Source organism: the organism of the source record quoted next, unplaced genomic scaffold (assembly GCF_019419815.1).
Source record: "Pyrus x bretschneideri cultivar Hongxiangsu unplaced genomic scaffold, Pyrus_bretschneideri_v1 Contig86, whole genome shotgun sequence".
Lineage (NCBI taxonomy): Eukaryota > Viridiplantae > Streptophyta > Magnoliopsida > Rosales > Rosaceae > Pyrus > Pyrus x bretschneideri.
Genome location: NW_025999827.1, coordinates 152989 through 225077, shown reverse-complemented (window position 1 = coordinate 225077; position 72089 = coordinate 152989). Strand labels below are relative to the sequence as shown.

Here is a 72089-nt window from a genome sequence, read left to right as displayed (position 1 = left end):
AAACAACCAAATGAAAACAAGGAATTGGTGACGTTCACTCTAAATTTGAAGATCTCCTATCATTATGTAATGTTGTAAGATGATAAGAACTGATAAGATAGAATGTACAAGTTTGACTAAGAAGGTCGGCACCATATTGATCTTTGCGGTTATCTCATCTAAGGTAGAATCTAAAGGTCTCCAACTTCAAATTTGACATATTTTAAATTACTAAAGTAAACCAAGGTATGATAATGATTTTGTCCTTTCTCTGTTGCCATCTCCTTCTGCACGCACCACAGCCCTCGACAAACTCACAAATCCAAGAGTACGGCTGGGCTTGCTCCCCGCTCTGCTGCACACTTGGCAATCTGGAACTTCATGGACCATGAAGGGTATTCCCGCCATTTCATTATGTTTTGCAAATGTGAAGTCGCTCTCTAGTCTCTGTACTCTATGTACACGCCTGGTTTGGTACTGAAGTGATTCTGAAAAAAGCTGGTATAAAAAAAAGCTGGGAGCTGTTTTTGTGTTTGGTAAACATTCAGCTTCAGCTTTTTTTCACATCTGTTTTACATAAAAGTTTACCAAACATTATAATACCGCTTTTTTTTTTCAAAAGTACTTTTACAAAAAAGTTTACCAAACAGTCTGCTACTTTATTTCACAGCTGCTTATTCTTACAGCACAGCAGAAGTAGCTTTTTTTTAAAGCACAACAATACCAAACCAGCCATTTCACTCACGGCTTTTAAAGGTTTGACTTTTACCCTCTCACTCTTACAGTACTACTAATCTGCTACTGCTAGTGCCACAAAGAGAAAGCCCAACACCTTCACTGCTTCTGCTGAAACTGTGTTTTACCTATGAATTATTATTTTAGTTGAAATTGACTCCTAAACTAATTTTTTAATAAATGAAGGACTTACACTTTCAAAAATTAGTTAATTCACCATTTGCAGTTAGACTCCATTCACAATTCCGTTCAATGTTAAGGCAAATTTGTTTTTTCATTATTCAATCTACAAATCACCTATCAACGCCAATAAAAAAAAAAAAAACGACACGTGGACTAGAAAAATGAAAAAACACGAGATTTTATCATATATAGCCAAAACTTACCCTTCAATTTCAAAAATGTCCATTTTTATAAAAACTATCAATTATAACAAAAAATGTACTTGAATAGACTTAAATGTTCAAAACTTTAAAACCAAATTACACTACAACAAAAATCCTTGAATTTCCCATACTATTTGGTTGTCACCGAAAAACACTAACTTGACAACTGGAAAGTAAGTTTCAACACCATGAAAATATCTAAAATACTAACAATAGCCCCGCCTCTTTCATGGGTTCTAATTCCCCCCACTTGGTATGGGTAATTTGAGTAAAACCTTTGAATTCTAAAGAAACTCCCAGAGGAGTTTGATTGGAGCTCTTTGGCTTGTTTTACGATGATTTCATTTAATTATTCTAACTGCTATATGAGTTATCATTGATGTGGGTTTTCTTAATTTTCTTTCCACCAAAACCGAATCATCCCGTGGAATTCAGTTGCCGACGATTTTTCCGGTTATAAGCCATAGAATTCAGTTGCTTTGTATGTGGTATGGTTGGGTACTGGATGAAAAGAAACTTTATTTCTTGGCTAGAATTAAAGAAAACTATGATCAGAAGTAATAGATTCATATACACCGATAATAATTTTTACTTAGTGATTCCAAACCAATTCATCAGCTGTTGGTGAATGACTCGGCAAAAGTTGCATACTTTTGTAGGGTTTAGACTTTAAGGTTTATTTTGTTTTTTATTTTGAGGGTATTTGAGTATTTTCCAGTGTAGTTTTGGCTAAATATGAAATTATTTACAAAAACTGACACTTACTAAATTGAGTATTAAATTTCCCCCTCATCTTTTGATGGAAGCTCCCATGATATGCATCAACGTTATCAAGATGCCATGACATTGGTTCAAAAGTATGGGAAGCCAAACATATTTCTAACTATGACGTGTAATACATCTTGGGAGGAGATAACAAGTTAATTATTTCCTTGCCAAACACCACAAAATCGGCCAGACTTGCTAACTAGAATTTTTAGATCCAAATACGAACATCTGAAGAAAGATATTTACAACACTGGAGTTCTTGGTAAGACAATCGCTCATGTGCATGTAATTGAATTTCAAAACCGCCACATTGTCACATGCGTATTATTCTTGATAAATCATACAAGTTAAATACACTTGATGATTATGATCTCATTGTGAGAGCTGAAATTCCATACAAAGAAGAAGAACCTGAATTATACAATATTGTCCGGAAACATATGATTCATGGACCGTGTGGGGCTCTTAATCCAAACTCTCCGTGTATGAAAAATGGAAGCTGTAAAAAGGCCTTTCCGAAGGAGTTTTCTGAAGTCGCAGTGCAAGGAAATGATTGTTACCCAGTGTACATGAGGCGCAACGATGGCAGATATGGTTCTTTAGATCGAAACATTGAAGTTGAAATAGATAATAGGTGGGTTGTTCCATATAACCCATGGCTATTATTGAAGTATGATTGTCATATAAATGTTGAGGTCTGTAGCAACATAAAGTGTGTCAAGTATTTGTATAAATATGTGTACACGGGACCTGATTGTGTTTCCCTTGAGGTGCGTTTGCGACCATCGTATGATGAAATATCAAAGTACTTAGACGCACGATGGATTTCAGGTCCAGAAGCTTTATGGGATTTTTTTTTTTCATTTCCTACGAATCATATATATCCTTCAGTAGAGCGGCTGCAAGTTCATCTTCCAAACAGGCATCAAATCACATATTACAGTCACATCTCAATTATGGAAGTTGTCTGACACAAGCAACTCAAAGACCATGCTTACCAAAATTTTCCGTATGAACTGCATTGATCCATTTGCAAGACAATGGTTATATAAAGAATTCCCTGAACATTATAGATGGGTTACCACTAGAAAAAAAAAAAATGTCAAATAAGGGTTTCACAACAAAAAGTTATATATTGGACGAATTTATACAATATGTCCATCTGAAGGTGAACGATTTTACTTACGTAGTCTATTAAATCATGTCAGCGGTCCTATGTCATTCGGTCATCTTCTAATAGTTAATGGAGTTGCATTTACAACTTTTAAGCAAGCGGCTGAAAGGAGGGGTTTACTTGAAGATGACAACAGCATTCACCAATGCCTCTTAGAAGCTGCAACAACTCGCATGCCATCAGCTTTGCCTAGGTTATTTGTCACAATATTGGTGTATTGTGAACCTGTTGGAGTGCGTAATTTATGGGAGGAATTTCATTCATTTATGGGGCTAGACTACCCAACATCCAGCAGCTCAAATAATAAGGTTATCATCAATCTTTTGTTGTAGGATTTGAATGCACGGTTACAACAACATGGTAAAGTAATTCGTGATTATGATATTCCACAAATTGATATGTCCATAAATAACTCAGCAACTCTAACAAATATACAAGATGAGCTCACAGTTCATGTTCTGCCAGAAGACATGCAATCAATTCAAACATTAAACACTGATCAACACATTGCAATCAACACAATCATGAGAGCTGTTACATGTAATCAATCAGCAGCTTTCTTTGTAGATGGCCCCTGCGATACTGAAAAGACTTACCTTTATTGTGTATTTCTTGCTTCGCTAAGGACTGATGGTCTCATAGCTATTGTAATAGCCACATCTGGTATTGCAGCTACTATTTTACCTCGAGGAAGAACGACACATTCACGATTTAAGATTACTATTGACTTATTGTCCACCAACACTTGCTCTATAAGCAAGCAATCAGATTTGGTAGATCTTCTAAGGCGTGCAGTTGTTCTTATATGGGATGAAGCCACTATGACTCATAGGAAAGCATTTGAGGCCTTAGATAGAACCCTACGAGATATAACAGGCATGGAAACATAATTTGGTGGCAAAGTGATGATTCTTGGAGGAGACTTTCATCATGTTCTTGCAGTGTTGCCTTATGGAACTAAAGCGCAAACGATAGATGCATGCATTATAAAGTCCCCATTATGGAATGTGATTCAAATTATCCATCTAAAACATAATATGAAGGCTCCCTGATTTTGCAGAATTCCTACTTCATGTTGGTGATGGAAATGAGCCATTTGTATAGAAGACGATATGATCAGTGTGGAGCCAAAGATAATCAAGAGGAGAAATGTGGATTTTTGGGTGAAAATGACAAAATTACCATCGAGGCACATCGGAATTCCTATGTGTGAGCAGTGGACAATCATCCCATAATCAAGTCAAAAATGCCCAAATAGGTATTTATTTTTATACCTATTTCCTCCATCCTCATCAACTCCTCTCCACAAGTTAACCCCCAAATCATTCCTTTTTAATAATATTAATTAGCTAATTAATTGATTTATTATTCAATTATTCCTATTTAGCTACAAATCATGAACCTCACCCAAAAGCTAGTCCTCCTCCTCCTAAAGGGGTCGACCACACCCCTATAATCTCTACCTTAATCTCTCCAAAACCCAATTCCAATTCTCTTGCTAAACTCTCTAAATTCTCCAAACACTTTTCCCTCAAAAATTCTAACTTTGGCATCTGAGGTTCTTCGACCAAAGCCACCCAACACCCCCCCCCCCCCCAAAAAATCATCATGGGCGTGTGAGGCTCTTGGCCTTGACCTAAGGTGTTATTTGTTTTGTAGGTGCAATTTTGTCCAAGAGCAAGGATGAAGAAATTTGCATCCACAAATTAGTGCTTTCATTGAGAGTTGAGTCCCACACTCGTAGAAGACTCTCGCATCCAAGGTTTCTATTTTCTTGTCCATGTGTAGATTTTTTGTACGTTCTTATTTTTAGAATTTTTTATTTGCAAAAATTATTTGGTAAAGCGTAAAAGAAAAGTACAATGGCAAGAAATTTGAAAACTTCAACGAACGAAAATTCCAATGTTCAAGAGATGGGACCACGGTGATCCACGAGGCTAAACGTGACAACAAGTGGAGCGGCACCACTACCACAAGGCTCCATTATGGCAAACACCACGGTAGCCACCCACGGCGAGGTCTATGGCGCCACCACCATGGTCCAAGCCGTGTCATTCCAAGCCCAAGGCAAACCAGCCCGTGCCACCCAAACCGGACACGAACCCAACACATTGCCAAGCCAAGCCCATGATGGCAGGAGCAGGCTAGGCCACGTGCGCCACATGTTGAGTAGCCTACTCCCGTGGCCTAGCCTGCTCCCGCCGAGCAGCCCACCATCATGGCCCAAGCTGCTACCGTGGCCTTCCAAGCAGCCTAAATCGATCCAAGATTAGTTCAACAGTCCCAACTCCAAATTTTTGAATTGATGATTGAACCAGGAGCATTTTCACCACACTTTTCTGCGGATTTGACATTTCCAACTCAAATCTTGCGCTTGGAGTCTACCACACTTCCATTGTCTAAGGAGATACATTCATTCCAAGTTTTTCCAACCTAAATGGAGAACAACACTTGTCTCGACAAGTCATAGAGTTAACGAGCACCCTCGCACAACCGACGACCTTGGTAAACTAGCTCTTATAGCGCACCGAGATGCAACGTGCCCCAGACGAGGTGTCTGAAGTAGGACAAGAGCAAACGAAGAACCTCTTCAGCAGCGCCCTGGCAAGTAACCTCTTGACCAGCCATGAACTGAGAGTTTGGGTAGTGTACACTCCCGATTGGGCCCTCGAGATAGCGTATACTCCGTCTTAGAGCATGAATGAGCGTGCACTCTCGACTAGGCCCACAAACGAGCATACATTTACGGTTAGGGTCACACTCTGATAGTTAATATGAGTAACCTTCCAGGTGAAGTGTTCATTCACGGCTAAGCCAACAAGGAGCATCCTCCACCTCACATCGAAATAGGCAGCATGACGGACGGAGAGAAGCAATCACTCAATCTGACTTAAGTTTAATCGGCAGCTTATGAGAAATTCGCTCGTCTGCTAGGAACATACCACATGCACCGCAGCCTACTGCATAGATGAGTCGAATACATAGAAGAGCAGCCTAGACCAGCAAGTCACGACTTGGGGTAGCCGAGAGCTCCGCTACCCAGGAAAGGCAAATTCAGGAAAAAGTAGAGACTATTAACTGAACGATTGCGCGATTTCCAACGTAACGAGGTCACCAACGAGGCACTATAACGGGACATGATCAACATAAGCAGGTCATCATTCACGGACAAGATCAAGCAGGAAGAGTAGCCTTCCAAAAAGGACTTCTAGCAAACCACCCGCTATTCAGAAAATTGGTCATCTAACTCTGGTATACTTTGTTGCTCTGATAAACAAGCATGCACTTTGGGACAAGGCTTGCCGATCAAGATGTAAGGACTTGAAAAAAAACCTGACATCACCTCCCTACTATCCAAACCGAAAGCAGCGGATGACCTATTAACATGACGGTATCTGAAACAGCAATAAGTTCTACCATTATACGAGAAGAGCTAGGGGCCCGACTACTTGTATTCCACAGTTCAAAAGCTCTCCTAGATGCTACCAGAAATTCAAAAGCTAACTTTGGCGATAGTTGTTGCAACATGGAAGCTCAAGTTTTACCTTCAGACGCACTATTCCGCCCAATCCAGACGAGCGACGATAAAAGGCTAGACACAGGCGGATGAAAAATTTTCTGACGAATGTAACAACTCGGCCCAAAGGCGCACCAAGGGTAGACGAACACTAGAAGGACACATTCAAAAGCAAGTCCTCGTCGCCCCAAAAATCCTACATAGGAGCAATATGTACTAGCAGTCAAACACCACCTCCTACTACGTGTCACACGGCCCTAGCTAACCTTTGCACCATAATTCAACTCTAGAATGGCCCAATACCAGCAATTAAGTATCTCCTGCTGCATGTAGCATGGCCCGAGCTCCACAGCTCCTTACCACGTATTCATAACGCAACAAAGCGGCCCAATGACGTCCTGAAGGTAGTCGAGCACTGCCCTAGACAGTGCCTTCTCCACCCGATGGAGACTTCTGGCATTTGCATGTCAATGACACATCCAACTACAAAAGTTTGAAAGCAGGCATAGTCTTTGTCACCCCAGATGGTTCGATGCCCGAGCAGGCGATCACTCTAGGCTTCAAAGCATCCAACAACGAAGCAAAGTATGAGACCTTACTAGTAGGCCTCCAATAGCAATAGACTTAGCAGTGAAAAAGCTCGCAATTCATTTTGATTCCCAGCAAATCACTAGCTAGACTACTTAAGGCATTTCAGACTTACACTCTTACTCAAGTTTCGTGGACAAACAATGTTCACGCAGATGCATTAGCCAACCTAGGCTTAACTCTCGATCACCAACTTAAACGCTCTATTTCAATGGAGTATTTTGACAAGCCAAGCATAGAGGTGGAGCCAGCAGCCGAAGTGTCACAGGTTAGAATAACTCCAAACTGGCAAAGTTTTATTATAGGTTATCTGGTTAATGGCATATTCCCCACGGAAAGGTTGGAGTCTAGAAATCTCCAAATAAAGGCAGTACGATACTACATGTGGAACGACATTCTCGTCTAAAGATCTTACACTGGACCACATCTCCGTTGCCTAACGCCTCCTAATCACCTAAATGTTCTAAGCTGAAACCATGAAGGCGTTTATGGAAATCACTCTAGAGGCCAATCCTTAGCATAGAAGGTTCTAAATGCAGGTTACTACTAGCCTACCATGCACCAAGACATTAAGAAGTTAGTACAAAAGTACAACCATAACGCTACAAGCCAATACTAGCACTGCTTGCCAGTAAATCACACCCGTAGGCGAGTCTTTGGCCATTCATGCAGTAGACAAAAGACTTGGTGGGGCCAATGCCGCCTACTACTAGGGACAAAGGCATAATGATCATGACAACCGATTACTTCACCAAATGGCTAGAAGCAAAGCCTATGACTACCATGACACGGACGGACATAGAGCATTTCATATGAGGGAACATCATTTGCTGATTTGGAATCCCTCAATCCATCGTCATAAACAACACCTTGCAATTAATAAGCAAAGATTTGACGAAGATATGGCATCAAGCATCACATGTCCACGCCAAGATATCCTCAGGGCAATGGGTAGGCTGAAGCATCACATAAGACGATCCTCGACTACCTCAAGAAGTCATTCTTCGATAAAAGTGGAAAATAACTAGATGAACTCCCTGGATATCTGAGGGCGTATCACACCACTAAACAACAAGCCACCGTACTCAATTACCAAGCATCGAGCAGAATAGTAAGGAGATGGCCATAAGCTTATATCTGGCAAAGGAGAAACTCAAGTAGACCATCACTCACATCGTAGCTTACTAGTAGCAACTCTTCTCCATCTACAACAAAGTGACTAAGATCCGACAGTTCTAGCTTGGAAATCTAGTCCTAAGGAAAACCATCATCACTGCCAGCAGAAAGGGCTCCAAAAAGATGAATCACATTTGGGAAAGTCCGTACAAGATCAGCAGAGTAGGCAGCAAATGAAATGACACATTGACCATCATGAACGACAAAGAAATCGAAAAGCAATGGAACGCTTACAATCTAAGGAAGTACCATGTGTGACCTCTCACTACATCAAAGCCCGAAGACTCAAGCAACTTGATGGGCACCACCTCACAAACTGAGGACAGTCCAGTTGTTATGCAGTTCCTACCTTACATCTAAGTTCTCGTTCGTTTCACTTATTTTTCAATGAGGAATTCAGAAGTAATCTGCAACTTGGTTTCGCTGCATGCTTACGACAACTGATCACTCTTGCACTTCAGAAGAAAACTGCGCCCTTCTTAGGGACTCATCACAGGAATTGTGCCCCCCGATGGACCAACCATGCTTTCCTAGTTTGAGAGGGTAAACCAATTCCCCAAGACCCATATTGGTCTGCTCTCCAGTGCAAAAGGATAAACTAATTGCTCTCCAATGCGAGAGGGTAAACCAATTCCCCGACACTTACATGGGTCTACTCTACAAGTTGAGAGGATAAACTTACACTCTGAATATCCAGACGTGGATGAGCTGGGCTGCTTTGGTATAACTAGGCGTATGATGGCTTGCGTCGGGATTCCTAAAAGTGGCCATAATGGCCTTTTTCAAGGCTTAGCTAGCTGAAGGATTTTGGGTTTCTTGGCCTAATCCGCAAGGAACCGGGCCCTAAAAACGTCTTACAGACGGTGCCCCTGTAACCCTAAAGCTGCTACCGAATGCACTAAGGTAGCCTATGGTTTCCAGAAGATTGCCTACGGCTTACCCTTTGAGCAGTAAAGCCACGCTAAACTTATACAACTGCAAATTCTTATGAAAGGTTAAACAAGCTAGTGTGCATATACGAAGCTTTATTCACTGTCGACATGCTACGTAGTCGATAAGCTTTACCTCTGCCAAGCGCAAATGACATACACCAAGTCTTAAAATGTTGTGAAACCTGCTACGCAACCTACGGAATTGGAGAAATCCAAGGTTAACAGCCTAGTGGTTACACAGACTTGTCTGTTTCTGTAAGTAAGGTGTGCAGCTGCCGACCCTATGGCTAACAACTTTGCAAAGTTCTACGCCAACATTTACAGCTGCATCAGCTATGCGGGCCTGTCTGTTTATAGAAAAGTAACACGCCTACCACTGGTCTATAAAGTCTAAAGGTTAGGGCATGAACAAAAGAAGCGAAGATGGTGAAAAGTGAAGGAAGCAAGTTTATTAAATTTTCTAGCAAAATTGATAAATAACTATTAAAGACCGAATGAGTCCAAGCAAAGCAAAAAGCAATGAGGGAAACAAAGAAAATCCTAAAGGTTACTTAGAAGACTACTCTTCAACAGCTTGTACACTCCACGATTACTCGGTCGCCGCACCTTCAGCAGCCATAACATTTTCAGCAACGGCACCATTCGGTGCTTCACCCTCAGCTGATCCAGCCTGGGCACCAACATCTCTGACTACTTCTCCAATGGAGGCCTCAAAAGTAAAGGCAAACAAGTCTTCTAAAGTAATAGAGAAGGTTTCGAAGTCTCTCCCAGTAAACTCGAAGTTAGACGGCCTACCAAAGAGATAATTTACATAACCTAGCTTGTAGAAATCAGCCTGACTCTGAACAAGATGAGTCTCGAGCCTAGCCTTTTCGTTTTTCAGCTGCCCGATCTCCTCGAGTAGGTCAACATAGATGTGCTACAGCTCATCCACTTCTTTCTTCAAACTTTCGTTGATCTTCAGTGAACCTTGGAGTTCCAACATAGAGGTTCAGGCCTATCAATGACCTTCTTAAAGTGACTAACTCTTCATCATTTGCATAAGAAGTGGAACGAAGTTAAGAAACGGCACGCTCAAGATCTTAAATATGAGGTATGTGACATCTGATCTCATTCTCTGCACTTTTATACATAACTTGGATCGCTTCAAATATAGTCTTCAAGTCAACAATCTCTTGGCGAGCGATCTCAAGTTGCAAAGAAGTCGGGGTAGAAATATTATACCTCTTCAAAGCGATAAGCTCAGATTCCAACCTCTTGATCTTCTCGGCTAAAGAATAAGCTTCAGCTGCCACAGCCCTTACCATTTCCTTGGCAGCCTTGGTATCTTTTTGGTTAAGGAGTATAGACTCGGCTCCTAGAATAGTCGTTTTCTGCATTATGGAAAGCAAGGCAGTCTTCCTATACTTAGTCGTATTCTTCGCAAAGGAACTTGGACAAACAACCCCTCTAACGCCATCGAAAAACTTGGCATAAACGCCTATGTCTTCAAACATATCTTGTTGCAAAAGTGCACAAATCTCAGCAGCCTCCCTAGAAGCAAACTTAATGGATTTCTCACAGCTACCCACATAAGCAATCTCCTCATTTCTAGCAGCTGAATCAGTTTTAGTAGCAGGGGGTGTGGGCCTTGGCGCCACTTTAGCAGCAGAGTCCACCTTATCGCTCTTCATAATAGCAAGCCTCTCCAAAGGTGAACCAGACTTAGTTCCTAACGGACATCTTGGTACAGACTTTGGCATTGAGGGCATGACAGGACCTTTACGTTGAGCAATCATATCAGCAATTGTACTAGCCATTCTTGACATGGCAGGTGCCATAGGCTCAGATCTACCAGCCTTATTTTTCTTCCCATTGGAAGAAGTCATGTTAATCATAGGCTTCTCGGTAGTAGGTGGACCCTTACGAGTAGCGGAGGAAGTTTTCAGTTTTTTCTCAACCGACATCTCTTGAGCAGGTGAGGAAGATCTCTTTTTTTCCACCTTCATTCATAATAGGCTCTATGACAACGATCAGATGAGCCAATGCATCCGCCTTGATCCTCTTTACATTCTCTCTCGGGAGCAGCCCTGTAATACCCTGAAAATTTAAATACATGAATTAGATATTCATAATTACGAATATGTGGTGAAAATTGAAAATAAATTGATTTATGGTTCTGAAAATAGAATTGGGAAATTTTAAAGTTTTGTTTTTGGGCATTATTATAATTTAGGTGGTAAAATCTATCGATAAGTGGAAATGACGAAAGTGCCCCTATTTGGTTAATGTAATTCTATGAGGACGTATTTTATCCTCATATATTTTATTGTATTTCTTGATATATTTATATAGAGGACGATCTTATGAGCGTGTAGGCAAATACCGTTCGTGAAACGGAGTTATAACGAATAAGATATCAACAAGCAAAGTTAGAGGGCAAAATGGTAATTTTGGGAGGGTGTATTCTAGAAGCCAAAGGCTTCCCTTTTTTTTTTTTCTATCTCCGGTTGGCAGATGCAGCAAGGGGGCTACTGTGTTATTCTCCCCCTTAATTTTTCTTCACTCCAAAAATAATAACTTTCTTATACGGCAATGAAATCACGCACGGTTGAAGGCTATGTATTCATAGCGAAGCCTCTTCAATTTGATACCAAAACCAAATGCTGGAACCAAGCGTGCTCATATATTGCAGCCTAGAAGTTTCAATGGTTTTTGTGAGTTTTTCGCTGATTCTGGCCAACCTCGCTGGAGATGGGTCTCGATCCCAAGAGAGAAAAATACTCCTCTCATCATACACTTCTAGGATATGTAAGTGGATCTTTTGAATTCCAAGTTTCATTTTTGAACAAGTTTGAGATTGAAGTGTTTAACTCGCAATTTCAAGGTCCTTGTTGAGGATTCGTGGTGATGAAGTTGATTTAAGAGTGTAGTAGCGAAGTGGCAGATTGATGAACAACTTTGAGCAGTTTGGAGGTGAGAAACCAAGAAACCCTATTATATTTCCTTTTTGGTTCTAATAGATGAATTAATTTATGTTAAGTTCTTGGTGTAAGTTGGATGAATTTGTGTGGATTTTAAACTTGTAACTAAAGTGGCAAAGAATTGGTTTAAGTTTATGAGTAGGCTTGCCGTGAGCCTCACCTTGGATTTTGGTGATCTTTGATTAATTTTATTCATGTTGGACTTGATGGAGGAATTATAAGAAAGTGTTGGAATCTGGTTATGTGTATATAATTCTTTGTTGAGTATTAAGTAAGTGTGTGACCTAAGTAGGGCTTGTTCAATTTCTCTTACGGTTGGTGAACTACGATTGGCTTGATCCCTCCAATGGGTACGTATGTAGTCTAACGAGAAGTTAGATGCAACCATAAAATAAATGAGATTAAATTTTAGTGGAAAATCGTTATAAAAAAAAAGTTAGAATGGTTGTTAACAGAAAGGGTAACTATGACATTTTTGACCTACCCCTAAATGTAAATTCCGAAATAAATTAGCGGGGCATTACAAATGGTATTAGAGCAAATGATCCTACCTTATAATATGCGATATTATTGAGTTGTGGATGTAAATTATGAATTGCATTAATATTGCATTAATTTTTAAGTTCTATGAGTATGAAGGAATTTATGTGGAATGCATATATTGTGAATCATCATGCACTGAATGGGAGTAGGAAAATTTTAAAACATCGTATTTATGTTATACCTTTGAAGATGGGCACTTGATTAAAGTCTCGAATTAATCTTGAATGGAGTTGAAATTATGTTATGCATTATGAAAATTTTGGAAGTTCAGTTGATTGTGAAATGGTGACAAGTAGATGGAAAAGTCGTATTATTCGTGTGCAATTGAGGAATGTTGATTTGGGTGGAAATGGCCCGAGGATGATGAATTGGGCGTAAAGGTCTGTGGCTGTTGATTAAGGCGGAAAAGGCTCGGGGATATGGAATTGGGCGAAAAAGGCCCATGGATGTCGATTTGGGCGTGATGGCCCGTGGAATGGGAGGAATGTTTGATTGGGCAAAATGGCTCGTGGATGTGGATTTGGGCAAAATGACCCATGGAATGTGGAAAAGTGGTTGAATGGGCATAAAGACCTAGTATTTCCGGGATAAAAGCTCCATATGTGGGCTGTGAGAATGAGTTATCAATATGATGTGTGGAAAGTTATAATTGCCAGGTATATTACGATTCTTTCCAAATTGCTGGTCACTTGTTGGGATAAAAAGAAAATCGTGGTAAAATCTTCGTTTGGCCAATGATGATTATGCTTAGAAATTCTTTATATTTGTATGGCCAATGATAATGATGAGTGGAAATTTTAATATTTATGAAAGTCATGATGATTTACCGAGCGGGAATGAAATCGTAAACTGTGGTTATGTTTTGTCCATTATAATTGAAATGGTGGAAAGACCATGGAGATTCTTCATTTATTGAATTATTGGTGGACATGAATAAAAAAAATAAAAAATAAAAATAAAATTTATGGAGTGAATTTTGAGTTCGTTCAATATAAAGGACTTCCCAGTTGTGTTTTTACGTTTGATGAAAAGAATTGATGGGCAAAGTTTGTAATTACAAATTTGATTGGTTTGGTTGCCATAGTCATGAGTTAGCATTGTTGGATTTGATATTGTGAACCAAACTGATGAAGTGCATGTATTCTAATGGCTATGTGATTAATAAGGTTTAATTTGGTTGGTTGTTAGAGTCGTGATATATAAACTTCTCTCCTTTGCTCGATGAAATGTGAATAGTGCTCTGGAAGTGTAAGTCACTAATTTGTTCGATCTGTGACTGCATTTTGAAGCAATTTAAAAGAGAGACAATTGAAAGAAAGATTCAGGAAAAAAAAAAAAAAAGATAAAGTTTTTAAATTTACTATGGGTAATTTAGTGAATTGCAGAAATGAAGGAAATCATAGAATGAGGTCTTGATTTCATTCCATGGTAACAGTATTGCGGATCTTTATTTTAATATATCGTGGTGAGTAATTATGTTTGAAATTCCAATGATTTGGTTGGAATTTTTTATATTTGATTTGTCAATTCTAATGGTTTGGGTTGAAATTTTGATATCTACTTAGCCGTTGATGCTTATGACTTGAAATTCTAATATTTAGTTGGCCGAAGATAGTTATGGCTGGAATTTTTTATGGTTGGTATCGCCTGTGAGTATGGTTAAAATTTTGTGGTAGAATTGTTGTAACGGTGATGTATAGCCAGTGATGGTACGTGGTTTACCAATGATTGTGGTTATTATGCTAGTATTTATCTAGCCAATGGTAGACGTGGTTTGATATTCTGATATTTATTCTGCCAATGAATGTGGCTAGGGAATATGAGAATGTGGGTGAGAATCACGATTATTATTCGTTGGTTGTTTATTTCTAGAGTTTGAATAAAATCATATATTGAGACTATGATTTTATTCACCATTAAAGGAATTGTGGGAATAGTTATTTCCTTTCGTAACTCGATGGTTGAAATCTCGGGGACGAGATTTATTTTAACGGGGGTGAATGTAATACCCTGAAAATTTAAATATATGAATTAGATATTCATAATTATGAATATGTGGTGAAAATCGAAAATAAATTGATTTATGGTTATGTAAATAGAAGTGGGAAATTTTAAAGTTTTGTTTCTGGACATTATTATAATTTACGTGATAAAATCTATCGATAAGTGGAAATGACGAAAGTACCTTTATTTGGTTAACGTAATTATATGAGGATTTTAAACTTGTAACTAAAGTGGCAAAGAATTGGTTTAAGTTGATAGTAGCATGGGCCCTCATCTTGGATTTTGGGTGATCTTTGATTAATTTTATTCATGTTGGACTTGATGGAGGAATTATAAGAAAGTGGTGGAATTTGATTATGTGTATATAATTGTTTGTTGAGTATTAAGTAAGTGTGTGACCTAAGTAGGATTTGTTCAATTTCTCTTACGGTTGGTGAACTACGATTGGCTTGATCCCTTCAAAGGATACGTAGGTAGTCTAACGAGAAGTTAGATGTAGCTATAAAATAAACGAGATTAAATTTTAGTGGAAAATCATTATAAAAGAAAAGTTAGAATGGTTATTAACATAAAGGGTGACATTTTTGGCCTACCCCTAAATGTAAATTCTGAAATAGATTTGCGGGGCATTGCAAGCCCACCTTTTTCCTGGCGAAAAGGACTAAGCAACCAACACCATTCATGGTACTCAGTAGGGGAGCTCAATCCATATTGGCTTTTCCCTCATTTTTTCTCTCAAACCGACAAGCTGAAGACCTGCATGCCCAGCATTCCAGTAGCCCATGAGGTTCATGACCTTCTCATCTCTCTCAATTGTCAGCTTGGCTCCCATCAAGTCCAAGAGCCCAAAGGACATGAGCCATGCGGCTCGCCTAGCACTGTGCCTTAGCACCTTAATCCGCGACCCTAGCCGCTGAAGCTACCTTTGGCTTTAGCCAAGCCGAGCAACCCAAGCAGTGGTCTCTGGTACAACACCTCCTCGGTCCATGCCAGCCGACGTACCGCACCACCCCGACGGTTGCCCTGCGATAGCATTATCCAAGAAGAAGACAAGGAAAATTAAATTTTTCTTACTTCGGTGCGGCACGGAGAATACGAAGAAAGCAACGAAAGACGGTCCTATGCACGGTCAAGATGTAGGAGATTGCTAGAGGAGGGGGAACAAATATCCTCTAAGCTCTCTCACTCTCTTGTAGGGTAGAATAAATTGCTCTTCAAAGTTGATTTCATAACCCACTTAAGGTGGACTTAAATAGGCATTGAGAGAAATTTATTTCCCTTTCTTATAAGTATCTAATTTCCTATTAAAGAGGGAATCAACATCAAAATAGGAAACAATCCTACATTTCCTAAAGCAAGAAGATCTCTACAGCTGCTGTCATTTCCTACTAGCAACCCAACAAGTGTGGGGGCATTTGTTGAGCCAAAAAATAATCAAGAGGCGACACGTGGATTTTTAGGTGAAAAGGATAAAATTAACCTCAAGGCACACCGAAATTCCTACGCGCGAGCAGTGGACAATCATCCCACAATCAAGTTAAAAATGCCCAAATAGGTATTTATTTTTAAACCTATTTCATCCATCCTTATCAAATCCTCTCCACGAGGTTAATAACTATGCTAAGATGATGAAACTTGTCAATATGTAATGATTTGAGTTAGTTATGATTGTAGTTAGTTGAAAGGCAACATAGACATTTGCAATTGTAACAATGGTTAGTATATAACCATAGTGTAAGAGTCTGTTAGCATTCAATACAAGAAATCAAAAGATTTACTTCCTTTCTCTCTCTCTCTACACTCACACAAACTCTCTAAACTCTTTCTTTCTTCTGCTTATTCGCATAACTTTATTGAACAGTTATGATGGTATCATCGCTGGAAAGGTTCATCACCATACCAATCTTTGGCGTGCGTTAGCTACTTTGATGGTCCTCTACGGTTTTCTGTTTACGATTACTGCATTTGAAGGTCGTTTCTCGTCTGGGTTTTGTGAAGAAGTTGTAGGGGTTGTCCGTGAAGAATTTTTTGGGAATTATCTGAGTTCTTGAAGGCTTTTGAGATCATTGCCATAGATGATATGATTTCTTTCATATTCTGTAATTCAGCTGCTTGTTCGTAGTTCAGTATGGGATTTTATTGCATTTTGGGTAATTGGTGTAAGCAATTTGTGGTTGAATCTGGAGATGTGTGCCTTCTGTAAATAGTTGGTTTCTACGAATAGTTGAATGGTTTGAGTTAGTTGTTTAGAGTTTTGTGATTTTGTGAATTCAGATTGCAATTTTGTTAAGAAAGTGTCATTCTTTCTTGAAGTTGTTATCTTTGTGTGTTGAATAATTGAATGAATTAGGAGTTTTTGTTGAATTCAGATTGCAGTACTGTCAAGGAACTTTCATTCTTTCTTAAAGATTAAGAAAGTATCAGTCTTTCTTGAAATTGGTGTTCTAGTGTGTTGAGGGACAGTGTTGTTATAATTACAGTATAATCTTAGAGTATTTTCTTTAGGAAATTGGTGAGAATGTCCAGTTCAATAGTCAAGGTGGAGAATTTCTTGGGTATGGTTACGATAAAATTGAAAGATGATAATTTCTTGAAATGGGCTTTTCAGTTTATGGCTGTTTTGAAAGGTCACAAGCTATTTGGTCATTTTGATGGTACTACTATGTGTTCATCAAGATATGAAATCAATTCGAAAATTGGGGTAACTAAGGAAGTAACATAAGCTTTTCTTGAATGGGAATTGACTAACATGGCTTTACGTATCTTGCTGTTAGCAACGTTGTTTGATGAAGCTATGGAATATGTGCTTGGTTGTAGAACTGCAAGTGAAGCTTGGTCTAATCTGGTTGATAGGTATGCGTCTATGTCTAAGTCAAGGTGAATCATCTGAAGACAGAGCTCCATACTATTCAAAATGGGTCTGATTCTATAGATAAGTATTTGTTGAAATTGAAAAGTATAAGAGAACAACTCAGTGTTGCAGGGGAGTTTATATTTGACAATGTTGTAATGATAGCTTGGTTAAGCTGGTTTACCAAAAGAGTATGCTATTATTAGGACTATTCTTCTAGCAGGAGAATCATCAATTACTCTTAAAGAATTTCGAGCTCAACTTCTTGGGGCTAAGAAGGAACTTGAAGGGGAATTGTCTTTGTTTCCATAGAATGTGTCTGCTCTTTATGGTCAAGGTTCTAGTTCTACAAATACTTCCTCTGGATCTTCTGGTTTATCTTCAAATCCTCAAAGGCACGGTTATATTCCTTCTTTGACTATAGGGGTTATTACTCCTGGTGCTTATAACTATAATTTATTCCAGTTTCAACACCTCAGGTTCCAATGCCACAAGTTCTAATGCCTCAAGTTCAAATGCCATTTCCTTTAGAAGCTTATGTTCCTCCTGGTTTTGCACTGATTCAACCAGCTAAATTTTTTAATCAAATGCCATATCGTTATGGTTTTGTTGGGGGAAATAAAAATAATTCTAGTCAAAGATTTCCTACAACTGGGTCTACACACAGGGGAAATAACAATTTAAAAATACTGGTGGCTACAAAGGAAAAAGGTTTAAAACTCAAGGATTTAAAAGCAATAATGGTAGTACTTGGTCTGGTAACACTCAGAATAGAACTAATGTTGTTATTGAGTGTCAGATTTGCAACAAAAAGGGTCATACAACAATCAATTGTTTTCAAAGGAACAATGGATCTTCTTTTCAGGGTTTTTTGCTGGAATGTCAGATACGTTGAAGACTAAGGTACTCAGCTCTGGAGTGTTTTCATAGGGGCAATTACTTCGACCAAGGACAACCACCACCTCCATCTCTAAATGCCATGGTAGCACATCAAACACCACAAACTCATCCAAATGATTCCTGGATTGTGGATACTGGTGCATCTCACCATATGACTGTAGATATCAATTCTCTAACTCAAGTGCAACCATTTGAAGGTTCTAACAAGATTAATATTGGCAATGGCTCTGAATTGTCAATAAAAAATATTGGCTTCAAATCTCTTAACACAAAGTCTTATTCTCTTGTTTTAAAGAATGTATTACACATGCCTAAAATTGCTAAGAGTCTACTATCTATTAAACAATTGTGTGTTGATAATGCAAGCTGGTTCGTTTGTGATGAAACTCGATTCTTTGTGTAGGACGAGAAGATAAGGGAGATATTGTATCAAGGAAACAGTAGGCCACAAGAATTGTTTCATATACCAATTGTTCATCAGTCTCAGGGTTTGCAATCAGTTTATCAGAATTTAGGTGCTTTTCTTGGTCAGCTAGTCAAGTCAAATGTATGGCATCAAAGGTTGGGGCATCCATCACATGAAGTAATGTTTATATTGTTAAAACAGTCGAATGTAAAAGTGTCCATAGATAGAATCATAGTGAGTGTACTCCTTGTTTGAAAGGGAAAATGTCCAGAATTCAATTTCCTTCTAGAGTTACTCATTGTTTGATTCCTTTTGGAAAAGTACATTCAGATGTTTGGGGTCCATCACCCGTAAAATCTCTAGAAGGGTACATATGTTATGTAACATTTGTGGATGAATATACAAGATTTGTTTGGATATATCCTCTGTGGAACAAGTCTGATGTGTTTACAATTTTTGTACAGTTTTATCATATGATAGTCACTTAGTTTGGCATAAGAATCAAATGTTTTCAGAGTGATGGTAGAGAAGAGCATACAAGTAACTCTTTTGCTGGTTTTCTGAAATCTAAAGGAATACAACAAATGATCTCTTGTCCTTACACCCCTCAGCAGAATGGAATTGTTGAGAGGAAATACAGACATATTATTGAGACAACTATCACATTGTTGACATCTGCTGGGTTATCTCCTAAATTTTGGTATTTAGCTTGTGCTCATTCTGTGTTCTTAATCAATAAAATGTTGTGTCAGTCTTTATCAATGAATTCTCCATACAAGTTGCTATATGACAAATTTCCAGATTTAACTGCATTAAAGATTTTCGGTAGTGCAGTTTATCCTTGGCTTCGACCATATAATTCAAATAAATTGCAGGTAAGAATTGAAAGATGTGTATTTCTAGGATATTTTATGGGGTATAAAGGTGTTATCTATTACAATATAAGTACCAGAAAGTGTATTATATCAAGACATGTGATTTTCGATGAAATTGTCTTTCCATTTCTTTTGAAACAGTGAAACAGTCTTTGCCAAGTTCAACAGCATCATCCACTGTGTTTATTCCAGTTCTATTTTCTAATCATACTGTGAATAAAGATGCTCACATTGACTCATGGACAAATTCAATTCACTCAGTGAATGAACTCAGTATCAGCTCTTCATATCTTGGTAATGATAGGGATTCTACTATGAAAGATCAAAGTACAACTACAGAAAAGACTTCTTCAGGCCATACTCTTTCTCAAGACATTGATACATCTCCCTTGCTTCCTGTCATGGATCCATCTCAACTTCAAGTTTTACTTCCTATATCTCCATATTCTTCCATACATAGTGGTTCTTATAGTGTTGTGGATCCATCTCGTAATGTCACAACACCTACGGGTATACAAACAAGACTACATACAGGTGCTATATCAAGGAAAAATTATGCAGCACTACTTGTTACATTACTAGAGTTGCATTCTTTACGGGTGACAGATATAACGGATACTACAAAACCTATATATAAGATCAATGGTTTTTCTTTTTTGGCTGATGTTCACGAGATTAAGGAACCAAGGAGTTATAGAATTGCTTCAGGGATTAAACAATGGTGACATGCTATGCAAGATGAGTTTGATTCCTTGAAGATAAGAACTTAGAGACTGGTACCTCCACCATATGATAGGGCAATTATTGGGAGTAAATGGGTGTACAAAGTTAAAAAGAATCATGATGGTACGGTGTCAAGATACAAAGCAAGATTGGTTGCTGAAGGGTTCAGTTAAGAGCAAGGGTTGGATTTCTCAGAAACATTTAAAAAAATGCATTTTTGCATAGTGATATTGAAAAAGAGGTTATATGAAGTAACCACAAGGTTTTGTCGATTCAAAGTACCCAAATTATGTCAACAGACTTGTTAAATCCCTATATGGCCTTAAACAAGCTCCCAGACTTGGAATTCAAAGTTTACTAGTTTCCTACCTGCACTTGGGTTTACTACATCAATGTCTGATTCCAGTTTGTTTATTAAAGTTGACAATGCTGATATTATATTGTTATTGTTATATGTGGATGATATTATCCTAATTGGGTTCAATTCTGAAAAAGTTCAGTCTATAATTACAAGTCTTACTGAAGTATTCGATCTCAAGGATATGGGACAGGTCACATATTTTTTGGGACTACAAATTTAATATGAAATAGAGGGTTCCTTGTTTATCAACCAATCAAAGCATGTAAAAGAACTTCTCAAGTAAGCAGGAATAGAGACTTGCAAACCTACGTCTACACCCGCTAAGCCACATACTCAGTTGCTTGTAAATGAAGGTACACCATTTACGGATCCAACTTATTACAGGATTATTGTAGGAGCTTTACAATATCTCACATTTACTAGACCTGACATTGACATTCGTTTAATATGGTGTGTCAGTTTATGACCAATCCTACAGAGCTTCATTATCATTTGGTCAAACGAATACTGCGATACTTACAGGGAACTTTGACATATGGATTGAGGTATACTTGGTCTTCTGAGTTCAACATTTCAACCTATTCAAATTCAGATTGGGCTGCAAATGTTAACACAAGAAGGTCGATAACTGGCTTTGTGGTATTCCTAGGTTCTAATCCGATTTTGTGGCAATCAAACAAGCAAACCACTGTTTCCAGGAGCTTAACAGAAGCATAATACAAAGCTCTTGCACATTATGCTGTAGATGTGTATTGGATAAGGTCGTCATTAAAAGACATTCATCAAAATATATCAGAACCTCCATGTTTACATTGTGACAACCTTTCTGCCTTAGCATTGACTTCGAATCGTGTGTTTCATTCTTGGATAAAACATCTTCAGAGTCCGAGAGAAAGTTCAAAAGGGTGATTTGAAAGTTCAATACATTTCAACTGAAGAACAAGTGGCAGATGTTTTTACTAAGGGACTTCACAACCCAGTTTTCATATGACATTGTCACAAACTTAATCTAGGATCACCAAGCTAAGTTTGAAAAGGGGGGGGGGGGAAGTAATAGGTATGCTAAGATGATGACACTTGTCAATATGTAATGGTTTGAGTTAGTTGTGATTGTAGTTAGTTGAAGGGCAACAATGACATTTGCAGTTGTAACAATGGTTAGTATTAACCATAGTGTAAGAGTCTGTTAGTATATAACCATAGTTGTAACAATGGTTAGTATATAACCATAGTTATGAAAGGTAACCCCCAAATCATTCCTTTTTATTATATTAATTAGCTAATTAATTAATTTGTTATTCAATTATTCCTAATTAGCTACAAATCATGAACCTTACCCAAAATACCAACCAAGTGGTCGTTCCTCCTCATCCTGAAGGGGCCGGCCACACCCCTATAAATACTACTTTAATCTCTCCAAAACCCAATTCCAATTCTCTTGCTAAACTCTCTAAATTTGCCAAATACTTTTCCCTTAAAATATAACTTTTGCATCGGAGGTTCTTCGACCAAAGCCGCCACACCCCCATACAATTCATTATGGGCGCAGTAAGGCTCTTGGCCATGACCTAAGGTGTTATTTGTTTTGTAGGTGTAATTTTGTCCAAGATCAAGGAGGTAGAAATTTGCATCCACAATCAGAATCCCATGTTCATTGATTATTCCTTGGCATGGTGATGAATCAATTGGTCAGCTTATTGGTTTTGTATTTCCAAGTTTAGAGGAGAATACTTGCAACATTTCATACATGGTTGATAGGGCTATCATCACTCCGAGGAATGAGGATGTTGACAAGTTAAATGAAGTGGTGTTAAACTCATTTCCTGGGCAACAACACATTTACTACTCTTTTGATAGAGTAGACGATGACCCTCAAAACTTATGTCAACAATAATTTATGAATTCTATAACTCCAAGTGGCTTACCTGCTCATAAGTTAACATTGAAATTGGGTGCACCAATCATGCTCCTTAGAAATATTGATCCAAAAAGTGGGTTATGCAATAGAATAAGGTTGATATGCCGGCGATTCTTTCCGAATTTCATTGATGCTGAAATATAAACTAGGCATTTCAAGGGCACAAGAGTCTTCCTACCACGCATTCCTTTATAGCCTTCGGAAAATATAAAGCTTCCATTCTCTTTTATATGTCAACAATTTCTGTTAGATTAAGCTTTGCGCTGACCATAAACAAATCTCAAGGCCAAACAATTCCATATGTGAGTGTCTGTCTCCCTAATCATGTGTTTAGTCATGGTCAACTTTATGTAGCTTTGTCAAGAGGAGTTTCTACGTAGACAACCAAGGTCCTTATAAGAAATGGTGTCATTGAAGGACAATCTGGAGTTTATACAAGGAATGTGATATATTAATATGTTCTAACATCATGTCATAAGGAACAAGATGAATAAAACATAAGGTTTACTTACTTTACCCTTTAACATTATTTTCTTCCTTTTTTTTTTTTTTTTTTTTTTGCCAAAATAAATTAAATATTACAATTTGCTATTTTTCATTCAGACTTGGAGTATAAAGTTGTCTTTAATCTATTCGTGAATGAAAGAACTATTTGGCCTATTTCTAAAGCTTGATACAATAGTTGAGGCCCCTAATTCTTTTCTTTAATTTTGAATGCAAAGGGACTATTGTTTGGGATATGCTAATCTTTGAAAATGCAATCTGGAAATTATGTAATTATGGGAGGGCTTAGTATTTTCATTCGATATATAAGGTTCTATCTCTATATGCAATTAAATTCCTTTCCCTTTATTAATTTTTTTAAGGAATAAGAGACTATTTGAGATTGTGTATTCACTTTAGCTTTGATTTGTTGAGTCTAATGTTCTTCACTCTTTGTTACAGTCCTTGCTCTCATCTTTAGTAATGTTCAAAATTCAACTACTGCTTGAAAGCACCAAATTCTGAAATTAGTAAAGTTCCATGTAAAATCATCATTGGAAATTATTTCAAAATTAGTTGTAGCCGTCATGTGTACTTTGTAACTTCTAATTTCTTCAAACTGAAGTGTATATGTATTATGTCCATTGTATTTTTATCTGCAATCTAGAAGTTATGTATAATTGTAACTTCATTGGTTTTTGGTGGTTAGGTTAAGTAGCATATACAGAACTATCACATCCTATAAATTAGAGATGTTAAAATCACCAGTAGTTGGCTCTGCACTATGTAAAACTTGTGCATCCGGTTTAGAAGTTCCATGTAAACCTTGCTGCCAGTTCAGAAGTTTCATTTGTTCAATAAATTTGTTTTAAATACCTTGTTATCTGCAACCATATGTATCTTTCTTCTACCACCATGGATGGGAGCTACATCAAAATTGCAGGTATAATTCAAATGCATGGTCCAATAGACGAATAGTTTAAGTGGTTAATTTCAACTAGGATGATAGTTTAAGGGGTTAAACAATAGTTTACCCTCGACATATTGACTGTCACATCCCAGTCTCGACTCCGCCGTAGCACGATATTATCTGCTTTGGGCCCCGGCCACGTCCTCACGGTTTTGTTTTTGGGAACTCACACGAGAACTTCCCAGGGGGTCACCCATCCTGGGAATACTCTCGCCTAAACTCGCTTAACTTCGGAGTTCGATGGAATCCGAAGCCAGTGAGTCCCCAAAATGCCTCGTGTTATATGGAGGTGGGCATGTACATATAGGCACATCATCCCCTCTCTGTTGGTCGATGCAGAATGTTACAATCCACCCCTCTTAGGGGCCTAACGTCCTCAGTCAGCACACTCACACCACACGGCATAGTGGCTTTGATACCATTTTGTCACATCTCGGCCTAGACCCCCACCACATCCCAGACTTGACTCCATCGTAGCACAATATTGTCCGATTTAGGCCCTGACCACTCCCTCACGGTTTTATTTTTGGGAACTCACAGGAGAACTTCTCAATGGGTCACCCATCCTGTGAATGCTCTTGCCCGAACTCGCTTAACTTCGGAGTTCTGATGGAATTCGAAGCCAGTGAGTCCCCAGAAGGCCTTGTGCTATATGGAGGTGGGCATGTACCTATAAGCACATCATCCCTTCTCCGTTGGTCGATGTGGGATGTTACATTGATAGTGGGGCAAATTAACTTATTTTAATACTAACCAATAGATGATAATTATTAATTAAAGTAATTCTCAATTACTACTCTCAAGTTTCGCCAAAATCACATTTTACTACACTTACTTTTTTCATCTCACCTTCATACCTACAGTTTGATTTTTCTGCCACTTTGATACTTCCATTAGCCTGGTCATTAACTTTTCTAGTAACTGATAACGTGGTAGGATTTTGGCCCATTAATTCTCCATTTAGTACTCTCAAGTATCATGAAATTCACACTTTGCTATTCTTAGTTAATTTTTTTTTTCGTTTCATTTTTGTACCTAAAGTTACGTTTTGCTCCTAAATTCAAACTGTTGTTAGCTTGGGCATCAGAGACTCCATCAAAGTGTCGTGTGGTGCTTGATTGTAAGATAACTGTGCAGAAATGTGGCACTGTGGCCCAAGCGCCATGTTACTCGTTGATTGGATGTTGATTGTGTAGAAACGTAGTACTGTGAACCTCGCAAGGTGTACAAAAACTTAAGAGCAGAATATGCTGCCATGTGGACAAAATCCCAATTTACGCAAAAAAAAAAATTGACATTTTTATTATTTTTTTATTTTGTAAAAAAAAAAAAAACATTTTCGTTTTTTTTAATTGTTTCACACGTCTATGTGGGGCCACAGTTCCACATTTTTGCATAGTCACTGTTTAGTCAAACACTACATAACACATTCTTTAACGAAGTCCTTGACGCTCAAGCTAATGAAAGTATGAATCTGGGAGCAAAAAGTAACTTTAGGTATAAAAGTGAGACGAAAAAAAACTAAGGGTAGAAAAGTGTGAATTTCACGATACGTGAGAGTAGTCAAGTGAGAATTAATGGGCCACAATCCTACAATGTCATCAGTTAATAGAAAAGTTAATAGGTAGGCTAGTAGAATTATCAAATTAAGTGGCAGAAAAATCAAACTTTAGGTATGAACGTGAAATTAAAAAAAATAAGTGTAGCAAAGTTCTATTTTGGCTGACACTTAAGGGTAGTTAAGTGAGAATTGCCCTCTTAATTAATAGTCAAGAGCTCTCAGGCTATGTTTGTGTGAGGGACTTGAAGTACTAAGCGATTGAGTTCAAGTTAGGGATCCGATATCTTCATGAGAATTACAAAGGCATGTGAGGTCAAATGATTGCAAAACTCTACTTGAATGTTTCTTTTGCAAATATCTTTCACTTGCCTTTAATGCTTATGGATGGTGTTCTTGTGTTTAATGTGAGAGAGTGATTACAGTTAAAGCTTCCAATTTAGCACAGTACGTAGGTTAAGTTGTTTGAGCTGAGGCTGTTCATGTTGCATGTTGTAATGGTTCATATAGCATTTGGTTTAATCGGTTCTTTTCTAAGTTCTCTCCCCTACTATTCAAACTTACCTTATTAAGATAGGACAAGCATAATAGAAAATTAAGGATATCACCCAAAAAAAGAAGTTGAACCAAATCATTCTTTATAATAGTTAGTTAATGCATTACCAGAAATAAGTCTAATGGCGATGGATACCGAATCGTCGACAATAATTTTATAGGGGACAATATTTCGTCATTCTCAAGTTAGAATAAAGTCCTTCTCCACTAACTTGACATCATTTCTATTGGAGAATAGAGTTCCACATCAAGCATTTGATAAAGTGCAATACGACTTATATATGAGATATATTTCTGCCTCTAAGTCAACGAGGCTTCTATGATAAAGCTCCACACATAGCAATAGGTGATTAAATGAGGACGTTAAAGGAGTGAACCAAGTTATACTAGAAGATAACTCGAGTTTGTTCTCAAGCTTGGATCTTATAAGAAGCAAGCGAAGCTTAGCTTGCTAGCAAGCACTAAAAGAAACAAAAAAATAAAATAAAAAAATAAATTACACAAGCAAAGCTTAGGAAGAGTGATATTCGGTTTAGTTCGGCTCGTGTTAATGAATCATCTTGCGTAAAACGAATAAGAAATCATTCCAATAAATTCACACAAACACTTCAAAATACATCCTTCAACTTTGTAGTATGAACTTAACATCAAAATATTCTCGCAATGCTCATAAAATGAATCCTTATTTCCAAGTCTACATAACTTGGTGGCCTATTTCCAAATAGTGGGCTGCGAAGGTGTGCAAAGAACTCCAATCTGTTGATTGTTCAATATGGAGAATTCAAAGTGTTTGCCACATCAATGACAAAGCGGTATTTAATATCAGCCTTGGCAACTCTTTCAAGGGCGGTGTTGACGTAATCCATCGGAATAACTTCGACGTCCGCCTGTGATATTATGCTTTGCGGCAAAATCTATCATCTCTTGTGTTTCTTTCATTCCCCCAATTGCACTACCAGCAATAAGCTTCCTCCCTATCAGAGATTCATCAGATAATTTTTTTCTTAGATATATATCGATATGGAGTTTGGATTAATTAGAAGAAAAAATTGTTAGCAAAACTAGCTTGGGGGAAAATAAAATGAACTTACCCAATATTAAGGAGAAAACTGGAAGTTCCGGAGGTTGTGCTGGAGCACCTACCAGAATTAGTTTTCCATTGGTCTTCAACATCTCAGTCAAGGACAAGAGAGGGTGAGGGGCCGAAACTGTATCGATGATACCGTCCATTGTACCCTTGGCAGCCTAATTTCATGTAATTACATGTAAGTATGTAATAAACACAAATTTCGTACGACACATATATAAAGGACAAAACAAATATCTTGCTATGCAGTTTAACACGGTACGTTGTTGGACTTGAATTAAACACTGTTGATGAAGTTTGCAGTTTTACAACCGGCTTAGTTGGTTTTGCTATCAAATCTCCAATTGACCAAAACAAAAGGTGAGTTCTGGTTACACGAAAAAAGTCAAATGTGTACCTGCAATTGCTCCTGGTCATGACTAATCAGAAATTCATCGACACCAAGTTGCTCCATTGCTTCCTTCTTCTTATTCGGAGAAGTACTTATTACAGTCACTTTTGCTCCTACAGCTTTTGCAAACTTCACGGCCATATGACCAAGGCCACCAAGCCCTACAACCCCCAAGTGCTTACCAGCCTCCATGAGTCCAAAGTATCTCATCGGGCTGTACACTGTGATCCCGGCACAGAGCATGGGAGCAGTACCTTGCAACGGCAAGTTATCTGGGATTCGGACGGCAAAGTGTTGATCGACTACTAGTTTGTCAGAGTATCCACCAAAGGTTCTCGATCCGTCTTCTTGGTGTTTGTTGTAGGTCCATACAATTTTAGGGCAGTAATTTTCCAAGTCCTGTGTGCAGTTATGGCATGAGCGACATGAACCCACCATGCATCCAACTCCAGCTATGTCTCCTACTTGGAATCTTGTGACATTGCTACCAACCTTTGTTACTTCCCCTACAATTTCATGCCTACAAAAAGTATGATAAAAATGAATATATTAACTAGCAGTAGCAGATCCCGGAAATATTATTTTTGGGATCAGTAAGAATAATGCCTGCAGCGCACAAATTTTATTGGACGGAATAACATGCAAATTAGCATTTCATCGAGCCTTGATAGGCCCGAGGCCATTACTACACATCTGTTGACAGATGCCAACAACTTCCAAGTGAGCTTGTCGACTAATATCAATAGCTTTTGAATGAGCATGCCGATAGAGACCAATTTATGCCAAGTAAGCCTATTGACAGATGCCATAGCAACACATAAAAGGCATGAGGCTAGTAGCTATCCCGCTCAATGTCTATAGAGGCAATTCGTCGAGCAGTTGGAGGGCAGCTTTCGAGAGTATCTCAAATTTTGAAAGAGAATATCAAAATTTCAAAAGAAAACTAACAAATAAAGGTATAGTGAATAGTATCAGAAAAAGGTAAAAATGTGATTTTTCATTAAAAGTGAAAAGTATCTGGAGTATTTCGTTAAAACTTCCAATTTTCAAAGGGTATCACCCAGCTCTTCTGTAGAGAATTACTGAGCTGAGGGTCACCTGACCTACCTTGGTCCAAGATGGATATGTTCCTGTTAACTAAAAAGTAACAAGTAATAAATTGATTGAGATAATAAATTAAGTAATAGACGTACGTACCCTGGGACAATGGGATAGATAGTCAGTCCCATTTCATCCTTAGCTAAGTGAAGGTCCGAGTGGCAAATGCCACAATAGAGTATCTTCATGCTGATATCATTACTACCAGTAGTTCTACAAGTAAAAATACACACACATACACAAACATGTTACCGATGAAACTTGTATCTGATACACCAATTAATGCTAGAGTAAGCCAAATATTTATGCTAGTACAAATTGTAAAACTAACTCTAAAGTCGGCAACAATGAAAAAACTACGATATTATTGATGAACAAATTTGATGATCAATGTAGGGCTGACATGAATACCTCCTAATGAAGTGGAATGGAGAGAGAATTCCTGAGGAATCTCTAGCGGCCCATCCATAGGCTTTCACTGCTTGCTCTTCTGCAACTAATATTTCTTGAGGCATTGTGTGTTTAAGATAGTGTATCTGTGTAAGAGAGCTAATTTCAAAGGTGATCAAGTGATCGAAAAATTTTGAAATCACCAAGAGTTTTTTCTGTTCAATTGCGTTGAGTTTGTGGGTTGTGGTGTCTTTATTCGGGGGTCTACATGTGTGTGTACATATATACACACATATTATATACACTATACGGTTGGTTGTGTTAACCTGCGATGAATACAAGAGTTAAGATATTCATATGAAATTGTCAGAGTTGGCAGCGACGTGTATTCAGGTTGGAGGACAGTTTTTTATTTCTCACTACTCAACCGAAACCATAAGCTGACAGAGAGAAAGTGGAGGAGAGGCGAAGAAAACAAGTATATGTTTTTTTTGCCTTGCTTTTGGTTGTATACTAGGTACCAGAAATTTGAGGTGGGTGAAAGAATACAATGAATGGTGAAACATTTAAGATCTATATATATATATATATATATATATATATATATGGGGAAAGGGATCCTCCGAAACCGTTTCACCAAACATTTAATATACATGGAAAGGGATTCTCCGGATCCTTTCCACCAAGTCCATTGATCTGGCCTATTGAAATTTGATCCAACGGTTACAATAAGGGGTCTCTTTAAAAGTTATAAAAACTTTAGTTGTTTGATCAAATTTCAATGGTCCGGATGAATGGACTTGGTGGAAGGGGGATCCCTTCCCTATATATATAATAAGGGTATAATATAAAATGAGATCTAATTTAAAGTGAGACCAAAGGGTACGCCTTGTTTTTTGTCTCCGGCATCCTCTACTTTAGTTCCTACTAAAAACTATTAAATTAATGGGAATCTTAACGAAATATTTACGGTATTGTTCACTTTTAACAAAAATGACATTTTTAATTTGAAAAGTCACTTCTAGTACTATTCACTTACACATTTATTTTATCATTTTCATTAAAACTAAAATTTTTGAGGACTTTTTATTAGTTTTCCTTAAATTAATTTGTAGGTCCTTTTTTTTTCTTTTATTATTATTATTTTTTATTTGAAGCAGAAGAGGAGGAGATGGAGATTATACAAACCCATCTCATAGTCCTCCATAATTGGGGTTAATATTCTATTCTTCTCCATTTGGGTATTAGGTTCGATTGCTGTTGAAAACTATTAATTTGTTTTAATTAAAAACTGAAAATTACTTTGGCAATCACGTTTAATTTTCAGTTTTAAAATAAAAATAAAAACTTAAACCTAAATTTTAAAAACTCAAAAAATGTTGTGAACTTTCCTGATTTAAGTGTAATTGTGTAAATCCTATATTAGATTTGATTCTAGTTGTTCTTTCCTATATAAACTTGTATTACTTGGGGATGAAGGATTTCTTCTCTCCTTTTTACTACTAAAAATAAAGCACTACATAGGGGATAACATATCCTCAATACACAATAGCCTTAGAATTCTACGAACACATCTCTCCTCTCTCTCTACCCTGGCCACCGACCCTTTCCTTCTTATCAGATAAAATAGGCTGCAACACATTATCAGCATGCTCCTATCGCTGCACATATGAATCTGACATTGAAGCTTTTTCTGCATCAAACTAGTTCATCCATATCATCATGCAATTAGGTTCTTCCAAAACAACAGTTTTTATCTCGATATTTTTGCAGCCATGATAGCCTGAACATTCACCATAATGCATGACCCTCTACATAAACTGTGTTTGCATTATATTCATAATTGTTGAATTATGTGAATTTGATATTTGCCATGACTTACATCAAATATATGTACATGCATTATATCATTAAATTGAATATGTATAAAATTGAATTGAATTGAAAAAAAAGGGGGCAAAAAAAAAAAAAAGAAATTGGAAACAAGGCTTGGGTTCTTCGAACCTATGATCTTGAGCCATTGAACCAAGCCTGCAACTTGGGTGGCCGAGTCGAGCCATAAGTCCCTAAGCCAGAGCCGAGGGCTCCAGGTTTGAAACCCAGAAACACCAACGCCTTCCACGGCGCCTTCATCGTTGCAGGTTAGCTTGCAGCCAATCCTCACCTATGGGTCATCGTGTTTTGACGACCTGCAGTTCGTCGTCAGAATTTTTCCAATTTTCCCTTCGTATTTCTAGGGTTTTGGTAGAACGTCGAGATTCTTCAAATCGCCATTCATATTTATGGTCTCCCTTGACCCACAGACTCACCTCAAGCATCATTGTCCCAAAGCACGGCCACCTGAAGTGGCGGCGTCGGCCTTCTTCCCAAGCGAACATACCTAGCTGTGGCTAAGGTGTCTTTGACCTAACCCAAGCCCTATTTGGGCTTTGTTACTTAGCCTTTTGTCTTTTTTCCTTTTTGGGCTCACCTGTATTGGCCCAAAAACCATTTGACAGGCCCGCGAATTAAAAAAATAAATAAATAAAAGGAAAAAAAGTTCTTCTTTTAGGCTTGCCTGAAGCAGCCCATGCGAAAAAAAAAAAAAAAAAAAAACAGAAAGTTTTTTTATTAGGCTTGCCTGAAGCGGCCTGATACTTTAGCTTGGCTCGTTTTCCCTCTCTCCCCTTGGGCCTACAGCCCACTTGAGACCAAACTTGCCCAGCTTTGGGCCAAGGATGCACGACACCCATTTATTTAGCCCACCCGTGGGCTTAGGCCTTATTTTGGGCCCTGAGTTTTCAATGCCTAATTATTTTTAGGCCCAATGGGTTTTATATAATTTTGGCCTGAAGTCCAAATAATTAATTCAATTCTACTTATGGACCCGAAGTTTTATTTACATATTTTCTTGTTGCATATTTCTATGTATATATTTACGTTTGCATGCAAGAACATATGAAATTGAAGTTCATAATTATCTTGAAACCTGAAGTTTCTATAAACATGCCTTGTTTGAAAACCTGAAGTTTTTCACTTAAAACGTCACCCATGAAAACCTGAAGTTTTTCCATGCAAATATTAACCAATACATGTCTATTAGAACATGAATGTTCTACTCCTACGTGAATGGATTGATTTTTTCTCCATTGCACTAATCACATCTTGTCCTTTATTTTGTGATAGGAACATGTTGAATTTGAACAAACTCGACTTCACCGCTTTAGAGGTCTCTGGAAAGAACTACCTCAAGTGGGTCCAAGATGTGAAGCTTCACTTCACTGCAAAGAATTTGCGTCCCGCCATTGAAGATGAGATGGACAACCTTATTGGTGAAGCTAAGAAAGCCACTGCTATGATCTTCATCCGAAGACATATCCATGACACCTTGCAAACTGAATATCTTGTTGAGGAAGATCTACGAGCACTATGGGTCACTTTTGTTAATCGTTTTGATCACCAAAAATACATCTTCTTGCCTGAAGCAAGACATGACTAGTAGCATTTGTGCTTCCAAGACTTGAAGTTTGTGAATGAATATAATTCTGAACTTTGTCAAATCCAATCACTTCTCAAGTTTTGTAATGAAACTTTGATCTAAGAGGATCTCCTGGAGAAGACCTATTCGACCTTCTCTGCTACTAATATTGTTCGGCAGCAACAATATAGAGCTCAGAAGTTCACTAAGTTCTCGGATTTGATCTTTGCTTTACTTCTTGCTGAAAAGCAGAACCAACTGTTGATGAAGAATCATCAAGCTCGACCTACTGGGGTGACTACTGTGCTTAAAGTGCACTATAGCATAAACCAAAGGCCAAAACGCCAAAAGAGGTGTGGTAGGGACGGCTAGAAGCAACCTTGCCAAGGTCAACAGAGTCAAGGCCCATCCAAGGGAGGAAATAAAGCCCGGAAGGGCCCTAACTTCGCTCCCAAGGCCTCAAACTTCAAGAATAAGGGAAAATGAATTGAAACCATAGATGCGGATATGTGTTATTGTTGTAGGTCAAAGGACCATTGGTTTCGTGTTTGCTGAGCTCCCTAGAAAGTTGTAGCTAAATATCATTCTTGTCGTTAGAAGTTTAAATCAAATTTTGTGCAAGTGGACGATATAAAGAGTACAAAGATGGAGGATTCTGAATTTGAAGAGGCTATCACACCTATGGAAGATTAGAATCTTAGACATAGACTTATTTTTTGTTGAAATAAGACCATGGGGCCGAATTCCACAGTAGTGGCTGAACCCCCTTGTTTTTTTGGTTAATTTTGAACAATTTTCCTTTATGTTTGGATTATTTGTTGGTGATTTGTTTTTGGGTATTAAGTTTGAATTAATTTCCGTCCTTGAATACTTAAAATTATTTTGAATGGATATTTGCTTTTACAACTTTTATGCATGTGACCAATTCAAATTAATTTTTCATTCTAGGTATGACTAGTGGGGAAGTTAGTTGTCTGGTAGATAGTGCAACCACGCACACCATTTTGCGTGAACGCATCTATTTCACTAACTTCATACCTAAGAATGCACCTCTGGCAACCCTCTCAGGCCTATCCAACCTGATCGAAGGATACGGTAAGGCACGTATAATGTTGTCAATGGTACAATCTTGACCATTGATGAGGCTCTTTATTCTCCATGTTTCGGAAGAACATTGTTGAGCTTTAAGGACATTAGAGATACCAATTACCACGCTAAAACCCACATAGAAAACGGAGTTGAATTTCTGTGCATAACTTCCTACGAATATGGCCAGAAGCGTATTCTAGAAAAGATGGAGCGTATCTCGAGTGGTTTGTATACTACGAGCATATGCCCCACAAAGAGCCACTATGTAATCGGCCCTACCCTTGGGACTGTGCACAAAATTACACTTTGGCATGATTGTTTAGGACATCCTGGACGAATAATGATGTGTTGTATTTTCAAATCATTACACGGGGAATCCACTAAACCGAAGTTTAGGTTCGATTCAAAGAATCGCATGTCAAATATGTTCTATGGGAAAGCTTATTACTAAGCCTTCTTATAACAAGATTCATTCAAATCCTCCTATTTTTCTATAACCGATTTAGATATTTTATGGTTTTGGTTGACGCCTCCACACGTTGGTTAGACGTGTGCTTGTTGTCCACAAGGAACACTGCATTCTCCAAACCGTTAGCTCAGGTTATCAAGTTCAAGGCTCACCACCCTGATTATTCGATCAAATCTATTCAATTGGATAGTGCTAGAAAATTCATATCTAAAACTTTTGATGACTATTGCATGTCAGTTAGGGTTGACGTTGAACATCCAGTACCCCATGTTCATACTCAGAACGGCCTGGCACAGGTATTCATCAAGTGCTTACAAATTATTGCTTGATCGTTGGTCATACGTACTAAGCTCCCGATCGCTGCTTGGGACCATGTAATATTGCACGTAGCCATGTTGATCTACCTGAGGCCTATTGCGACCCTAACCATATAGCACCCTTCAGTAGGTTACCAGATACGATCCTGACATATCGCATCTGTGCGTTTTTGGTTGTGCAGTCTATGTGCTGATTTCACAGCCCTTCATACAAAAATGGGGCTTCAGCGAAGGATGGGAATCTATGTCGGATATGATTCTCTTTCGATTATTCGTTACTAGAACCTTTGAAAGACGATTTGTTTACCACTCGTTTTGTGGATTGTCACTTCTATGTGACAGTCTTCTCGTCGTTAGGGGGACATAAAAATGTCAACGTTCGTGAAGAACGACGCGAATTATCATGGATGACTCCCACTTTGTCTCATTTAGATCCCCGCACTGCTTAATTTGAAACTAAAGTATAGCGCATATGAGATCTTTATAGCATAGCTCAGAGCATGCCAGATGCTTTCACCTATCTAGCGCATATGACAAGATCACATATTTCAGCTGCAAATGCGCCTACAAAGATAGATGTACCAAATGTACGACGGACTTCCCTCCTAAAGGCCCAGGACACCAATCTTGGTGATCTACATACATTAGTGGCTAGCCAATCATCTGCCCCTACACAAAAGCATGCAGACCTCTTGGTTCAAAGGATTCACACCCCTGGAAGAGGAAACCCACTACACAGCCCCTGAAGAGCCTACTATGAATTCGACTATTGCTTACTCATTTTATCCAACTTATGAAGAAATTCTAGATTATGAAAGTGTCATTGAAGAGACGAATCATCATCCCGAGAATCGTGAGATTTCGGTCTATTATGTTAGCGTAGATGATGTGTGGCGTAGAAATAAGATGATCAAATTGGAAACAAGCAATCCAAGTCGAATTCGATTCGTTTGTGAAACGAAAGATGTTCAAACCTGTAGCTCATACTCCTCCATACGTGAAGCCCATTAGCTACAAGTAAGTTTTCATTCGAAAGCATAATAAGAAGAACGAAATTGTGCGTTACAATGCTTATCTTGTTGCACAAGGCTTCTCACAACGCCTCGGGATTGAATATGACGAAACTTATTCACCCGTTATGGATGTGATTACTTTTCGCTACCTTATCAGTTTGGTAGTTTCTGAAAAACTGCGTATGCAGCCTAGAAGACTTACATTGATTGGTTCAAATATTTCCAAACCTCGGAACATGTTCTCAATTCGGCTGATGCGTTCACTTTACGGTTTGAAGCAATCCGGAAAAATGTGGTATAACCGTCTGAGTGAGTATTTAACTAGTCAGGGATATGTGAACAACGAACTATGCCCTTGTGTGTTCATTAATAAGTCATATTTCGGTTTTACGATAGTTGCAGTATATGTCGGTGACATGAACCTTATCGGAACTCCTGAAGAGCTTGCAAGAACAGTTGTGGACCTGAAGTCGGAATTTGAGATGAAAGATCTAGGTAAGACTCGATACTATCTCAGTCTCGAGATAGGGCACTGTTCAGATGGAATCTTAATACATCAAACAAACTACACCCAAAAGGTGTTGCGCCTCTTTAACAAGGATAAAGCGAAGCTTTCGAGTACTCCTATGGTCGTTCGATCGCTAGATGCAAAATGAGATCCCTTCCATCCGAAGAAGGATGATGAAGAGATTTTGGAGACTGAAGTTCCTTATCTAAGTACGATAGGCGCTTTATTGTACTTAGCTCAATGCACTAGACCCGACATCTCCTTTGCTGTTAATCTTTTGGCAAAATACAGTAATGCACCAACATGCAAACATTGGACTGGCAAGAAAGACATCTTTCGTTACCTTAAAGGTATTACAAATTTGGGCTTGTTCTATCCCTACGGATCCTCGAGTGATGCCGCACCCCCTACTTCTCAAGTTGATTCTCGCCTTGTTGGTTATGCCGACGCAGGATATTTATCTGATCCGCACAAGGCACATTCTCAAATGGGTTATGTCTTTACCATTGGAGGCACCTCAATCCCTTGGAAGACAACTAAATAGACCTTAGTTGCCACTTCGTTTAACCATGCTAAAATTCTTGCCTTACATGAAGCAACTCGGGAATGCTTTTGGTTAAGAGTAGTTGTGGGCCATATTCAAAACTCCTGATATCTCTACCCCATCGTAGATGTCTCGACGATGATCTTTGAAGACAATGCAACATGCATCGAACAGGTCAAGAAGGGTTATATCAAAGGAGACAATAGCAAGCATATTGCGTCGAAGTTTTTCTTCTGACATCAACAACAAGAGTATCAGAAGATTGAAGTCACGTAAATCCGTTCACAAGACAATTTGGCCGACCTCTTCACCAAATCACTACCAAAGGCGATGTTTCAAAAGCTTTTTCAAGTAATTGGTATGCATAAACTTTTTGAGTTGTAACATTGCTATTTCTCTTTGGAATTGTGTCAAACTCAGGGGAGTATCTTGAAGATACTTACTTGATCTTAATATACTTATTTTCCCTACGATTAGTAGCATTTTTCCCACTAGGTTTTTGCTACCTAAATAGGTTTTAACGAGGCACCCACCTTTGGTTGATCATATCGCTAATGACGTCCTATAGACGTTCCTTTTTGCTTTTGCATTTCTCATGCATTTTTCCTTAGGCTATGGATTTTGTCCCTACTCGGGTTTTGGACATAGCCTTAGGGTTTTTTAGTGAGACTTACTACTTTATGCAAGTTTCTACCTTATTGAGAATAAGCGTTGTTCCTTAGAACTAGTGCCTATGAGTTAACTTCCTCAACTTCTACATGATGCTGAAATCTACCTTGAGTATTTACGCACTCAAGGGGGAATGTTGTGAACTTTCCTCGTTTAAGTGTGATTGTGTAAATCCTAGATTAGATTTTATTCTAGTTATTCTTTCCTATATGGACTTGTATTCCTTGGGGATGAAGGATTTCTTCTCTCTTTTACTACTATAAATAAAGGCACTACGTAGGGGGATAACATATCCTCAATACACAATCCCCTACGATTCTACAAACACATCTCTCCTCTCTCTCTCCACCCTTGCCGCCAGCCCTCTCATTCTTGTCAGATAAAATAGATTACAAAAAAAAAAAAACAAATTTGTTGTGGCCAATTTTCTAATGGGAAAAGAAAGTGTGCGGCAAGAGAGAGGTAGTGGAGATAAATTTTAAAACCCTACTTGGAATGTGTCTTTTGCAAATCTCTTTCACCTGCCTTTATAAGGCTTATGGAAGGTGTTCTTTGTTTTTACAGTGAGTGAGTGATTACTGTGAGAGCTTCCAATTTAGCACAGTAAGTAGGTTAAGTTGTTAGTTTGAGCTGAGGCTGGTCATGTTGTATGTTGTGATGCGTCATTAGCATTTTTTTTATCGTTATTTTGTGAGTTTTCTTCCCTATTGTTCAAAACCTTACATTATTAGGATAGGACAAGCATGAGAGAAATTAAGGATATCACCCCAATATTGAAGTTAAACCAAATCATTCTTTTATAGTAATTAGTTAACGCATTACTAGAAATAAGTCTAATGGCTGACGGATACCAAACCCTTTAGCAGATTTATCACAAAACCGTCGGAAACAATTTTATAGAGGACAATATTTCCTCATTCTCAGGTTAGAGTAAAATCCTTCTCCAATAACCTTATATCATTTATATTGGATAATAGAGTCTCACATCGAGTATGTGACAAATTACATTACAACATATATATGAGATATTCCATCCCTATATCACTGAGGCCTTTTATGAAAAAACTCCACACCTAGCAATAGATGGTCAAGTGGGGACCAAATCGGTGACATTGACGGTGAACTTGCATGGGCCTACAAAGAGTATCTTAGTATCATAGTAGGTTGTTACATGGGTGAAACCAACGGCCACACGTGTTTCATATCATCCGACTTGTGTTGTCCACGTGTTAGGCTTGAAATTCACACAAGTGACGGGGCGTGTTGAAAATGAATCCCTCATTAGAAAAAGAAGGGACCTAGCATATGCTTATAAGTAATTGACTAGTCCCATTTTGCCAATTGGTTTTATGGTGTAATCTTAACTTGTTGAGAGTGAATCCTACAATGGGGAAAATGGTCCGCATGTGCTTATAAGTACTTGGACTACTCTTTTGGTTTTATGATAGAACCTCAACTTCCTTCATGGTAATCAAGCAGACTATTTTGTCGATACGTCATGGACCCAATTTACAACGCTCAATAATTTCTTGACTAAGGTCTTCGAAGAGATTGATGTTGGCTGCAGAGCTTGAATATCGACCGAAGACTGAATATTGACCGACCAACTGACCGATCGATGAGGCTTTCGAAAAAAATGGTGTTAGCTCAAGTATAATGAGTTAACCAGTTTTTGATGTGGGAGTTGGTTTTTGTTGCAACCTTGTGCAAGGTCACTCGTTAAGGTGTGTTGGAAATATTTGAGCATGTGACAAAATACAATACAACTTATATATGGATATATTGCACTCCTAATTCATTAAGGCATTTTCTGATAAAACTCCACATGTAGCGATAGGTGGTTAAGTGGGGATAATATTGGTGATATTGGTGGTGGACTTGCATGAGCTTACAAAGTTTATCAATTTGATTATACAAACACCACAACTGGAACTATTTATTCCCTTTATCATCACTTAAAGTTCATCTCTATAAAGCTTATTCAATTTGGAGATTGTTTAATCATTCATATGAATAAAAAAACTGATGGTTCATTATGAGGATGCTGATTTGTCCAACACATATTGATGGCTTAACGATCTCCAAATTGAATGATTTTTTTTTAAATGATCTATATCCTCACTATACGCTGGAATGGTGTCACGTCAGTGGGGAAATGGCGATCCTTATTTTCGAGACTAAGGGAAGTATTGTTCTTTGGGATCCAAATCCCCTCTTGACCTTAAAAAACTGAGTCTGCTGAGCAGGCAATCATGGCCATTGAAATTTAATTCAACGGCTATAATTATTATAAATTTTAGAGGACCCCCATGTTTGTAGCTGTGGGATCAAATTTCAACGGCCCCAAATGCCTACTCAGCAGGCTCAATTTTTAAAGGTTAGGAAGGGATCCGGATCCTGTTCTTTGATAGATTTTTGGTATGTACAAATGTTCCACTATTTTAAATAATAATTTTAATGTAAAGTAATGACTGGTTTTTAGGATATACATGGCTCAAACAACTCGAGCTTGCACCGATTTCGGCTCCTATTTGGATTGTCGAAGCATTATTCATGAAAAAAAAAAAAAAAAAAACCCATGTTTATGTTCGGCTCGTTTATTCTATTATTAAAATGTGCTGACAAGTTGTGAATTTTCTTTCAAGAGTGAACCAAGTTATACTAGAAAATAGCTCGAAATAACTCGAGTGTGTTATCAAGCTTGAATCTTATTAGAAGCAAGCCAAGCTTAGGCTTGATAGCAAGCACTAAAAAAATAGATAAATTACACAAGCAAAGCCTAAGTAGAGTGATACTGGTTTAGTTATGTTTGTGATGTGAATTTTCTAGCGTGAAACCAATAAGAAACCATTCCAATAAATTCACTCAAACACTGAAAAACATATATGCATTATTCATCTGTGAAGTATGAACTTAAGATCAAAACATTCTAGCAATGTTCATAAAAAAAAATCCTTATTTCCAATTGTACATAACTTGGTGGCCTATTTACAAACAGTGGGCTGCGAAGGTGCTAAGAACTCCAAGGATCTGTTGATTTATCAATATGGAGAATTCAAAGTGTTTGCCACATCAATGACAAAGCGGTACTTAACGTCAGCCTTGGAAACTCTTTCAAGGGCGGTGTTGACGTAATCCATCGGAATAACTTCCACGTCCGCTGTGATATTATGCTTTGCAGCAAAATCTATCATCTCTTGTGTCTCTTTTATCCCCCCAATTGTACTACCAGCAATAAGCTTCCTCCCTATCAGAGATTCATCAGATAACATTTCTCTTAGATATATATCGATATGGAGTTTGGACTAATTAGAAGAAAAAGAAAGGCTTATTTTTAGCTACACTCTTGAAACTCGATTTTGATCTCACTTTGCCCCCTAAAATTCAAAATTCGCTCCACATTGCTTTAACTTTGTTAATTCCATACAAAAACCTTCAAATATGCTGATGTGGATTGAAAAATGCGTATGTGAAATAAAAAGAAGCAAGCAAGATTCAAAGCAACCTGAGTGTGCATACGAAAGTTGATTTGAACTTCTCCCTTTTACTACCTCTTTCTCTAAGATTGATTTGTTATCCATGGAATTGGAGTAAATTTCATTATATGAGTCTAATTTGGGTGCACAAGGCTAATCAAATATATTTTTTCCTAGATCTCCTGCAAGCAACTCAAACACAGCAACCAGAAAAAATTTCAATCCTTCATTTCTTCTTTTAAGCTTAATGTTTTTTTACTGTTGAATGTTAACGCATATTGGAGATTTATAATCAAATTTATCTCCAATATGTGTTAACATTCAACAATTCATAGTGGAGAATACAAAATGCTGACTTTTGAGTTTTAGGGGGGCCTAACAAAAAATAAGCCTATGATATTACATTTTACCCATCACGTCAGCAACTTTAGCGGCTATTTGACAAAAGAAACGGAAACATGGTAAAGTGGAACGAATTTTAAGTTTTAGAGAGTAAAGTAGTGATTTTTGAGTTACAGGGGAAGTGAGATCAAAATTGAGTTCCAATGGCGTAGTTGAAAATAAGCCAAGAAAAAAATGACAGGAAAAAAATGTTTGCATGTGATCCAATATCCTAGTAGATAGCGTGTTGGGTTTCTATCCATGTGTCCAGGGTTTGAAACTCCCCCTCGCCCCCACCCTGCCCCATCTAAGTTATTGTAATAGTTTTAAACTCTCCCACCTCTCCCTAATAATAGTAAAATTAAAAAATAGAAAAAAAAAGAAAAAAATGTTAGCAAAACTAGTCTGGGGGAAAAGTAAAAGGAAAAATTAGTATCCGGTCCCTAGTTATTAATGCTCATTGAATGAGACCTTATTATATAGTTACATAATTATTTAAAGGGAACTTTAACGAAAAGCTCCTGGTACTATTCAATTTAACAAAAAACCACATTTTTACACTAAAAAGTCAATCCTGGTAATATTCGATTTACCCTTTATTTTGTCCTTATCGTTAAAACTCAAAGTTTTCAAGTCATTTTTATTAGTTTTCCTTTATTTAAAATAATGACTTTACACGTCAGTTACATAATTATTTAAAATAAAAATTAGTAAGTGATTTAGGGTTTTATTACTCACACCTTTATTAAGCTCCTAATTAGTTTTTGATTCAAAACATTTCCAAGATAAAATAAAATAAAATTAGAATAAGTTTGTACTCATTAGGTTTTTATCAAAACCTTTTCAATTTTTTAATCTTAAATGTATCCATTCCTATAATTTTTAATCTTAAATATACCAATTTGTTATATGTAATGTACCATTTTAAATATAAAATGTATCCATATTCTTTTACATAAAATCCATTCAATTGTTTTTTTCTAATCTATTTTTTAAATTTAGACTGGTACATTATTTTTCGTTGACTTGAGAATGTTTCCATGTCAAATTTAATCAAAGAAATTTACTAGTGTTATTGAGCTTCATATCTATTAATATTCTTTTATGTGGTTTTGAAGAAAGTACCCATGTTTTTATATACTTATATATATATATATATATATATATATTGTATGTATGGAAAATATAATTTATATATTAATATTTTGGATTAAGTACTTAAAACTTCCCAACTTTTTTGTGTCATTTCAAATTGGTCTCAACTTTTTAAAATATTCCAAATATGTATCCAACCTATTAAAAATGTTACATCCGCTAAGCGCCAATTCATTTTTCAAACAAAGAATATTCAAAACCCACCAACTTGGGTATACGATGGTCAACATTAATATTAATCTAAAATTATATTATAAGGGTAATCTCCTAACAAAGAACAAGGTCAATAATTCAGATAAGGTTTCAAGAAGCTTGTTTTTGCTCATGTGATTTCCTCATTTGTTGATTCTCAGCTCGTCAAGTTTCCAGTTCTTCTTGTGGGTGGTGAAGATGATGGTAGTTGCACCATGATAGTTCATACCATTTTAACAACCTTCATGACCTTCTTCTCAATGTTGGGGACTTGAGTTGTAGGGTGGAGTTTGTGGTTTTGCGTTGGGTTCGGAGGTGATGGCATGATGGGGTGGTGGTGATCGTTAGTTGATGAAGTCTATGCTTTCATAACCTTCTATTATTTTGAAGACAAAGTAACCTAGTTAATTTAACAGATTTTTAACTAGGGCATAACGGGTGTAACTTTTTCAATAGATTGGGTACTTGTTTGAATGTTTAAAAAGATTGATACCAATTTGGAATGACAATAAAAGGGTACTTAATCCCAATATTTTTATTCCCACTACTAAAATTTTCAAAGTTTAATTTAAAAATATAGTAACCTACATAAAAATACATTATTACATTAATGTCAGAACTTTGATACAAAACTGAAAACCAATAAGAATATTAGTTAAGGATCGCATCCAAAGTCTTACAAAATAAAATGAACTTACCCAAGATTAAGGGGAAAACTGGAAGTTCAGGAGGTTGTACGATAAGACCCACCAGAATTAGTTTTCCATTGGTCTTCAACAACTCAATCAATGACGAGAGAGAGTGAGGGGCTGAAACTGTATCAATGATACCGTCCATTGAACCCATGTCAGCCTAATTTCATGTAATTACTTGTAAGTAAGTAATAACACAAATTTGTACGACACATGTATAAAGGAAAAAAAGAATCTTGTCGTGCAGTTAAACATGTTATGTTGTTGGACTTTAATTAAACACGGTTAATGAAGTTCGCAGTTTTAAGTACCTCCTTAGTTGTTTTACTATCAAACAAAAAAAAAAGGTGAATTCTGGTTAGATGAAAAAGGTCAAATGTACACCTGCAATTGCTCCTGGTCATGACTAATCAAAAATTCATCCACACCAAGGTGTTCCATGGCTTCCTTCTTCTTATTCGGAGAAGTACTTATTACAGTCACCTTTGCTCCTACAGCTTTTGCAAACTTCACGGCCATATGACCAAGGCCACCAAGCCCTACAACCCCCAAGTGTTTACCAGGTTCCATGAGTCCAAAGTATTTCATTGGGCTGTACACTGTGATCCCGGCACAGAGCATGGGAGCAGTACCTTGCAACGACAAGTTATCTGGGATTCGGACGGCAAAGTGTTCATCTACTACTAGTTTGTCGAGTATCCACCAAAGGTTCTCGAGCCGTCTTCATAGTGTTCATTGTAGGTCCATACAATTTTAGAGCAGTAATTTTCAAAGTCCTGTGTGCAGTTATCGCATGCGCGACATGAACCCACCATGCACCCAACTCCAGCTATGTTTCCTACTTTGAATTTTGTGACATTGCACCCAACCTTCGTCACTTCGCCTACAATCTCATGCCTAAACAAAGTAAATGCATACATTTACTAGTTAAGTAAAAAGTAATGAGTAATAAATTGATTAAGAAAATGAAATAAGTAACGGACCTACGTACCCTGGGACAATGGGATAGATAGTCATTCCAATTTCATTCTTAGCGAAGAGAAGATCTGAGTGGCAAATACCGCAATAGAGTATCTTCATGCTGATATCATTACTACCAGTAGTTCTGCAAGTAAAAACACACACACACACAAATGTGTTACCGGTGAACTTGTATATGATGCACTACTTAATGCTAGAGTCACCAAAATTTCCACCAAATATTATGCCAGTACATATTGTCAAAAGTGAACTCCAGAGTCGACGACGATAAAAACTACGATATTATTAGATGAACAAATTTTATCATCAGTGTAAAGTTGACATGAAAATGTAAATCAAATACCTCCTAGTGAAGTGGAACGGAGAGAGAATTCCTGAGGAATCTCTAGCGGCCCATCCATAGGCTTTCCCTGCTTGCTCTTCTGCAACTGGTATTTCTTCAGACATTGTATATTTGTGTATTAGTGTATGAGCTAATTTGAAAAGTGATCGAGTGATCAAAAAAATTTGAAATCACAGGGAGTTTGTTCTGTTCAATTGCCTTCACTTTGTGGGTTGTGGTGTCTGTTGGGGGTCTACGTATACATAATTACATCTATACTATGTTCGTTGGGTCGTCTTTGTGATTTCTGGTGACCTTGTTGGGGGTCTACGTGTACATATATACTATATGGTTGGTTGGGTCGACTTGTTGGTTGTGGAGTCATTGTTGGGGGTCTACGTATGCATACATATTATATGGTTGGTCGGTTAACATTCAACGAATGCAAGAGTGAAGATATATGAAATTCTATCATCCGTGACGTACATTCAGGTTGGTGGACATTTTTTTTCATTTCTCCCTCCTCAACGTAAAGACCATAAGTTGACAGAGACAGAGTAAATGAGAGACGAAGAAACAAGCCTTATAAATGTTTTTTTTTTCCGTTGACAAAAAAAAAAAAAAATAGCAATTGTTTTTGGTGGCGTATTAGGTCTAGGTACCACAAATTTGAGATGGGTGAAAGAGAAACAATACAATGATGATGAAAATTTATATATATATATATATATATTAGAAGAATACATAAAAATATTTATAAATTTCCCCTCTTCAACGGGATTCAAGACTAAGATTAGTTGATGAAACGAGAAGAATATGTCCGGGATTTAGCGGTATGGAGAAAAGGGATCACTTGTTTCTTGAACAATTCTAAAATTCATCTATCTGATTGATGAGTCAGAAGACAATTCATGGTTCGTACAGTTATTAAGAATAGGAAGGGATAAGATAACCGGGTTGAGTTCATGGATTAAACTAGGTCGGGTTACAGATTAATAAATGATTTTTCTATTCGAAACCCATTCAAAAGTCAAAAGAAGGGGCAGTGTACGAGAAATCAAATCATACAGAAATGATAGAAGCCTCGAACGTTCAGAAAATGCTATGAGGTGTTCGAAAATGGTTGAAGTAGTTGAATAGGAGGATCACTATGACTATAGCCCTTGGTAAATTTACCAAAGACGAAAATGATTTATTTGATATTACACATTATATGGGTCTGAAAAAATTTGATGTCTAATTTAAAGTGAGACCCAAAATGCATGTCTTGTTCTCTTTATCCCTAACCGTCTCTGCTTCAGATCCTACTAAGAATGATTAAATTAATATATAGGTCATTATTCTCTTGGAAGTGGAGATTATACAAACAATCTCAGTACATATGGCACAAGATGATTCCACATATCGAGGTCGGAATGGGATTGGGTGTTTTTAAGTCTCATCGTAGTGCCTGGTTTGTCTTGATTTCCAATTGATGAAGAAGGTAGTTTACTTGCTCGACCATAGGAGAGGGAGCTTGCTTACTTAGTGCTTGTGCTAAACTAAAAACTGAAAAATTCGTTTGGAAACTACATTCAATTTTCAGTTTTAAAATAAAAATTGAAAGCCAAATTTTGAAAACTCAAGAAAATAGTTTCGAATTTTTGCTTTCAGTTTCACTTGTCGGTTTTTTTTTAATTAAAAGTAGTTACTAAACATGTTTTCAGTTTTCAATTCTCAATAAATTGAAGAAAAAAAACTAAACCTGAAAATAAAATGATTATCAAACAAACCCTTAGATGATGAGTTTGATGTACCTAATTATTGCAAATGATCATTGTATGGCCTAGCCCAAGTCATACACCCATTATGCGGAATATTGTTGTTTAAAAAATATACAGAAAAATTAAAACAAAAAGTAAAAGATAAAAAGAGAGTGGACTCATTAATTGACACACCCTAACCTAGAATGTCCACCTAAACTTCGAATCGAGTAGTGCTGGCTGACATTAGGAGGGTGACGAAGCCATAAAGTGTAGTGATGTCGAAAATGTGAGTAAATTTAAACCTATAAGTGACTAAATACAAGAGTGCGCATGTGAGTGGGATTTAACCTATTTCACACATGATATCAGAGCATAAGTAAAGTGAAGTACAGTAAAAGTAGGATAAGAATTATACCATCGGAAGTAGTCTCCTATACTTAGTTTTTGCCATGAATCCCATCGACACAAGAGCACTGCCACTAAAACCTGGAGGGATAAAAAACAAGGTGAGTGGGCCTGAAAATAATGTTTGAAAAACCATTTTGAAAACATAATATCCCCTTGTCGTAAAACAAGTATAGTTTCCAAATATAACATATTATGTATAGTATGAAAATACTTACTGTAGCCAGCAATATCTCAAGAATGCAATACGCCACAATATTTCGTCAATAAACACATAACGTCTGGTATCACATAATTTCTCATAAGCAAACATATCACATCAAGTACTCATCGACATATGCTGACACACAAGTTCATGTAGAGATATTCTAACATGAACAAGACTGGGTGTAATAATTATTTATGCTCTAGTACTACAATCACGTGAAGACTCATGCTATATACTTCACATACGAGTCCTAATTTCCTATAGCAATCTAGGACAGGACAAGCACCTATAATGGATCCGAAGTGAGTGTGTGGTGCGATGTGAACATACACATGAAGCCTGTCCCTGGTGAGTGTAGCATGCATGATGAGCAGTAATAGAAATATGATCATACTATGGAAATTTGTTCATTCACAATAATAAAATAATAATATTGGTGACTGTAAATATATTTATGGCATCACATCAAAATATGCATAAACGTGCATCTAGTAGAATTCATGAGAATTTCATAAATTTCATCAATACGCTAATGCGTTGGTCTGATCAAGATATATTGTAGAGAATTCTTTATTAAGCATTTATGGAAACTAAATAAATATATATAGTTAAAAGCAAAGACCCAGTCACAAATCATGTCGTCGATTAATAAATGAACTATTTTAAAACGATCGAATTTTAGAAAATGGAGGGTGGATTCGGATTCGGCACATCGAGAAACCTAAGGAGGGACCTCAGGTTCCTTCACACGCCACCACACACTGACCACCCTCACGCATCCACACGCCCGCAAGTACGCTTGTACTCGCCTACTTTGCGAGTTTCTAGATTTTTGCAAGTTTTTCTCTAACTTCTAGAACTCATTCCGAGCTTGATACTTAACCAAAATCAATGATTCAAAATCCTCACTGAAGTTCGAAATGTAGGGAATAGAGATCTATACCCATTTGAGGCTGTAACATGGTTGGAGTTGGCTGGAAAAATGGCTTGAAGATTGCTTGATGGCCACAGTTCATTTTTCAGAAATCTGGGGAAGTTCTTCCCCAAGATGCATATGGCATTAGACCACCCCAAATCTCACATTTAAGGTTAAAAACATCACTAGGAGTTCAAACTAAGAAGGATTTGAGGTTTGGGGTCCCGAGGATTACCTTGATTATGCACTCTCGAATGTTGTCGTGTAAAATGGTGATGGTGTCACCCTACCTGCGTCTGCATAGTGAATGAGATAAAGAGCTGAGACAGAAGGTCCAATGTCTGGCGGATTCGGCACGTCGAGAAACCTAAGGAGGGACCTCAGGTTCCTTCATACGCCACCACACACCAACCACCCTCACACATCCACACGCCCGTAAGTACGCTTGTACTCACCTACTTTGCGAGTTTCCAGATTTTTGCAAGTTTTTCTCTAACTTCTAGAACTCATTCCAAGCTTGATACTTAACCAAAATCAATGATTCAAAATCCTAAATGAAGTTAGAAATGTAGGGAATAGAGATCTATACCCATTTGAGGCCGTAACACGGTCGGAGTTGGCTAGAAAAATGGCCTGAAGATGGCTTAATGGCCACAGTTCATTTTTCAGAAATATGGGGAAGTTCTTCCCCAAGATGCATGTGGCATTAGATCACCCCAAATCTCACATTTAAGGTTAAAAACATCACCAGGAGTTCAAACTAAGAAGGATTTGAGGTTTGGGGTCCCGAGGATTACCTTGATTGTGCACTGTAGAATGTTGTCGTGCAAAATGGTGATGGTGTCACCCTACCTGCGTTTGCATAGTGAATGAGATAAAGAGCTGAGACAGAAGGTCCAATGTGTGGCCTTAGATTCCTTTGTGTTTTCATATAGAAGAAGTGAAGATGGTGACTTGTTATGGTTGGTCAGAGAGTATGGTAAGGATTGATGTTGTTGGGGTGGTAATCTGCACTTACAAAAAGCAATACGAGAGTTCAAAAGGAAGAGAGAGTCTGAGAGAAGACAGAAAACAATGAGGGGAAATAAGAAAGTGAGAAAGATAAGAGTTAGTGACAGAGGGATCTAAGAGAGTTAGAAAGAAAATGAGAGGTTGAGACAGTAAAAAAAGACACATGAGCGAGGGGAAGGAGTGGTGTGGGCCCCACTTGGCACACAGCACAAAGTCACAAAAGACAATACAAAAAAATATCTCCAGTAAACGTGAATTTACCAAAACGCCTTTCACGTTCTGAAATTCGTAAAATCTTCATCGTAACTTCGAATTCAATTCTGCTTACTCCTATGCGTTCATACTATCAAGTACTTCAAGATTACGGTAAAATAATAGCTCATACAAGTTAAGAATAACGGTCAACCAAAGTCAACAATCTCGCATCTAGGCGCATTCTCGTCAAATCACACATTTAAAATTAATAAAGCCATAAAATTTGCAACGATTATTACAATTTACCCAGCCAACTCCTGCAAAAGATTTATGCCACAAAGAAAAAAGGAAGATTATCTCGTGAATTCCTAGCTCAAACCTTCCTAAACCATCGCGCCTACCCCACTTCACTACCTAGCCAGCTCCCGCAAAAGATTTATGCTGCGAATTCCTAAAAACCGACATTTTCCATTTTCTTCTCAAACTGTCATTTCCACATCAATCTTGCAGACCCCACAAGAACGACACAGATGGTCTCGCCTTCATCGTATCCCTCATCTCGCTGCTGTCTCCTTTCTCTCGTCGATCGTTGGGTCATCTCCTCTTGCAACTCTGTTAGTGTTACTCCACTTTTGTGCTCAGCAATTTGGAATTTGTAGCTCTTTTGGTTTTTCCATCATAAAAATTGATTCTTTAATTCTTTTTTGCAGAGCTTAAGATTGTACAACCCATAAGTAATAGATGGACCAGATTGATCCATGGATGGAGGAAACCCTGAAAGAAACTCCTGTCAGTAGCCTGGAGAAGTTACCCGAAAAGAAAGGCTTCAAATTTGGGTTATCTTGTAAATCTGTGTGTGATGGTGCTTCATTTCTGGTAGATAATCTAGAGAGGAGTCGTGGTAGTCCCTCTTAGACCGCCTGGATCCCACGAGTGAATAGAAAGTTGGATCTACATTGGGTCTCACCTAAATCGCCCCCATCTATCCTCCTGAGTAGAAGTTTGGTTTCAAACCCTGGTTCGATCATGAAAAGTACGCCATGCTAATATTTCTTGGATGATCCACATATCAGGGCCAAGCGTTGATGAGCACATTGAACTATCCATGTGGCTTAGAGCCCTCACAGCCTAGGCACACTCAATGAATCATTAGGATTCGTTTTCAATAGAATTTTATGCATTCACAAGTTCTGTCATTCCCACCACTTCTCGATTAATGATTAGGACTAAATTTTACAGCGGCGCCTCTAATTAAATTTATTCTTAAGTCAACCTTCTCAGTCCTTATTGGCTTAGGGCTCTTGATTTTTGGTGTATTCATGGATTTGTGTAATTATGGATCAATCAGTATTGATGCTTTATTACATTCCCTTTATATGAGATGACTCATAGACCTTACATATTGGAATTATATATCATTAATATTCTTTTTCTATCTTTCTCTCACCCTTCCATTTATCTGTATACTTTAATATTGCTTTACAACCCTCAACTCTCATTTCTAGGTTCATTGATATTGAATCGATCGAACACGCCTGTAAAACCTATTCAACTTTTGGAAGGCCCTACGTTACATCACCGAATCTAGATTTTTCATATAGAAATGTAATGAATTTATCTATTACTATATCTCTAGAGTCAATAACTTTATACGAGGAACTACTGAACTCAATCACTTGCTGCCGTTACTCTTCAGTTTTATGTTAAGGTCTATCCTATAAGGGTACTCAAATTGGATCAGTGATCGATCGCTAGGTTTCATCGTGAACCTAATTGGTTACTTCCAAATATGTAAATCAATAGTTCAAACTGCACTCAAAGGTAAGGCATTTCCCATTTTTATAGGAACTTCTGTACCAGAAACAATGGTATCTTCAATTATAGCCTTTCTGGGATGTAAATATATCCATCCGATGCATCCATAATGGTTATTTTGTACCCCCCCCCTTTTTGTATTATTTTTCATACTGTACCTTCTACTTTAGCATTATAAACATTCGTTGTAAAGTAACATTCTATATTCACAACGTGTCTCAAACAAGAGAAATAAACAAACATAAAACTATTCATATATATATGTGTGTGTGTGTGTGTGTGTGTGTGTGTGTGTGTGAATTTGCACTAATATGTTCTCTATGGTAATTGGGTTCATGAATTAAACAAGTGGGCTATGCAAAATTATGCTCAATTTTCATATGCGACAATTCTACCAATATCTCTTCTTTAGTTGGGGGAAGAATCCGCATGAATCAGATTTTTTTAGGAACATATCGAGAGTGACATGGTTGATTATGTTTTGCCTTTTCCTTGGAGAAAGACGATCAAACAATTCCCAATCATGATCTTTGCGGATCGGATCATCCATTTAACATACAAAAAGAAACTCCAAATATTTGATATCTTTCTCTTTGAATGAGATCTCAATTCCAACAATGGTTTCATTAGATATCTTACAACTGGAAGCCTTCTTTTTACTTGCTTTTGAAGGACATTTAAACATTTATTTTCAAACTTATAATGGCAAAACAAGTAGTTCGTTCATTGATGAGCATAGTGAACTATCCATGTGGCTAAGAGACCTCACAGCCCAGGCACAATGACACAAATATCAAGGGTGCGCTCTACTACTAAGCTAATAGCCCGCCTTACAGGCCTCTCGTTGGGGGCTCATTATGCCAAAAGTGAGAAGAACCCCATCCTTATCTTTCATTTTTTACGCCCCCATGTCGCCACACAAAATGGGAGCAAATTTGAAAAAGGATCTTAGAGTGTCTAGGGTTAGGCCAGGAGGGTCTTTTAACGCCTTCTTTTTTCTACTCGAGCTCCATCGTGTACTATTTACATGACAACACTCTCAAAAATGAGGGTTCCAGTGGAACAAAACAAATGATGCCGAGCCAAGAGCACTTTCATTCCTATATAATATAAAAAAGTGATGGATGTAAGAATCCATAGCTGATCATGTCCTTCAAGTTGCTCATTACTTTCTGCCACATCATTCTAAACAAAGTTTTACCTATAACATTTCTTCTGTGTACTGGTTGTTCATCAACTCAAGTATAAATATTTATTATCTATAAAATAGATTACTAGAATTTTTATACATGTAGGCGTAGAATTAAACAGAATTTATTGATCATTACATATAATTCAATTAAGATATTGTATGAAAGTATGGTTTATTCTATTCTCTTTTGATTTGAGAATTGAAGGATTTTTGATTGGGTGAGTTCAAATCAAAGAAAGTTTTTTGGTCTATCTTATTTTCTTTTTATTCATTTTTCTTTTCTATGAATAATAACATATTTATAATAATAAAATAATAAAAAACTCAATTTATTAATAACTCAATCAAAATAAATAAAATACAATTATCCTCAAGAACAAAATGTACAACAACCCTTCCTATCTGATAGAAAAGGATCCTATGATCTTGAACCAATCTTACTTGGGATTGCAAATCCCAAGTTTGTCTATGAAGCAGCAGATCTAATTATATTAGTGTCTATAATTGATTTCTTCCGTGTAATACTAATCGATAGAAACTAGTTCAAATCTGGTTCCTGGCACATGAGTAATTTGTATGAGTATATATTCTAAAAATTAATTGATATGGGTCGACATACATATTCATTAATAGTATAAATCATGGTATCCAACTAAATGTCGGAGATATACCCCTTATATATATCATATGTATATAAAGTATACAAAAGAATTCCATTTTGTTTCCTCTTGTTTTTTTATTTGTCCATACTGTGTCTCCTTTTGTTCAAAAAAAACGTTAATACTTTATACATATTCGAAAGGCTAAATTAGTTAGTTGAAAGAGAAAAAGTATAGTCTAGAGGAGTTGAGGGATGGGAATAGCCAAAGTTCATTTCAGATACAGTACAAATAGAATATGATCCTCTTTCATTTCCTTCTATATTTTTTTCAGATTCTATTTCTTCATTTCCTCCTATGTTACTTTCTATAGCCCATCTAAGTGATGTGCGCGGTACATAGTTCATAATGCGGAACTCTCTAACTTTCGCCTATCAGTGTTAGTGTCGACCTAGCAGAGTGCTTTTCGTCAGTTGGTGTTCTTTCTGATCTCTATGAATTTCATTGCTCCACCAGAAATTCCCTCTAACCCTACCATACTCCAGCTTGGTAGTTTCGACTGCCTGTCCGATGGATGTCAAGTGATTGATATTATCCCTCTAGGACCAAAACTTCTTGTTTCAGAGGGCGAATCTGTCAAATTTGATCAACCATTAACAAGTAATCCTAATGTGGGTGGATTTGGTCAGGGAGATATGGAAATAGTACTTCAAGATCCATTCCGTGTGTAATACTAATCGATATGGACCTCATTGGTAAGTGCAACAAGATCTCGTACATTGGAACCCATGGTTATGGACCCGAATCCATTAGTATGGAACATTTTCTTTTCCAAGTGAAATCCCCTAGTATATGAAAGATCTTGGGTGAGTTTTTCAATGCCTTGGACACTTCAATTCGGTTGTTGCAGTTGAGGGATTGAAGCCCAGTTTCTACAACATTTACCCCCAAATCGAGTGTTTAACGGATAGGCATTTTCTTTGGTTTGGTTGCTGAGAAAATGAAATTAGGCTGTTATAGTTAACTCGAATTTTTGTATTAATTGGACGACAGTGATCCTGACATGGCAAATCCTCTTCTTGATGTTGCATGTTCCTCGGTTTGAATTGATTGAATGGCAGATGATTGAAAAATATAGTTGCATCACCACGAAAATGAGTTGTCCAGTGTGAGCATAATCCATGGAGGTAATCTCACTGTCAAAGAATATTTATGAATGACTCTCCCAGCGCTGAAATTGAAAACCTGAAAATGAGCTGTTCAGTGTGACTCTCCCGATTAATTCAGAGCGATGCTTTTTAGTGTAGTTTGATGACTTTAATCACTGAATCCTCTTGCAGATACATGGGTGGTTACATTCGCTGGGGTTGATCATGAGATTAGTGAAGAGGCTGAAGTGGAAATGGAGGAAGAGGATCTTTTTCTAATATTGTCAGTTTCTGCCATTTTAGTTTATTAGAAGCAGCTCTACAGTAGTTTGCTGCGTAGTTTGTGTTTAAGTATAGTCAGAATGTTAAATGTTCCATCTCTAGTAGTTAGTTCCATTTAATTTATAAACATGTCCTGCAAAGCATTCAGATTCACTTTCATGTACGCATGATTTATTTTGGCTTCTTTATATGTTTTCACATTTCTCATTATTTCATCATAGATGGATTCGTAGTGGTTTACCGTAATGGATTGTTTAGTGCCTCTGCAGGTTTGGACTTTAAGGAATTTGTACAAGGATACCAGTAGTGGTTTGATTGTGGTTGATGTAAAAAAACGTTCTCGGATGTGCATAAGCGCGTGTACAAATATTAGGTTCATAGAAGGCTTCCATTGCACGTTAATAGTAGTGGTTTGATTGTGGTTTTTCTTTTCTGCAGGTTTTTCTTCTCTTAACATATCAAATAAATCAATTGATAGGTTAGGCTTTCTTATGGTGCTTATCTCCTCTGTCTTCGTCAATTTTGGTGCTTATGTTGGTTTTGTATATATTTCATGTGTTCATATCCTTTATGTGCAGCGCATTGAAGATATTTAAAGCTAAAAAAGGAATAAAGGGTCGAAAAAAAATATCAATTGGAAAGTAGTAAAGGTAAGGAACATTGTGTTTTTGTTTTGACACGTTTCCTTTGTTGTGATTTGTTGCAGTTCAAAGAAAATCTACATACACTCAACAGAAAATTGATACATTAAGAATAGAGTGGGCTAAGCATGTTGATGACTTCATCCCAATAAATATTCAATGACGCTACAAATGGTTTCAATGCTATAATACATGACGCTATGTAGATGTCATGTTTAGTATATCATGACACTCATTCCTTTGTTTGTGACATATATTCCGTGTCTCAAATTAAAATAGATGACACGCTTTTTTAATTCAATGACGCTTGTTAGATGTCATTAGAAGCTATACATGACACTGTGCGTATGTCATGTTTAGTATATCATGACGCTCATTCATCTGTTTATGACACTTATTCCGCGTCTTAAATGATAATAGATGACACAAGTTCTTAATTCAATGACGCTTGTTAGGCATCCTTAGAAGTAATACATGACACTCTTTCAACGTCATAGAAAATATCTTTAATGACACCCACAAAGATGACGCTAAACCCTTGCATCATTAAACTTTTAACATGACCCATAAACTGCGTTATGTATGTAAAAATTTGTAGTTGTGACATCTCGCTACAACAGTAGCTTCCGGGATATTCAATCACCAACGGTAAAGATTCGTTTAGAGTATTTGTTGGGTGATTGAGGAATTAATGGTCACAACCACAAAATTCAATGTCCGAGCGATTCTCCTAGACGGTCTGTTTGCTTAAAAAAATGAAGTGCAATAGGGTAAACATGTTCCCATGGTTGACTGGAATGCCTTCCAACACAAAGAGGTGACTGTGGAATCGTGGTCAAAGTAGAAGTCGGTCGAAACAACAGAAAATCTGAAAAATTCAAGAATGAGAAATTTTACTAAGTGGTCCAAAATGTAGTCCCTCTGGACCAACAAAAAGTGGGATGACTTGTCGAGTCAGTCGATAATCACTGAAACATCATCATAATCTCCACATATACAAGATACCTTGTACCGGGTGGTGATATTTCCCAATCTCCATTTCGGATACAGGAAGTGATTATAACCACTTGAGTGATTTCTTGATGATTTCTAAGTAATGTCATATCAATGCACGTGAATTTCGACTGAAATGGGATAGGATAGGCTAAAAGTGATCAAGCGTATATGTGTCGTTTACTATGGATCATCAGTAATTACGTTTGCACAAACTGTGCAATACACGATGATGCAAACGTAGGAATTGATTTGATTTTTCCATCATCGCTGTCAGAAATTTAGTTCCTTTCAAATGAAGATGTATTTGAGAAGTTTGTGAGGTTGATAAAGATTTTGACACATTTCTCCAAGGAGAAGTGTCATCGGATTTTCAAGTAAAAAAGGTAATCATTGACTCTAGGTCAGGAGTTAGGTAGTTCACTTCATGTGTTCCAACAGTTAGGAGACATAAGCGATACATGTCTCACTACATCAGCACGCATCCAAAACATTCAATGAAACATCACTGTAAAGCTCAAAATTATCAATGTCATCAGAAAGTTTAAGAATAATGCTCAAGTCACACAACACTTCAGTTGTCAAAAACTTTATTCACATTCAACGTCTTATACAAAACTAACTTTCCTCAGTCAACTCATGAGTAAAAACGATATGGCTAAACAATCATTAACAAACTGCCAATAGCAATTGTCAAAACAAATGATATTTCATATTTCACAACACTTTGTGAGGATTTCAATTTTCTTTAGCTACAACCTTTTGGGAAAATAAAAAGAATATCCTTGGCTAAGATCACGTCTCCCAGGAAAGTACCTGATCTAAACAAAGTTAACATTTGAAAGAACTTGGTATGATGGTGATTGCCGATGTTTAGAAAATTTGATCTCGTTGTTGGAGTAGATGAGAAAGTAGTCAGCAAGACTACTATGAATTTGTAAGGCTATGGAAAAAAACTCGGTTCTAAAAGATGGTCTAAGAGACCATCAATTCGAAGTATAGGTTAATGGTTTTAATCATCACCCGATGGAGTTGCTAAATCTAGGTACGATCCTAAGGTTTAGTCTTTCGCCTTCACGGTTAGGTTTCAGGTTTCCTAGATAAAGGGTTAGGTTGGATAAATCCTTAATCGGTCTGCTTTTGTAACTAAGTTTTCTCAATGATATAGGAGTCGTTCAATAAGATGTAAGAGAATAAGTGTTGTATTAGAAAGTAGGTCAATGGTGTACTTTACTCCCCATATTGGTAGTATCCCAGGTAAATTTTGAGAAGTGAAGCTAGAGATATGCGTCCTCAAAATGTATAATACTAATTCCTTTCTCTACGACATGCACCAAAAGGTCTTCACAGCTTTCTCGATACTCAATTCACTCTTACAGCAGAAATTGAACTCGTGCTTCAATTCTAATGTTCGTCTGTAGAAGTGACCTCAGGGATAAATGGTCGAGAATGTTCTAACCAGTATTGCCAAGGAATCAAAACTATTTACGATTTCTTATCTCGGACAGGTTGGTAATGATGACTGGATAGCCCTGCTTCCGGGCCATAAGCTTGTCTCCAATCTAAATCTTTCCTCGGCAAGGAAATTTTTCACTTAAAGTCTAAAGGCGCTCACAAAACGATCTTCTAGAATGTCGATTAATCGTCTAAATTACTTAAAATTTAGGAAAAGCTAACACGTTTTTCGTGCACGATGGCAATATTCGCAAATTATGTTCAAGAATTAAAAATGGTTACATCACGTGTGATGAAAGCAATACTGCCCAAATTTATGCTCTGATACCAAATTAACACACCCCAACCTGGAATGTCCATCTGGACTCCAAATCGAGTTGTGTTGGTCGACACCAGGAGGGTGATGAAGCCATAAAGAGTAATGATGTGGAAAATGTGAGTAAATTTAAACATATAAGTAACTAAACACAAGAGTGCACATATGAGCGGGATTGAACGCATTTCACACATGATGTTAGAGGATAAGTAAAGTACAGTAAAAGTAGGATAAAAATTTTATCACCAGAAATAGTCTTATATACTAAGTTTTTGCCTCGAATCCTCGTCGACACAAGAGCACTACCACTAAAACCTTGAAAGGCGAAAAGCAAGGGTAAGTGGGCTTGAAAATAAAGTTTGAAAAACCGTTTCGAAAACGTAATAACCTATTGTCGTAAAACAAGTATAGTTTCTAAATATAACATATTATGTATAGTTTGAAAATATTTACTGCAACCAGCAATATCTCAAGAATACAATACACATAACGTTTGGTATCACATAATCTCGCATAAACAAACATATCATATCGCGTGCTCATCGACATATGCTGACACACAAGTTCATGCAGAGATATTATGATATGAACAGGACTGGGTGTAACAATGAATTACGCTCTAGTACTATAATCACGTGAAGACCAACACTATGAGCATCACATACAAGTCCAAATTGCCTATAGCAATCTAGGACACGACTGGCACCTACAATGAATCCAAAGTGAGCATGCAGTGCGATGTGAACATACATGTGAAGCCTAGCTCTGGCCGAGGCGAGTAGAAACACCAATGTAGCATGCATGATGAGCAGTAATATAAATATGATCATAATACAGAAATTTCTTCATTCATAACAATAAAATAATAATATTCGTGACCGTAAATATATTTATGGCATCACATCAAAATATGCATAAACATGCATCCTGTAGAATTCATGAGAATTTCATAAATTTCGTCAATATGCTAATTCTTAAAGCATTGGTCTAATCAAGATATATTGTAGAAATTTCTTTATTAAGCATATATGGAAATCATGTCATCGAGTTGAGCCCGCCTCGCAGGCATCGAAGATCCTTGCGATGCGTTTCACCTAGAAACAAAACCATTCACATAAATATATAACGTACTAATGTAAATACGTATTTTCGTACAAAGTACGGTTAATAAATGAACTATTTTACAACGATCTAGTTTGAATAATGGAGAGCGGATTTGACATGTTGAGAACTCTAAGAATGAACCTCGGGTTCCTGCACGCACCATCGCACCAGCTGCCATGCACCGCCATAATGTGTCTGTATAACCAGCCAAGCACCACACTCGCCGACCACCCTCTCATGTCCACAGCGTGCCCACGCAGCTGTGAGTACAATTTTACTCACCTTCCTTTCGAGCTTCTAGATTTTTGCAGGTTTTTCTCTAACTTCCAGAGCTCATTCGGAGCTCGACACTTAACCAAAATTGATGATTCAAAACCTAAATGAAGTTAGAAATGTGGAGAATAGATCTATACCTATTTAAGGTTGTGACATGGTCGCAATTGGCCAGAAAAATGGCCTGAAGATGGCATTGACTGGCCACAGTTCATTTCCAAAAATCTAGGGAAATCCTTCCCTAGATGCTTTTTGCATTAGATCACTTCCAAATCTCATATTTAAGGTTAAAAATATCACTAGAGGTTCAAACTAAGAAGAATTTGAGGTTGGGGGTCCTAAGGATTACCTTGATTATGCACTGTAGAATGTTGCCATGTAAAAGGGCGACGGTGTCACCCTACCTGCGTCTACACAATGAAGGAGATAAAGAGCTGAGGCAGAGGGTCAAGGGTGTGGCCTTGGATTCCTCAGTGTTATCACAGAGAGGAAGTGAAGATGACAACTTGTTATGGTTAGCCGCAGAGTATGGTGAGGATTGATGGTGTTGGGGTGGTAATCTGTAGTTGTAGAGAGAGAGACGAGGGTTAAGAGGGAATGGAGAGTCTGAGAGATGATAGAAAAAAATGAGGGCAAATGAGAAAGTGAGAAAGATAAGAGTTAATGAGAGAGGGATTCGAGAAAGTAGGAGAGAAAATGAGAGAAGACATAGGAGTTAGGGGAAGGAGTGGTGTAGGCCCCACTTGTCACACAGCACAAAGTCGCAAAAGACAATATAGAAAAATATCTCCCGTAAACGTGAATTTACCCAAACACCCTTCACACTCCAAAATTCGTAAAATCTTTGTCGTAACTCCGAATTCAGTTCTACTTGAGCTTATGCGTTCGTACCGTCAAGTACTTCAAGAATAAGGTAAAATAATAGCTCATACGCATCAAGAAATAATGGTCAACGAAAGTCAATAATCTCGCATCTAGGGGCATTCTCATCAAATTGCACATTTAAGTTAATAAAGCCGTAAAATTAGGGACAGGTTATTATTAATAGTGTGACACTGTTTTGAAAAAAATTAATATTGTGACATGTACGAGCATGTTTGGAAGTGCTTTTAAATAATTGGAAACGCTTATGTTCGAGTTTGGCAAAAAAAGTTAAAAGTGCTTCTAGGAGCACTTGCATTTTATTAAAAATTTCAGTGTTCTTTTTATAGTAGCACTTTTGCAAGAAGTGTTTATGACTTTAGAATTGATTTTAAAGAAGAAAGTAAATAATTTCCATGTATAAAAAAATGGTACAGAATGGGTAATTCTAGTATTATTGTTTTAAAAAATATCTAAAGCTAAAATGGGTCATTCTAGTTGGTGTGTGTCAAGCATATGTTCATGTGTATAGAAGAAGTTCGACAGTAAAGGATGGACATTGTTGCGCGAAGCAAAATGTGAATGGCAACAGTTATATCAATATATTTTTTTTTTTTGAACAAATGATATATTTATACTAAGAAAGAGAGAGATGAGCAAGCCTGAAGGAATAAATAATTCATCTAGTGGGTCTTTCACAAGGGAAAATACACCTATTGACCAAGTGGCGTGACTTTAAGAAAAGGGGCATTAATTGGTTCATAATAAAGAGAACGTTGCTTCAACATATGAACCGAATACAATGAATGTAGAAGAAGGTGAAACCCCTGAATAAAGAGTTACAACCATTCCACAAGAGTTACACCTACATGGTGGTAACCTTTGCCAGTCTATAAATAGGTTTGCAATCAACTATATTTCATTCATTCCAAACCCTATTCATTTGCCTGTGAGAGTCTAAGAGGGATCTATGTACTTGAGCGATTTCCAATTTAACTAAGACCATCGCTAGAGATAGAGCTGGCATTTTCTGAATCGAATACCGAAATCAAACCAAAAGCAAAATTCCGAAATCGAACTGAAGTATATTATTATTACTATTTGTAATTATACAATATAGTTGTGTATTTGGTTGAGATACTCTGAATCGTTAAACTTGTTGGAATTCTGGACATGTTATTGGGATAAATTTAATTCGAATAAGTAAATATGGAATAAAAAATAATAAGTAACATACAATATGTTATCCCAATTATATATCTCGTTGGTTGTAATCGATAAAGCAACAAAGAAATATATGACGAAGAAAATTACTTACATGATTCCTTAGCCATCCTTGTGCTCATCCTCGTGCTTGTGTTCTTCCTCTTCATGGTTGAACACATTAAGCTCTCCAAATGTTGAGCCTCTAGAAGTATCCACACTGAATCTGTTACACCAAAGATGGATGATAAAGTGAGAGAATTGACTGTGTTAGCAATATCTCTCTCTTAGAATAATTTGGTGCGGCACACTAGGTGTTTTTAGTTAGGATCTCTCTCTCTCTCTCTCTCTCTCTCTCTCTCTCTCTCTCGGGAAAAACTGATCGTAGGAACATATGAGAGAACACATAGGTGCTTATAATACACTAGCCGTATCCTTTGGTGGGCTTGATGCCAAGTAGTCATTACTCCTTGCGCCAAGTCCATTACTTAAGCACATTCGGCCTTGTGATTTGGGCTAAAACTCAAAACTTATTTTAATTAAAACCTTGTCCAATAAGCCCAAATAATCTATCCAAAATAACTAACAATTGATTATATCTGATCATCCATGCCGGTAGAGAAATTAATTGATAAATTAATGTAATTTCACAAGTCATGAGTGACACTGAGCAACATTTCATGCCTACTCGAATTAGATAAAAGTATAAGTAAACTAATCAAATACAACTCGGTTCTTCTATCATCCATATCCCGATCAAGATTTATGTGATATAGAATAATGTCAAATCACATGTAAATATATCACCATGATGCATCTCATGTTCAAGCAGTTCTTACAAACTTAGCTTGATCAACAAGTACTTGGGGCGAAGATTTCTAAAATGAATCTTCAAGTGGCTTCAAGGGATATTTTCATTTATTGAACAATTACCAAAAGATGATAGATTTTGTGTCGTGCATTTGTATATCTCCATACTCATACACATAAACCCAAGCAACACACTATCAGTCCTTGCGAAGTAGTGAGTGCTTTGTGGTGAAGTCAAAGTCCATATCTATAAGCACAAGATATCTAATGATGCCTTGTCTCCGAGTACTATTAGTATACTACAACTTGAAGCTTTGTAACATTTGACATGTGGTAAGCATCCATATGTTTAAGCTTTTCCAAACAGTTAGGAACATTAAGGACTAAGTGACTATGGAATGCAATTGCCCTGCTCTAACCTCGTTTAGGACATTACTCATGTTGGGGCCCAAAAATGTAATGAGCAAGCCTAAACAAGTCTCAAAGCCCAATTGTCATGCAAGCCTATATTTGAGTCCAAATACATGCAAAGGTGTGAGATTGAGGAAGAAATATATTTACAAACATGGCATGCTACAGTAACTAGACCGGATATTTATAAGTTAGGTCATGCCTATTTGTCACGTTAAAATAAGTCCAAGTCATATTCTCAAGGCTTGTCAAGTCAGTTGTGATATGGATGGTTACGAAAATTCATCGGGCCTGTGTGGAATCAAGGTTATAGAAGACTTTGGGTTACTTAGCGGCCCCAAGATCTTAGCCCATAACCTTTGAAGTCCACACTAGGCAGGTATTGAGAGAGAATTAGCCTAGTTTACATCTTTCCTTAGCAAGCTAACTAGTTCAGTTATGACTGAACTAGATTCCAGCTATAAGTTCACATGAAAGCCCATCAAACAAGCATTTAATGTTGACTTTCCCTTCCCAGCTTACGAAGAAGTTTAACGCTGCGAAAGCCATGATGTGTGCTACTAAAAGTAGCACTTGCAGAAAGCTAACCAGGGAAAGCTACACTTCTGGAAGAAGACATATGCTACAAGTTTAGAGTCTAGCATCCTTAAACGAAAATAAGAGTAACAGGAGAACTAGGGAGAAAGGAGAGGGAGAAACAAGTCCAAACTAGAGATTCCTTAGTAAGGAATCATCCAACTACAAATATGGAGAAAGGATCCCCTAATTCCCCAGTTTTCACACAGAGAACCAAAGAAACCCAGACACATCACCTTGCAACCTTAGTATTTTCCATGTCCTTCTTATGAGTATCTCAGCCATTGAAAGCCTTGCTACCACCCTAGAAAACCTAAATTATCCAACAGAAACTACCATACAATCACCCAAGATCTCTCTCTTTCATTGTTTGCCTAATCATGCTATCTTCAAGTCATTGATCCAACCAAAATATTTCCTAAGACGTGCTAATTCTTTGGAGATATTCTGGGACCTGGTACGAAATCGAACCAAGGGAGACAAGAGACGTTCTCAAAGCCTAAGTCCAACTTGACCAAAAAATCCCCCAACAACTCCTATAACTTAAATTATATGGACTCATTCATAGTGTATTATCTCTATAATATAAAGCTAAACTCATGAATGAAATAATCTTGTTCTATTATTAATTAATTAAATCAATTTATTACATAATATCCAATATTACAAAACTGACTTTTAGGGCACAACTCCAACAATCTTCCACTTACACTAAAACCAATTATCACAATGACACGCACCAAAACTATTGATGTGTCGGTCAACCTACTTTTGTGACATCACGTTAGTGATTGGTTTTGTTACGTTTTAGCAGCGTTAACTCTTTAAACTTGAACATTCTTTTTCTTCACAGATTCTCTAATCTTGTGACAATGCTTGTTGGTTTTTGTTTGGAATACTCATAAAACCTTAGTTCGTTGGCTTGACCTATTACTCCATTGTAATCACCTAATATTGACATTAGTGATTCCCATAGAGGTATTTTAGCATTTGAAAAGTGTAAAGTCAAACATATTTATTGAATTTGCTTATGAGGAGTCTAGTCACTGAGTCTTGTTTGACTAAAAAAATGTCGGATTTTAGGGGGGGAATTGAGTTTCAAGGGTTAAAGTCATATTTTTAGTAAAATAAATAAATTAATTACACAAGTAAAGCTTAATTAGAGTGATACTTAGGTGCGGGGGAGTGTTAGAATTTCTCTATCCCACATCAGCCAGAAGGCTTGGTAACAAGCTCTTTACATAGAATTACCCCTATTCTAACTAACACCGAGACCTTTTGCAATACAACCCCACACTTGACGGATTGAGCAGGTGCCCAAGTGGGATATTATCGGTATTATTGGAGTGGACCCATGGCTTGTCTACCTAAAATTTAACACAAGTGCTTACCAGGCTCCATGAGTCCAAATTATCTCATCAGGCTGTAGACTGTGATCCTGTCACAGAGCATGGGAGCAGTACCTTGCAACGACAAGTTTTCTGGGATTAGGACCGCAAGGTGTTCATCAACTACTAACTTGTTGGAGTATCCACCAAATGTTCTTGGTCCATCTATGTTAGGATTGTTGTACGTCCACACCATTTTGGGGCAGTAATTTTCCGAGTCCTGTGTGCAGTTGTCACATGAGCGACATGAACCCACCATGCACCCAACTCCAGCTATGTCTCCTACTTTGAACTTTGTGACATTGCACCCAACCTTTGTCACTTCGCCTACAATCTCATGCCTACAAAAAATTATGATGTAAATATTAATAACAAAAATAAAAAGTACTCAAAGTCAGCTAATTAATCGAGATAATATATTAGGTAACGAATGTAGGTGTTTACCCTGGGACGGTGGGATAAATAGTCATTCCAACTTCGTCCTTAGCAAAGTGAAGGTCCGAGTGGCAAATTCCACAAGATAGTATCTTGATGCTGATGTCATTATTATCAGCGCTTCTGCAATATAAAAAGAAACACACATGAAGAAAACTCGTTACTACTAATGAAAGTTGTATATCTTATGCATCAATAATGCTAGAGTTGGCAAATTTGTCATCAAATGATATGCCACTACACATCGTCATAAATGAACAGTAAAGATGAAAAACTATGATATTAGTTGGTGAACAAAATTTGATCACCAATGTATATAATTGAGTACCTCCTGGTGAAGTGGAACGGAGAGAGAACTCGTGTGGAATCTCTAGCAGCCCATCTATAGGCTTTCACTGCTTGCTCTTCTGCATCTGATATTTCTTGAGACATTATGTTTAAGATATTGTGTATCTCTGTATTTGAGAGCTAATGTCAAGGGAGATCGAGTGATCGAAAGTATTGAAATCACGAAGAGTTTGTCATTTAGCTGCGTTAGAGTTTTGTGGTGTCTTTGTTGGGGCTTTGCGAACGTATATATACTGTGTGGTTGGGTGACATGCAAGAAATGCAACAGTAAACGAAAATATATACATGCTTCCGAATTTGTGAGTCAGCAGTGACAGCTGATTCAGGTCGGCGGACATTTTTGATTTTATTCTCCTATTCAACCTTCCTCAAGCCAAAGAAGAAGGACCATAAGTTGACCAAGTCAATTGGACGACTCTTTTGCTGATTAGTACACGACATATAGTAAGTTTTTCCTAGTGAGAAAATTCTGTAACTTTGATGACGCGCTACTGATTCTTTGAATTTTGCGAAGCTGCAGTTCTTTTTGGTTTTTTTGTTTTGTTTCTTATATGGTTTGAGTTGTTGATAGTATAGCCGGTGGAGGAGGAAGAGGAGAAGTTATATATCTAATATTTCAATCAAATATTTAACAAGGATATATTATAGAAAGTACAAACTGTAAGTGTTTTTTTTTTCTTTTTTTGGTCGAAAATAAAACATTTTCATTGAAAGACAATGACACAAAATCAAGTACAACAAATAAACCCAACACAATTGGGGATAACCAAAGCCCCAAACAACAAAAAGCATAATATCAAAAATAAGAAAACCCTAAATCCTATCCTGCACAGTCAGAAATCCACCGCAGCAGTTAACACAACCACCCCACTAGCAACCACAAGGGTAGTCGTCTGAAGAAAACCAACTTCGCGTTGAATTCAACGAAGGTATCGCATCGAAAAAATTTCCAACCCGCAACAAAGAGAACTCCCCAACCAAATTTCGCCACCAAAACAGCCACACCGGAAAAGAATCACCATTTTTTAACCCCTAACACAAGCCCTAGAAAGGAGAACCGAAAACAAAAACAAAAGGAAAGGGATTGGGGCTAAGGGGGCATCTAAAACACACTCGCTTTGGGCTAAGCCATAGAACGCTTGACCTTGATTTTTCTGCATGCCAATCGGGGGCGAAGCTGTGAAAGGAAGGTTTAGATTTGATGGCCAAAATTGGTGAGCCGTTCCTAGTTTTGAGCAAAGGCTGTGGAAGGAAAGGCCTGTAAGGAAGAGTAAATGAAGAAGATGGAAGAGTATGAGTGTTTAGGGTTGAAAAAAGAGGCCCGTAGGATTGGGATTAAAAGTAAAGAAGCCAAAACGACGAAGAACGCCGGGAAACAGCGATGAACGCTGGGAAAACAGGCCTTGACCGTTAAAACCGACGGCCAGAAACACCGAAAGAAAAGGCCAGAGGCATCACTACTAGAAAAAAACAACAAAATGAGAGAAAAGCAATAACGGTCGGTTGTCGTTGTCGGCGACGGGGAGATGGAACTGGTTGTGTGAGCGAGAGAATGGGGGAAAACAGCTACTAGGAATTTGCCTTGTACGTCATAGAAATAATTAGAGTATAGAATAATTATGGTTGGTGTTTTAGACACGTGGTGAGATTGTTGAAGTGAGAGTAAGGTTACTTTAGGTCAAAAAGGGGTGACCAAAAACGTCCTCTTAGAGCAACTACACTAGAGGCTTTAGCCCAGTGGACAGGCAACCCAAAACACCCAACAGCCTCCCTCCCTTGCTTCAGCCCACATGGGCGATTGGGCACGGGGGAGGCTCGGTGGACAGGCCAGGCGCGAATCCACAACCCGAGAGCATGAAGGCGAGGTGATGCATGGCTGATGTTAGGGTGACGTCAGTCACGATAATAAAAAATTTGCTTCAGGCGTGTGTCATTCTCGTGCGGGTGGGGGCACGTCACCAACAACTTTTCAGTCAGTGGGGCCCACGGCCTAGAGTTCTGAAATGTTATCGTTGATGGGACACGTGGCGCGACGTCGTTTGTTGGATTTCAACAGATAAATTTAAAAAAAAAAATTCAAACATCCCCCTAACGGCTAGATGACGTGGCACAATAGCAGCCATTGGATTTCAAATCAATGGTCCATGTTATTCGCCTTTAAAAATTAAAAAAAAAATTCAGAAATGTTACCATTGTGCCACGTGGCATAATCTGGAGGGTTGGATTTGAAATTTTTTTAAATCCAAAGGCAGAAATTAATTAAGTTGTTAAAAATTAATAAAAAATAAAAAAAATGATTTTACTTTTCTATAAATACATTCTCATTATCTTCTCCCTTACACCACAATTTCATATTTTCTCAAATACTTTCAACCATTTCCAATCTTTCTCTCAAAGTTTCAATCCAATTGGTTTCCAACAAAATGACTAATGATGCAAGTATGAATTGGACGCTTATTAAAGATGTTACGTTGTGTTATAGCTGGGTTGAAGTTACTCATGATCCGATTACAGGTAATGAGATGCAATTGTGAGAAATGTAGAGTCTTATTCATACCAATTTTCTTGAGAAAATTGGTAGGAAAAGAACCAAAGAATCGATGTCCAGTCGTTGTAGAATACTCAGCCAATCATTTAGTCTTTGGAGAGACGCCTTGGCATAAGCTAGTAGTAATCTTCGAAGTGGGGATAGATCAGGTAACAATATATTATTTATTTGTTTGTACTATACCCAAATTTACATTAGTTACTTTGATTATAATTATTTCTTCTCCCGCATTGTGTAGACACTTCAAGCATAAACTTGGTATAATGCCAAAACCAAAAACAAAAACAAATCATTCACTCGATGGGCATGTTGGAATATTGTCAAAGATTGTCTTAGATTCAGAGTTGTGCATGTTAGTCCAGAAGTTGTCATGAACAGTACCCCTCTACACTCTACGCCCGATCATGCCTCGGATGTTCATGAAACAGACACAGAAGAAGTGCCGGAAACGCCCCCTGAACAAGCGTCGGGGTTGACCCGTTATCTATTTAGGCCTCAAGGTAAGAAGGCTTTAAAGAGAAAAGGAAGTGCTTCCAAGAATGGTTATGCAAAATGTATGGAAGAACTTGCTTGGCAAGGTGAATTTTTACTGGTGCTCTATCAAGTCAATTTGCCGGGCATTGTGCATATATGGGTCCTAAAATGCAATATATCATTGAATGAGCCTTTCATTGTAATGTCCATCTCTTTGTAATGGCTCGTGTTGCACAGGTTCTTCGGTGGCGTCATGAGCACAATATATTTGTGTTCTAGAATTGTTCATCATGTCTAACTCATATTTATCAACAGTATCATAATCATACTCATCTTCCACAATCATGTTGTGAAGAATGATGCACGTCATCATGATGGATCAAAGTGACTCTAAATCAAACATTCTGGCAGCACATCTGACAATCGCCCAACGAGCTTGGAGGATACCAAAACAACGCTCCAACATCCTTTCTACACCCTTCTTGATAGCTTGCAAAGTGTTTTTCCTTTGCACTTCACGGACGTGGCACTGTTTTGACAAACGATGATCACCTTGGATAAATGTCGTCTGCTAGGTAGTATGGCCCATGGTACTTATGTTCGTTAACCTAATACGTGACTCTTGGTGTTTTTTCTTGCAGGACATTGTTGAACATTGGGGATTGGGCAAGGACATTGAGGTCATTTTGAGCTTCCGGAACACCGAAAAAAGCCTGCCAAATTCACGTATTAAATGATGCCACTGCCTCCAAAATGATACTTTTTTCTCCTTTTCTATCCCTATAGGCTCCTTGCCATGCATTTAGACAGTTTTTCCAGGTCCAGTGCATACAGTCGGTGCTTCCAATCATCCCAGGAAAACCTTGCATCTGCCTTCTTCAGAAGCCTTTGCAAGTCCATCTCAGTAGGTCTCCGGAGGTACTCTATGGTGTAAATAAATTCGATTGCGGAGCAAAACCTCATCAGGGACTCAAGAATGGTTGATTTCCCCATCCTCGCTATCTCATCCACTTGGTTTGTAAATGTTCCATATGCAAGCATCCGCAAGGCAGCAGTAATTTTTTGCTCAGGAAAGAGATCTATAACACCAAACACATCCTTCTTTTGCACAAAGTAAGAATCATGGTTGGAAACTGCAATCATGATTTTGTTGAACAAATGTCGTTCCATTCTAAAACGACGTCTAAAGTACATGTCAGGGAATGCACTATTACGTACAAAATAATCGTCCAAGAGATCTGCATCTCGTCGTTGCTTGCTTCTATCAATGTTGCGAACAGTTGGGCCTGGACATATAAACCACAGCTTGGATGACTCGACAGGAATGTGAGGCTCTTTGGCTTCTTGCTTCATCATCTCTCCTTCTACGCTCCTCATCCCCTTCCTCTTCCATGTCATTTTCGCCCACGTGGAGATTGAACATTTCTTCTCCTTGCTTAAACAATTCTTTCTCTTGCTCATCGATATCCCACAACATCCTTAAAGAAGACATTGTAAGAAGGAAGCAGAAACTATGAACAATGACATAGATTTTGATTTTGGTGTGTGATTTCTTAGGATGGATGGTGAGTTATATAGAGGAAAAAGAAAGGATTAAGTTGTAGATAATGTCACATGGCATGTCGTCATTCGTTAAAAATTTGATCGAAATCTATCCTTAAAGATTGTAAACAGATTGTGACACGTGGCGCGACGTGATTCGTTAAAAATCTTATTGGAAATATATCCTTAAGGATTTTGAAAAGGTAACGACATGTGGCACAACGGTATTGGATAAAAATCTTATCGAAATCTATTACCAAAAATTATCTTTTCGGATAATGACATGTGGCACAACGAGAACGATTAAAAATCTTATCCGAAATTACAAATAAAATTATTTTGTACTATTTTATAAAATAAAAAATATTAATATTTTATTACCTATTACCATGGCTATTCAGTTTAGGGATGGAAATGCAAAAGGCAGTTACTGTTCACTGGGAGGATTCAATAGTAAGTTGCCCTAGGGAGCCTTTGTAATGTTGGAGTTACTCTTACGAAGCCACTTGAATTAAAAATTAATTTTTATCAAAAACTTAAATAAAAATAAATAAATAAATAAGAAAAGTAGGGAATACGAATGGGCCGGAGTACATGGGCTGAATTTTACAATGTTGGGCTTCTTGAACGGTCTCAAAAGTCAATAACATCCCACAGGGACGGTGCGCAGTTCAACACCGTGGGGTTTTGCTGACTCATCTTTTTCGAGCGAGAAGCGAAAGCAAAGCGAAGGAATCAACCAACTGATCGGAGTGGACGTCGAATTGAAGTCCCCAAGAACAGAAGGCCAGGTGAGACTCCTGAAGTTTAATTTACCACAGATAACTATCCATATATATATATATATATATGTATGTATGTATATCTGTCTCTCTGTGTGTATGTATATCCGAGTCTGGTTTAGATTGCTATGCACACCAACTGTTTGATAGAAGGAACTTGATAGATTAGGCGTACCTTATGCTGGAAATAGGGATTCCTTTTGTTAAACCCTTTTGGTTGGAATCAAATTGTAATGCTTTAAGTTATTACATACTACTAGAAGTAGAAATACTAGAACTCCAGCATTCTTCTCGAAAAGGGTCTCGGGGTGGTTTTATGTCCTTTTGTCGGTAGGATTTGACATGGTACTATATGTCCCTTTGGTTTTTACTTATGCGGTTGGCTGGTGGTTGTTCTTGTTGAAAAAATGTTCTCTCTACGTGGTTATAGCATTAGACACAGAATCCCTGATAGCTTTAGCATTAGAGCAATACCTGAAGAGATGAAATCTGAGCTTTTCTTATAGGCCTTGTTTGAGGATTGGCTTGGCTTGCACAAGCCACTAAAGTCAGTGAATGTCAGAATGAAAATTTGGATTCCAACTTGCATGTTTTGTCCAAATGAAGGAAGAAGATGGAGAAGTCATTAAGAAAACTATTCTCCTAATCCTCACACAAATGGTAGGATTGAGAGGGACGAGTTTTCATCATGGCTTCCCCATCTTGTACCTTCACTTGGAGTCTTGGACAAAATATGCAATTTGACATCCATATTTGTCTTCAACATTCATTGAATCTAGTGAATTGTCCGAGCCAACCCAATCATAAACATCAAATGAGTCCATAAAGTTTTAGTATTAGCCTATAGGTGGAATGTAAGACCTTTGGATGGAATCCCATTGTAGTACCTGGGTTAATGCTATGAGTTATCAAATATTAGAGTTCCAACTTTCTTGATGAGAATGGTCTCTATGTGGTTGTAAGTCCTCTTGTAAAGATTCAACACGAAACTCTATGTTCATGTAGCTGTTACTTATGTCATTCAGTGACGTTTATTATATATCTGATAACATTTCTGAAAATTTTTGCTTCCTGCAAATCTTAGCTGCAGGTAATCAGGACAGGCACAATCTTCATCTCCTGATATTTGGGAGCTGTTAATTGAGAGCAGTAGATAGTGTTTCTGCAGCCATGTCTGCGACCAAGATACGGACAAGTAGCTTCTCTCGGAACTTTCTGGCTGCAAACTCACACCAAATCCCTGGACTAAAGCATGGTCCCAATGGCACAATGTTTATTTCATCCGGGATACCAGACCTTGACAGTAATCTTCTATCTATAACATCAAATTGGAATTTGTTAAACTGAGATGGAGTGATTAGGTCGGATATTATTTCTTTTTGTATTAGTATAATCTTATTTAGAAAATTTTTATACTGCTGTCTTTGGTCTGTAGAGATTTTAGGTGGTGGGTTTTCTCTAGGAAGCCTAGTTATGGTGATGGAAGATGCAGAAGCACCCCATCATATGCTTTTGCTTAGGAGTTTTATGTCTCAAGGACTCGTCCACAACCAACCCCTTCTCTATGCAAGCCCATCCAAGGAACCCCGGCAATTTCTTGGTACTTTGCCTAGCCCAGCGGTACCCAAAGATGACAAGTCTAGTCATCGAGATCCTGATGAGGTTGTTCTCTTCTTCAGCTCTTCTGTACACGTATTTGTTCAATAGTTTGGTTTGTTGGGTGAACATTAAGAAATTAATTCTCCTATATTCTTCTAAAATTTCAGGAGAAAGGGTTGAGGATAGCTTGGCAATATAAAAAGTATTTTGGTGAAAAT

The 72089-nt window shown here is 37.6% G+C and overlaps 2 protein-coding genes and 2 pseudogenes across 2 annotated transcripts in view; 1 reads left to right on the top strand and 3 right to left on the bottom strand.

Moving 5' to 3' along the window:
- Positions 1-26930: 26930 nt before the first annotated feature.
- LOC103954154 (probable mannitol dehydrogenase) lies at positions 26931-29858 on the bottom strand. Its single transcript, XM_009365956.3, is given in 6 exon segments — positions 26931-27255; positions 27257-27339; positions 27457-27610; positions 27850-28363; positions 29041-29154; positions 29353-29858. Coding segments are annotated over 6 exon segments (1092 nt in total). The 5' UTR covers positions 29457-29858; the 3' UTR covers positions 26931-27132.
- Positions 29859-40310: 10452 nt separating this feature from the next.
- On the bottom strand, positions 40311-44842 carry LOC103954155 (annotated as a pseudogene).
- A 19287-nt stretch (positions 44843-64129) lies between these two features.
- LOC103954187 lies at positions 64130-65010 on the bottom strand (annotated as a pseudogene).
- Positions 65011-70153: 5143 nt separating this feature from the next.
- Positions 70154-72089, top strand: part of LOC103954152 (elongator complex protein 4) — a 4373-nt gene continuing 2437 nt past the window's right edge. Inside the window, 4 exon segments of the mRNA XM_009365954.2 lie at positions 70154-70281; positions 71363-71575; positions 71708-71934; positions 72039-72089. The exon segment at positions 72039-72089 is cut by the window's right edge and continues 19 nt beyond it. Coding sequence (XP_009364229.2) covers positions 71443-71575; positions 71708-71934; positions 72039-72089 — 411 coding nt within the window. The 5' untranslated portion in view covers positions 70154-70281; positions 71363-71442.